Below are 72,089 nucleotides of genomic sequence, written 5' to 3' on the forward strand. Positions count from 1 at the left end.
TTTTGGATAAAATCCAATTTACTCTTGTATCACATGTTTTTATGTTTGTAATAAATACATATCTACTTACTTTCATTGGTTTCCCAGACTTATAATACCATAGAAAACGTGAGAGCCTCAGACCACCTACAGAGAACACGGTACCAGGTGTGACGAAGGTATACCTGTTTAGGCAACTTATGGACCCCGGTGAACACTTTCTTCGTGACTGACCATTGTTTCTGACCAAAAGCGAAAGTTTTAGCAAAAAAAATTTGGGTCCAAAAATGGTCGGGATTGGGGGGTACCAGTGGTGAAAAAGTGGTCGGGACGGGGCGGTTAAAGAAAAAAAGTAAAAAGATAATATTAGTGTAAGCGCTAAAACGAGACTGTGATTCTGCTGATGACTCACAAACAACTGACGAAGTTTCTGAAACACATGATGATACATGAACATTATTGGCTTCCTTGTATCGCTGATGACTAAATTCTGTAATATTATATGCACACTAAGTACACCTAAAAGTGGCAAATGTAAAAAAAAATACACTCGGTTCTAATAATACGGCTGTGAGTATTATAACATCAACAAAACTGTGTACCAACGAGAAAAATGCAAGAAGATCACTACTTTTCATCATTTGTTTATTCTCCTCCTCACCCGAACTGTACATGATTCTACATAAAGTTAATGATACTCTTATTAAACCCCATCAGTTCGATGGCGTCCTTAATTCAGGCTCCTACGATTCACACTCAGCTGAATGAATCGTCCGTCATTAGTTGCAAGAAAATACTTGAAATGACTCTAACATGAAAGTGTTAAAGATTAGCCTTGCAAGCAACCAACGATAATACTCAGCATAGGAGGAACTCATCGAATTGGAGAGATCAGATTTATGCCTCCTTCACCCTTTCAGGTCTCCTCCGAGCTAAATAAAATAATCCATTGGTAGAAAGAATTAGTAAAAAGAAAAAAAATCACCGTTCTGAAATGAAGTGTACTGAAATTAAAACTCACGGATGCATCAACTGTAACACTATAATTAAGCTTATAGCGGATGATTGAATTGAGGTGAATGGTCCCGGTAACCTTGGATTCTCTAATAGTTTCATTATTGATTCATTGATCCGTCAGTTCGAGTATTTGATTTGGGCTAACAATAGGCTACTTTTACCTGCGGCGTTAGCCAGCAGGACAAAGAGTGGCCAGCGTTATTCTTCTTCTATATCTCCTTCTGCTTCTTACAGATTTGTTAAAAGGCCTTTAGAGACATAAAATTGGTGCCAGATATGATAATTTGACATGGTGAATCCAAATCTGCCATCGGCTGACAGCTGAGGTGGCGCCATCTAACGACAACTGTAGTAAAATTGCTTAATTTAAGTCTATTGAGGCATAAAAATGATCCCATGTTAGGTTATTTGACTTGGAAAGTCAAAATTTGCTCTCAGTTGATACCTGTGGTGGCGCCCTGTAGCAGCAACTTTAGTAAATTCTCTGCATTTAAGCTCACTGGGACACAAAAGCGGTCCCAGATAAGGTTATTTGCCATGGAGAGTTGCTTTTAGAGCAAACTGTTTGAAACAAGAGCCTCGCCGCAAATCCCAAAGCAATTCTACTCTTGTTTCAGTTGCAGGCGAATCATGCGAGCCCGTGTGTTACATAAACCCGGACCATCTGTATCAGCCCATAATTAGATCCTATAGTAAGACCGGACCACGCCCTTGGAGGGAGACTAATAGCCAGAAGTTTCTCTTCCTCATAGGCTACTGACTTTGTAGGAATGGGTGACTTTGCCAGGTGGTTGAAAAGACAATGATGCATGTCAAAAGCCAAGTGCTATAATTTTCCCATATTAACCTGTGAAAACTTTCGACGTTTTGCAGCTTATTTCCCATAGCTAAATGGCAAAATAAGACAATACTTCTATGCTACGTTATTTTCATAACATATATTCATTACTAGAATCATATCCTAGTATGAATCTCTATTCAGAGCTCAGCAATGAAAATGTGGAGATGGTATTTTATGTCAAGATAAAATGTGTGTGTGTGTGTGTGTGTGTGTGTGTGTGTGTGTGTGTGTGTGTGTGTGTGTGTGTGTGTGTGTGTGTGTGTGTGTTCGATACCGTATAAATCATGGGTAAGAACTAACATGATGTGAACATAGGCTACTATATGAAAGGACAAACTACCAGCACCCATCAGATGATGTGTTTGCTATTTTATTCTTGTACTCTCGGAATGCTTTCATTCATCTTATCTTGGACTTTTCGAACTGAAGAAGATAGATATGCCTCTCATTATTATTTTTTTTCGTATACTGAAAAGCTCTCCTAAACGGAGTACTGTCGATTATTGGCAGGAAGAAATGAAAGATAAATATCATCCTCTGTCTGAAGAATAAAACTATATGGTACGACAAGACTCGGGCCTAGATTTAGAGCAGTGCAGAAAGGGGGAGGAACGCGTTAACCACTGAGCCGTTAGGCAATCTACAATGAATTCACTCCAGCAATAATGGCTACGAATTTCAATATGCATCTTACTATACATACTTTCTTTTCATGCAATACACTACTACATTCTTTCTTCTCACGCTTCATACGATATCGTTCTCATTAACTTGGACTGAAATTGAGATCTCAGTATCTTAAATATTGATCTGTCACTGCTGATCAGTAATATGGCATAGTCCTAGTCACGAAGCAATGGTATGGAAAGTATGTAGATTAGCATTATTACCCTAACCTGTCACCGAGCTACGAGAATTAAGCTGCAAAGGACAAAAAATCTCTAACAATTAGGAGAACCCGTACTGATACAGAGTCTCTTACCACACCCTTAATTATTTAAACTCTGCAAGTACCTATCAAAATAAAATCAAGCTGTTCTCCTAAATAATTAATGGTACAGTGTAACTATTCCCATAGTTTCTATGTCATACTCCCATACACAATCACCTGGCATTAGCTGACCACGAGAGAATTTGTGGTCACAGGATCATTGGACTCTCAATGAATTTCTTCGCGTGTTAGGTGGAGGAGAAAACTAAAGCTATACAGACTACGAAAGGGGTGAAACAGAGACAGAAATATGCCAGTGTTTACCTTTATTAGCTTACTGTAACGACAGTCATGATTCTCCCCTCCCGTTCAATAGAAATTCTCGTTATGTGCCGATAAACCACAGTCCGGCACTAAAATACTAACCCAAACACTTCAGTAAAAGTTTTGTATTAATAATCTCGTCATTACCACCCTCTCCGCTGCAACATTATTTCGCAATTGTTTTCCATAAGAGTATCATTAACTTCTTCATTAATTCGTCGTGACCCAGTGTCCGTCCCGGACACTTAATGGAAAAATGCAACTACGGTGAGATGTGGGTGTGTGGCTTCATTCTATTGTTTAATTATGTTAACATGATATCCTCAACATTTTTCTGTTTTCGTTACAAATAAAAATGCAGCTAGGAAAAGAGAAGGCTTAGGATAATGCCTGACGACTGCACGAGTCATTAAGGCAGATAGTAACTGTTTGCTAACGTCCAGTCTTCTAGAATATGACTGTGATACAATCGTATTTAAGTCTAGGTCCTCCACTCTACTGCTGGGTGACAAACGACAATGGAGAAACAATTGTCCAGCAGTCTCACAGGTCTGCTTTATCGACAAGAACAACAGATGGAACATTATATTTAAAACATGAAGTTAACTGAAATTCTTTTTTATCTATGTTTTCTTAGCGTTAGTGTGAACTTGTAGTGAATGCTGACGAAACAGTTAAATTTGGTACGAAAGGTGCTATGGTGGGAATGAATGCATTAGGAAGACAGACATTTAAATGGAGCGATAAAATGGAACGAGGTATGTGGGAATTGGATATCAAGGGGAAATGAAAATGGTTTAGGAGATGCATAAAAGCGGCTGATCGTGAATGAAAATAATTATGTCAAAGAAGATTACTTTTTCGTATGCACAGAATATCCATGAAATATGAGTGATGGGTGTGCCCACCATACACTCACTCGATGTTGTGGTTCCATCAGATGAATGTTCACTGTGACAAACCAAACGGTTTCCTTTAATCCAAGAAGCCAATGTACTGTGCTAAATGGTAGCCAAGTAGCCATCGAGAAAACAACTAGTGTTCTAGTGGGTTTTGGTACTATAGCCAGAGGTGGCCCATAGTGATTATTGCCCGGGAGTGGATGAAGTTAATAATTGCTCGCATGTTGTCAGTCAGGGACAAAAAACTGGTCAGTCTCACCTTCAGTATCTGAAGTAAATTGGAGCATATCTGGAGTGAATTGCTTTGTTCTGGTCTACAATGTTCCTGATATTATAATAAAGGACTGATGATGAATGGTGATATTGATGCAGGGAAACACTAATTGATGCAGGGAAACACTACATGAGGCTTGTCATTTTTAGATGAAATTGGTCTTTCATTACACGACTAAAGAGTAAAACTGGGCAGTTCTGCTTTTCACTATACGCTATGTATTACTAAGCGCTTTTTTCTCTTCTCTTGGGCTTTTAATGAGCATTTTATTCAGTACCGTTGAAAAGAATGGAGGCGAAGGCTTCTCGTCTCAACTTCCATCAGCCTATTCCTCTTCTCTGTTACTGCATCTCTCGCTGTTCGATCGCTACTGTTTAGTCTCTTGTACTTTGCTTGCACTCCTCTTTTTACGGCAGGCACGCAGCACCCGTCATGTTACGCACACTCTTACCCATTTAGTATTCAGCTCTTAAATAACGGTCAACCAGTACTCTCACTCTTTCATAATATTCAGTTTGTCAAATATGGTACTGTGTTAACGATGGAATGTCGAACAGACAGAAAAGCAGTGATTCTATTTTACAGATCTTTATCTAATACTTGATAAAACTTACTAAACAGAAACGTGGTACGATATCAGTAAAGGCTTTTCCAGGTGTTTTCCTAATAATTCTGGAATTCTTCCTTAGCTTTTTACTCTGCCTATGGCCTCCCATCTCTTACATGCATTATGTCCAAGCATCTCGAAATGAAGGAATCTTGATTTATCTTGATTTTTTTTTCTTTTTTTCAGATTTATTGGAAAGGATGAAGTATAGCCAGTTCTCCGCCTTATTTTCTCCCGAAAACTGTCTTATTATCGTATATAACTAGATAAAACAGCAGTATTCTCAAAGCCTAGAATAGCCTGGAAGGAAGAAGAATATGGAGCCTCAAGTTTGACCCATGTTTGGTTTGTCGATCCCAAGCTGAAAACTTCATTACTCAGAAGGTAAACCTGATTACTGTGGTCGCACATTCTTCAGGATCCTCCTTCAATTTCTATTTCCCCTTATTTCCTTCTATATTCCTCCTCTCTAATTCTTTATTACACCTGTCTCTTTCTTTCCTCCTCCTCTCTAAGTGTTTCCTTCTCGATGTCTCTCCTCTTCCCTCCTTCCTTCTTCTTCACGTGATACCATGTACAACAGTCTGTTTTCCTTAGCCTTTTCTCTTTCTATATTTCCTAATCGTTGTTTTACTTCTTTTTCTCATCTTCATGCAAAACCATCTCCTTCCTTCTCCAAGTCTCTCTCTCTCTCTCTCTCTCTCTCTCTCTCTCTCTCTCTCTCTCTCTCTCCCCTCCACCATTTTCCAACCCTTTCTATTCTCTGTTGTTTTCAGCTATATCACCACGGGTCGTCTCTTGTACACCTCGCATTCTTTTTCTTCCCTTCTTACTTCTGTCTTACTTTCCTCGTTCCTGTTGCGTCCTACCTACTCTTACATTCGATTGGCATTGTTTTAAACTTTCTTTTTCTTTATTTTCTTCCCCTTCGTCACCACTTGTACCCCCTGTTTCTCCTATAACCCTCCCATTCTCTTCCTTTAAGTTTTATTTTCATCATTTTTCCTGGTCCCTGTCTCCCCAGCACTTGCTGGTCTGGGCTTTTCTGCTTTTTTGATGAAGTAATAAATTGTTTCTTTATTACATGTACACTCCATCTATTAAATGCTGAAAAATGATTATGTACTCGTAGCACAGTAAAAGTTTATGCAGTCGTGAAAACATGAAAAAAAAAAAAAAAATGTAGGAATAATTTCATCTCTACTCACAATCGACAATGTTGGAATGGTACCTGCGCAAGTCGCGATTAGTCCCCTAGTTGAATAAGCAGCTTATGATTTCATCTGTTTTGCAGCCTTTTGGGAAAAACAGCTCATTAATTATGACAATTACCATAGTTACTATGAAATTACCGTAGATCATGACTCCCCGTTTCACACTTTACACAAACTTGTCAAAAAAGAAAAAAGATGACTGATCATTTCAGTTTGCACTTTATGGCTCTGTTTCCATTACTGCAGCTGTTTTAAGTGACTTAGTCTGAGTTACAATAACTGTGGTCAGAATTATCGATCTATACTTTAATCGAGATATTATGGAACTCTCTGAGAATTCCAGGAAATCTGCAGGACTCTAAAAATCGAATCACCGAGTTTTGAAAGATGTTCACTCTCTCGCTGTGTATGGTAATGATTTGTTTTTTTTAGAACAAAACAGAGGAAGGAATAACAAATGAATTAAAAAATAATCCATACACCAGATTACTGGCCTCCTCCGTTCATAAAAAATATCTGTAACAGTTGGTCTTCAACGGCTGTAGGTTGAAGACTGGGGGGAAACAACTCTCGGGAAGCGAGTTCCAGAGAGATGCACTTCGGGGAATAAAAGAATTCTGAGTCGATAATCAGATAATTATGTCCGTGACTTTTAAACAGTGGTCAGTAATAGTGATTAGTTTTTGGCAGAACAGTAAATTATGCAATACATTACGCAATATTTCTTGAAGTTTGTTGGACTCTGACGATCGTACTATTGGCTTTCGACTGTCAGTGATCACTTTCTCGTTATTTAAAAAATCTGGTCTCTGACTCAAATTTCGTTACCTTATTTATTGTCTACCCTGAAATAAATAGCCTCGAAAGGACCAGTATGTCTGTTGCTGCTTGGTTTCCTTTCTTCAACTCTGTACTTTTTTTATTCCCTGTACATTTTTATTCTCTGTACTTTATTTATTTTTTCCTCTACACATAGTGTAGAGTCACCTAAAGTCAGCACTACATCCAATGAGGGAAGAAGTATTTAAAAATCTGTTCAATTTAGCACCATTTTGTACAGTGGATTTGGTTTCATGTGGATTTTATTGCGATCCATGTAACTAGAAAAAGGGATTTACTCATGGAAATATATTACTCTATATATATCTATTTTCATATCTGTATCTATCTATCACTCTAACCATCTATGTCTTTATATGTCTATTTATCTGTCTGTAAGTAGTTACGTTAAACGATAAATCTTATGTTGATGTGTCTCATTAACCATCTTTTTATGTACCATATCTCCATCTGTCTATCTGTGTACCCATCTATTTGTTTATTTATCTATCTATCGATGTTACTACCTGTCTATCTTAGGATCCCTCTCACCACATACATAATTGGGCAGTAAATTGTTAAACACTGACGGTCTCCTGTGTAAGATTTTCCTGTCTTAAAAAGATGTGGAAATTGAGTTTTTGACGCAATAAAAACAACAAAGCTTTTTTTTTTTTTTTTTTTTTTTACCCCAGTCAGAATTATGGACCAAGACTCGTATTACCGCCGGTTAGTGAAGCTCATTAGCACCATTTCCTTACCGATTTATTTTTGGATACAGCTTAGTAATATTTGTTTGCTATTTATGATGAGTATCGTGGTATTTGAATGGTTTAAAGGACAAGGATAGTTAGGAGCAATTAGCAAAAGAAATCGATTAGGAAGAGGTAGTAGTGAGCTTCTTTAACCCATAAGAATAAGAGCCCAATTCAGAAGTCAGGTTTGCCATATTGTTAAATATTACAGGAAACTCCGGCGGAAGATTTTGACGAGTTGAAAGATGTAAGAACTAAGTTTTTGCATTAAAAACAAGATTACATTTGCCCCTATGATAGATATGAGCCAAGTCAGACGTTAGGTGTGCCACGGCCTCGTCCTTTGCTTGCTGAAGTAACTGCTGAGATGGACGCTGAGAGAAGCGAATGGAAAGGTGAAGGGTGGAGTCATCAGCGTATGAGCTGACAGGGTTAGATGTTCAGTTTAGAAGGTCAATGGTGAATAAAAGGAAGAGAGTTGGTGATATGACAGAGCCCTGAGGAACACCACTATGGATAGCTCCAGGAGAAGAACGGTGGCCGTCCACAACAGCTGCTATAGAACGACCAGAAAGGTAGCTATAGATGAAGGGATAGACAGAAGGATAGAAACCGTAAAAGGGCAGTTTGGAAATTAAAGATTTATATCAGACTCGATCGAAAGCCTTTGAGATATGAAGTGCAATGACAAAGCTTTCGCCAAAATCCCGAAAGGAGGATGACAAGGAGTCTGAAAGGTAGGGAGAATATCACCAATTGAGCGTCCCTGACGGAATCCATACTGACGATCAGGAAGCCCGTTGTCAAAGGAGGGATATTTTAAGTTATTTTTGTTAAGACTTTTAAATTATTTCTATAATGTAAATGTTATACGGTGCCTTGCTTTAATATGTTTAGATATAATTATTCCTAATTCCTTTTATATATTATAATTAGAAGTCCAGTGTTTTATTATACAGTCAAAAACGCTATGTTGTATTTTCCACCCTCTTAACACCATCTTGGAGGGTGCGGACCTCCTCCCTCCTCAGGTCCGGCCCGGGGTTATCCCCAGCTGCCCCCTCCCATGCTTCCCTCTGCCCTGAAAGAATGATTGCGCATGCGTGGAAGTGATGGTCCTGCGTCCCATGCACAGCATACAGCATTCTTAAGTACAGCCGCGAGGAGAGACACTGCACGAGAGAGAGAGAGAGAGGCACAGAGGCGAGGCACACATAGAGGGAGACGGAGACAGAAGAGGCAAGATGGTGACCGAGTTCATCCTGTTCGTGTTAGTTTTCGTTTTCCTTCACCTTGCCTTTAGGAAACCATCGAGGCTGCCCCCAGGTAAGAAGTGGCCATTCTAGGATATTAATTTTTCCATTTTTTTCTGAGGAGGGTAAGGAAGGGATCAAAAAACTTCCCCAGTTCTCCTTCATTAGGAAAACATCCAGGAACGGATATGTTTCCTGACCACTTGCATGTTTGTTGAGCTGTTTTTCCTGCAGGTTTTTTTACTTGCTCTGCTTTTTTCTTTGTGTTTTTTTACTTGTTGTGCTGTTTTGGTTGTGTTTTTTCATTTGCTGAACTGTTTTTTTCGTTTTTCTTTGTTGAGCTGTTTTGTTTTTCCTTGCTGTTCTGTTATTTATTTTTTTTTTTACTGAGCTGTTTTTTGTGTTCTTTTTTTGCTGGTGTGTGTTTTTTTTTAATGAGCTGCTTTGCTTGTATTTTTTTGTTAGTGAGGCTTTTTTTTTTTTTTTTTGTCTAGCTGAACTGTTTATTATGCCTTTTAGATTTACTGAGCTGTTATGGTTGCGTTTTTTGTCTTGCTGAGCAGTTTTGCTGTTTTTTTTTTTTAATTTGCTGAGCTGTTTTGGTTGCGTTTTTTGTCTTGCTGAGCTGTTCTATTTTTTTTTTTTTTTTTTTAATCCTGCTGTGTTATTTTGGTAATTTTGCTTGTGTTATTTTTAATTGCTGTGCTATTTTAGTGGCGTTTTCTTTATTTTGCCTAGCCGTTTTGGTTGTATGTGGTGAGAAATCGGGCACAGGACACAGGCCATATTATGGTCGAGACACACGATGGCCATTTATCTCCCTACCATCACTTAATCTACAAATTTCCGTGTACAAATGGTAATACCGGCAGTATCATATCGTATCCATCAACGGAGTATTAGTCATGTTTATATTCAAGGCCTGACGCTCTTTACATCAGCACAGGACTCAGATTTCTCAGAGTTCCCTGCATCTCGAAGACTTTGATCCTCCCTTATGTGTTCTGTGGTTTGTTTTGTATGTAGCTTTAAGTTCAATGTGTTCCTTCCTGTGCGATTCTAATTTCTCTACACTTGTTTATAATCTTGATAGATCTCCATCGCGCTTCTGTACCTTCCTTCAGCTATCCTTCTCAGTTGTTTTCTCTATCATCATTCTGCTTTCCATTCTTCGTTGTTTCCCTATCATCACTATACTATTGTCTTTCCCTATCATCATTATACTATTGTGTTTCCCTATCTTCACTGTACTTCGCGGTTTTCACTTTACTTTCCAACTATCATTGTGTTAGGAAGAATACTGCCACCGTATTCCCTGCGTGTCGTAAAAGGCGACTAAAAGGGGCAGGGTGAGGGGACTAGGGACCCCCTCCTCTGTTTTTTAGTTCCTAAAAAGAGACAGGCCAGAGAAAGGGATGGGGGATGGAGTTATCCCCGTACCCTGAAGATTGGGTCTATGAATGTGCGTGGATGTAGTACGATTGAGGCTAAAAGGGAGGAGATTGGGAGAATGTTTGTGAGAAGAAAGTTGGATGTGTTAGCTTTGAGTGAAACGAAGATGAAAGGGAAGGGGGAGTCTATGTTTGGAAGTGTGAATGGAAGATTGTCAGGTGTTGATAGAGGAAGGGCAAGAGAAGGTGTGGCCTTGTTAGTGAGTCCGGAAGTACAGCAATGTGTGATTGAATGGAAGGAGGTGTCATCGAGACTGATGTGGGTGAAAGCGAAATTTGAACGTGAGTTGTGGGTGTTTGTGAGTGCATATGGGCCTGGTAGTGAAAGGGATGAACAAGAGAGGGAGTCTTTCTGGAATGATGTTGATGAGTGTCTGCAGAGTTTTGGAGCGAATGTGAATGTGGTAATGATGGGAGATCTGAATGCTAGAGTGGGAAATGTAGCAGTTGAAGGCGTAGTTGGTATGCATGGTGTGCCTGGAAGAAATGAAAATGGGGAACGAATGATAGCGATGTGTGTTGAGCGAGAGATGGTGATTGGGAATATGCTGTTTGAGAAGAAAGATATTTAAAAGTATACATGGGTGAGACAGGAGGCTGGAAGGGTTGTTGATTGAGCTTTGATGGACTATGTGGTTGTGTCTAGGAATGTAATAGGAGGATTGTTGGATGTGAGAGTTCTGAGAGGGGAGGGTGGAGGTATGTCTGACCACTACCTGGTGGAGGGAAAGTTAAGAGTAGGTAAGAGATGGGTGAGAGCTAGGAGGGTTAGGTGTGGCAGGGAGGTTTTGAAAGTGAGTGAGTTGGATAAAAGAGAGAAAAAGATAGAGTATCAGGAGAAATTGAAAGATGAGTGGAACGCAGTGAAAGATCGGGAAAATGGCAGCGTGGAGGAGGAATGGCAGTTGTTTAAGAGTGCTGTGGTGGGGCATGCAGAAGAGGTGTGTGGTGTGAGACGTGTGGGTGGTGGTGTAAGAAAAGGAAGTGAATGGTGGGGCGAGGAAGTAAGTATGGCTGTGGCTGAGAAGAGACGTGCATATGAAGTGTGGCTGCAGAGGAAGGATGAGATGTCATATGAAAGGTATAAGGAAAAGAGGAATAGAGCGAGAATGGCTGTGCGTGATGCTAAAGTGGCAGCAGATGAGAGGTGGGGTAGGCGGCTGACAGAGAATTTTCAACAGAATAAGAAAATGTTTTGGAAGGAGGTGAAAAGGGTGCGAAAGGGAGAGTCTGGGAAGGAAGAACGAGTAAAAGCAGAGGATGGAAGGATGTTAACTGAGATGGATGCAGTAAGGAAGAGATGGGCAGAGTATTTTGAAAGATTGTTAAATGTAGAGGAGGAAAGGGTGGCTGAGATTGTGGCAGATGGAAGGGTGCAAGGAATAAATGTGTTGGGAGAGTTGAATGATTCTTTGATCACAAAGGAGGAAGTGGAGAAGGCAGTAAAGGAGATGAAAACAGGGAAAGCTGCAGGTATGGATGGGTGTGCTGTGGAATGCCTGAAGGGTGGTGGAGTGACTATTGTTGACTGGTTAGTAAGATTGTTGAAAGTGTGCTTTGAGAAAGGTATGGTGCAAATTCACTGGGCAAGTGCTTGTGTGGTCCCGTTGTATAAAAACAAGGGTGATAAGTATGAATGTACTAGCTTTAGGGGTATAAGTCTGTTGAGTGTTGTAGGTAAGGTGTATGGTAGAGTGTTAATTATGAGAGTTAGAGAGGGTACAGAGGGAGTGATTGGTGATGAGCAGTGTGGCTTTAGGAGAGGGAGGGGATGCGTTGATCAGGTGTTTGCTGTGAGACAAGTGTGTGAAAAGTATTTAGCGAAAGGCAAGGATGTGTTTTGGGCATTTATGGATTTAGAGAAAGCGTATGATAGAATTGATAGGGAGGCTTTGTGGACTGTTTTAAGATTGTATGGACTTGATGGTAGGTTACTAAAAGGGGTGAAAAGTTTTTATGTAAATAGTAGAGCGTGTGTAAGAGTTGGAAATGCTGTGAGTGATTGGTTTCCCGTGAGAGTGGGGCTGCGACAGGGATGTGTGATGTCGCCTTGGTTGTTTAATATTTACATGGATGGTGTTGTAAGGGAGGTGAATGCAAGAGTTTTAGGTGGAGGTCTGGGTCTGGTGAATGTTGATGGTGGAGAGTGGAATCTGAAGCAGCTGCTGTTTGCAGATGATACTGCACTGGTGACTGATTCAGAGGAGAGATTGAGACAGTTGGTAGAGGAGTTTGGAAGGGTGTGTGAAAGGAGGAAATTGAAAGTAAATGAGAATAAGAGTAAAGTGATGAAGTGTACGAGGTTGATAGATGGTAGGGGGATGAATATAGTTTTGAATGGTGAGTTGCTTGAGGAGGTAGATTGTTTTAAATATCTAGGGTCACATGTTGCTGTGGATGGAAGAATAGATGCAGAAGTGAAGTTTAGAATAAATGAAGTAGGAAAGGTGCTGGGAGGAATGAAAAAAGTGTTTAAATGTCGTTCGCTTAGAATGGATGTAAAGAGAAGGCTGTATGAGGGTGTTGTGGTACCGACTGCATTATATGGGGCTGAAACATGGAATATGGGTGTAGCAGAGAGGAAAAGTTTGAATGTAATGGAGATGAGGTGTCTGAGGAGTATGTGTGGAGTGACGCGTATGGATTGGGTGCGAAATGATGAAGTGAGAAGGAGAACTGGAGTTGTTCGGGAGATGGCTGGTAGAGTTGAGCAGAGGGTGTTGCGATGGTTTGGGCATATGGAGAGAATGGATAATGAGCGATTGGTGAAAAAGATAACTAGATCTGATGTGAGAGGTGTAAGGCTGAGAGGAAGACCACGAATAGGATGGATGGACAGTGTGAAGAGAGCGCTGGATGCGAGAGGGATGTCTGTTGAGCAAGGAAGAGTGGCTGTGCGTGACAGAAATAAATGGAGAGAAATTGTGAATGAATAAGTGATGATGCAGCCCTGAGGGGATATTCTCCAGCATTTGGTCTGATCAGCTAGTCAGGTCAGGTGCGGGTAAGGGGATGGGTCTGTTATGATGTGGCAGGGGTAAACCAGTTCTGCTGTCGGGCCCTGCTGCGGATGTCACTGATTGCATTGCGCAGTTGACCCTTGTGCGGTGTGGTGCGGTGAGGATCTGTCCGTTCTCCCCTTTGGGGCTAAGATGCGAATGAATGTGTTTGAATGGATGAGTAAATGGGGAGTGTGTCATCCTGTCTCGGCTACCTCCCTTTCCTTGGGGGAAGCAGCTTAGGTATATAGAAAGATAGATAGATTTTACATATATACATACATACGTACAGTAAGTCAGAGATAAAACTGCTTTTTATCTCACTACATATACTTAACACTTAGGGATTGTCAATCACTTTCATCTATGGCCAAAGAAACATACCAAGCCTCTCTCAGTTCAGGAATATTAGCCAGCAGAGGAAGGTGACAAGTAGGAGAGGTGCAATATTAGGGCAGGAGAGGGAAGTGAGAAGTAGAGAAGGTGAAATATTAGGCTAACTTTTGTATGAGTGGACAGAGAAACCTACCAAGCCTCTCTCAGCTTAGGAATAATAGCCAGCAGAGGAAAGTGACAAGTAGAAGAGGTGAAATATTAGGGCGTAGAAACATACAAAGCCTCTCTCACCTCAGAAACATTACCCAGCAGAGGAAAGTGACAAGTAGAAGAGGTGAAATATTAGGGCGGAGAAACATACAAAGCCTCTCTCACCTCAGAAACATTACCCAGCAGAGGAAAGTGACAAGTAGAAGAGGTGAAATATTAGGGCGTAGAAACATACAAAGCCTCTCTCACCTCAGAAACATTACCCAGCAGAGGAAAGTGACAAGTAGAAGAGGTGAAATATTAGGGCGGAGAAACATACAAAGCCTCTCTCACCTCAGAAACATTACCCAGCAGAGGAAAGTGACAAGTAGAAGAGGTGAAATATTAGGACAGAGAATCATACCAAGCCTCTCTCAGTTTGGGAATATTAGCCAGCTACGTTAATGGCCAAATGTCAGAATGGAGGGTAAACTTGACTAATAACCAAGGAGACTCATTCCCACCTCATAACCTCTTTCATTCCCATTAATGACCAAATGTGTCAGACTGGAGGGTTAATTTGACTAGAAACCAAGGAGGCTGATTCTTACCCCATAACTAAGACCTATCAAACTTCCCTCAGCTGATAACCAAGGCATGTATTCTCGTCGGGTACGGAGGTTCCCTAACACCTCATCCTTAGCGATTTACTTCTGAATATGTCTGATTAATATCCTTTTGTACGTTGTTTATGCAGAGTTTTGCGATATTAAATGGATTTATATAACACAGGGGAGGACTGTAACGTGTTATAAGCAAAATAAGTCACTTAAAAAAGGTGTTAGGGTGCTTCCTTACAAGAACACGGTCCCAACCCACTACAGGCTCCTATGACTCACGTAGCAGAAGAAAATAATCAATCTATTTATCTATTTATCTATCTATGGCTAGACGCATCAATCACGTAAGGGGTGGCAACAAACAAATCGCCTCTATATCACCCTGTTCCCTTCCATTACGTTACCTTTCCCCCAGCTCACACACCTTTCTCATTTACCCCCTCTCTCGATCCATGCCTCTCATTCTCGATCTCCCCCTCTCTCTTCCCCTCTCCACCTCATCCTTGGTCTCGCCTTCCCTCTCCCCCCCTCCACCGCATTCACATACACTCTCTCATTAGTTTGTCGCTCTCCATCCTCTCCACGTGGCCAAATCAGCTCAATGTATTTCTCTTAAAGATTTCTATTACATGAACATTCACACAACAACGCTTCATCACGTCTAATAATTTAAGTAGAATAAAAATTACCGATTCCGACCATCAAATAAATGCAGGAAGGATGGCTTCACTGCACGGTGTGGAGAGCTGGCTTCTTCAAGGCCACATTCTTCCCCTAGAAAAACAACAACATTTAGAAGAGTATTGTGGAGAAAATGCAACGTAGGAAGGTCACTGGCGGGCCTCGGGGAACGGGACTCCTATTTTCTATTTACTCAAACGTGGCTTAAAATTCCCATCTCCCCATGTTCATCTCGTAGACTGACGCTAGATTAAGATGCTAGTCACGAAGAAGCGCTGTGGAAAGCTTGAAGAGCGGTATTATTGTCTCCGCCACAGAGCTACCTGAAGCAAACTGGAAAAGGACAAAAATCTGGGCCAAGTTACAGTGAGAAAGGGGTAGAGGATATCTAGAGTATGGTGTAAGCTCTATGTAAATAAATTAATTGTTTTGTCAAATCAGGCGTATTTTAGCGAAATAAATCCAAAAATTTATAAGAAGCTAAAAATTGGTATATAACTTCCTTAGACCTCTAGAAATAGCATATCAAAATTCCCCATTAATCCTCCCTGGGTTTCGTCCGCCATCTTGGAAAATGGCCGCCATTTTTTTTCGTTTCTCGCTATTTTCGTGAAAAGGGTTGGTCTGTTGAAAAAAAAATCTGTAAGTACATAATTAAAGAGCATTAAATTCTCTACAAAAAAGGTTCTATGTATTTTTTTCTCTATGAGTGACGGTTTCGACGGTACATTAAATTTCTGAGAGTGCAGAATGAAATATTTGTGTTCCTTTCCACACCACCGACGAGGTAGAGAATGTAGGCGCGTTTTTTTTTTTTAAATGTGGTATTCCCTTGAGGCTTAATCCACAATATTTCTGCTTGCTTCTCAGTCACATGTGTAGTTCTTTCACTAAAATTTTTATATTTTTCCTGCTTTCCTTGGACGCTCCATTACAGTAGAGGTAGGTGGCAAAATACTTACTTCATTTGCATCTGAATCACTGCGGTTGTCATAGCTAATGACCTGTGGTTTCTCATGACGACTTTCCTCTAATTCATAGCCAATTATGTGCTGGTTACCCTCGATATGTTCATCAGGATCTTCAGTGTCTCTGTCATCCGTACCGATAGCTGGAAATTCTGAATCATTCACTATTTCTTCTTCATCAGACTGTGTTCCAAAGTTTGAACAGGAAATTCCTTGACAAGATACACATAGAATAGAACATTTAAGACCACCTTTCACACAGCTGCACATCCGAACACAATTCTTTGTTCATGTGCAAAATGTTAATTGAAGTAACTTGTCAGGCGCTGGTGGTAAAGTTGTGGCAACAGGAACCAAACCATCGGTTTCTAGTGTTCATCCCCACTGCTCAGGGGGTAATGGAATGCTTTGCCAAAGTTGAACCCGGTGATGTACTCGAAGAAAATGTTGTTTTGAAGTTGCTGCTGTCGGGGGAAGTCTTTCAAGTTTTACTTGATTTTTACAGCGAACTGTTGCTTTCCGAAAGCACTTCAGTCGAAAAGAATTTAGACCTTTTTCCTCTTTGGTACCTCCGCAAAGGGCAATGAGTAACTTTTCTCCTGCGTCAGCTATTGCTTCCTGTGTTGATGACCTGCTATTAAATACTGCTGCATGTTCTCTTAATTCTTCTCGATTCTTTAAAAGTCTGAAAAACTCATGCTTTCCTTGTCCGAAGCAAGAGGAAACTGTCTCACAGCCACTTGCAGCATGAAGGAAAAGGATATAATTTTTCAGTGAACTAAGGAAAGCTTATAGCTCAGATGAACTGTACTGTCTTGCAGGCACTCTGCCACGACCAGGTTTCAGGAAAATTATGTTTCTGTCTTCTGGTGTCAAAGCAGTCATAAGTACAAGAAGGTCAACATCTTCTCCAAGAACAGCAACGGTTTTTGTAGCATTGAAACACTCATGTATAGCTGTCTGAATAATTCACAAATCTGCATCGTCAGTTGCTTGTTTCACTGAAATGTCGTTCTCAGTTAGTTTTCCTGACAGTTGACTTATAAATCTTAATTTGTTATCGTCATTTGCTAGAAACTTTTCTTGACTAACAACAACTTTGGTCTCACACCCAAAGAGGATATCTGTGCTTCGGTGTATGCGAGATCGTCGTTGTCTCTCAGCGTTTTTTGTACTAGATTTTGTGTCAGTGTATCCATCAAACACAATGGATGCATTTGTGTGGTAATGCTGTTTGATGTAAGAGATGTATGCATCGTAGACTTCATCATAGGTCAGTTCTTGTATGTGTACTGGCCATGTAACACGATGAAGTAGAAAACCACCATCAGCGATGAAAACTGTATCATCCATGTTTTGAATACATGTGCTAATGTTATTGAAAACACTATAAAGTGCAGATTTGTTTGTATTTCTCATTCCGTGTTCAGTAAATAAAGCAGGTGGCATTGAAGCAAGTTCATACGCAAAATTAGCTTGCAAATCATCATCACTATCCAATGTGTGTATCATTCTTTGAAAGAGAAGAGTTGTACCAACAGGAACTACATTTTCTCGAAATTTTACACCTGAATTTACTGTTGCCAGGGGTAGCACTCTGATGTTGCACTTTAATTTTACATCACAATTTTTTTTTTTTTTCCAATAATTGCATTCATTGAATCCAATCCAATTTCATAACTTTTGTAGCAGTTTACATTACCATCACCAATCATTCCTGTTGCAGCTGACATAATCTGCTTGATTTCTGAGAAAGGTGGACGAGATATAAACCATTCCCGAAACTTTTCTGTATCTTCAATGTTTCTCACAATTCTCGAAGGTCGAAGTTCAATGTGCTGCTCACTGTATGAAATTCCTAATCCACAAATCTCTTCAACTTTAGTGCATGTTTCACGTGAAGCTGGCATTCCAAGTATCCACCGACTCAACACACTGTCAGTTATCCCTCGCCCATGTGGCAAGCCACCTGAGGTCTTCATGGTCCTCATTAGTGTTTGTTCCACTGTCAGATCTGTCCATAGACCAGCCCATTTCTTGTCTGAGTGTCTAATTGTAAAAAATCCTTTCTCTGTGAACTTGACAAACTCTTCCTCAGGCATACGTTGATGTAAATTATGCATGTCTTGGATGTAAAGGTGACATGATTTTGAATAAGCTAAATGATCGGCTGCATACAAGTAAGGTATGAACTTCTGAACACACATTAGGTGTAGACCCCAGTTTCCTAGTCTTTCAGCCTCGATGAAGTGTAGCATCACAGTTACCACCTCAAAAAACTGTATCCAAAGCATCGCCGTTTTGCCTCTTGTGGCAACTTCTTGCAGACGAATGTTAACCCGTGGCGTCCCGTCGACGTTCTTTTATGTCCACACGTTTTGTCACTGCCAATCCCATCGACGTACATAAACGCGAAAAAATTGCAAGGTCCCTAATTTGCACAATTTTCAATTTTCGCGAGTCATTTTTGGTACGTATACACGTGATACCTTCCTCAACAAGATGCCAGGCAGGGACAATGCCTTACCCAGCATGACCTCCTCCCCCCCCCTGCATGCCATTGTCTCAGCAATTCACCTGTTATCAGTGATCTGGCCAGTATAGCCATGTCATGCCACGGTACGAAATTCAGGGCCAGAGTGATTCCCCAATCAATGACAATGTGGAGGACAAACTTTACATAGCATTAGAGGAAGAAACAGTTAGAAATGATGATCAGGTAATGTGGCAAAAAAAGGTCAGGTATTAGTGAGTGAAACAATGCTTATAATGCCTATATTACTGCTTGAAAACCAATATACTCTTGTACTACATATAAATTCGTAACAGTAAATAAATAAATACCGTTTATGAGTGGTGTGAAATAGTTATCCTCCCATAGAACTCGTTTTCTTTGGTGCCAGCCTGATGGAAAACCCGGTAAGGTAAGGAGGCACTCGTACCTGTAATGAGTATTTAAAACCTCAGGTGAGCGATTTCTCTATGAATTTTCGATGTTTCTCACCAAAAGCGAAGGTTTGAGCCAAAAAAAAAAAATTCCTAAAATGGTCGGGATTGGGGGGAGTCAGTGGTGGAAAAGTGGTCGGGATGGGGCGGGTTAAATTCCCTTGCAGTCATACTGCAGGTAATTCTCTTATTGATGCTGCTGCCAAAGTATGATTTTCGTACTGCTGCAGCATGGTTTGCACTTTTTTATCCTCACTGGAGATTGTTGTCACGTCATCTAAAAGGAGTTGGTCCAGTTCAGCATGTGTTATCTGGTGTGCTCGAACAGCTCTGGCAAAGCTATGTCCTGTCATCATTTTTTCAGTGGATTTAGGAGCATAATCCACTACCTGCCATGATGTACCCAGTGGAGCCCATAAATGACAGTAACAAGTGGAAGCTGCCCAGCCGCAAGAAAACATTACTTACATTCAAGCTGTTTTCAGAAGAAGACAAAGTCTCTCTTGCCTTCCAATATAATGGCTGGTCAAAGGTAACAAACGTCACACTCTTATTCTCCTTTTGTCAGCTGCAAAATGTAACACACTGTTAATTGCATCAAAAGATGTCGCTTTTAAATTTAGGAAGGGCAATAAGCAAATGGACGCTGTATCAAAGTCCTCACTGCTTGTGACAGCCTCCATGAAACCATTCCAGTGTGGAAAACCCTGAAATTTCAGCCACTTTCCACTCATCCATAACAGCTGACAAGATGATATTAAGAGTGTATCACTAGGAAATTATTTAAGTTTTCTCAAATCCTCAATTTCAACATTTTTCAGCCAACTTTCACTATGCCTCATGAAGGGTTTCACTGGAATAGATGAACATGAAGAAATTTCTATAGCAGATGTCATTTTCTTAAGTCTTTCAGTGAAGTCAGATTTAGGCATTGATCCTGCTGGTGCTACACATTCAATGCCCCCCATGCTGTGAAATGTGTGATATCCATCTATAGTATGCACATCAAAATCTGCGTTATCAAACACAAACTGTATGAAACTATCAGGCAGAATAGTAGGTGGGGTATATTTCATGCAGGAAGCTTCAAAGAGTTGTGCTTCATTATACCCTGTAGAGAAGCCAAGTTTATGAAGAATATGCACCAGGAGTCTAGATCCAAATTTCCTATGTACATAAACAGCAACTCCGAGTAAAATAGGAGAGATGAAAGTACTTGGTCTCACTGCTGGTAGAATTGAATGAGCTATCGCAGTACATAACCTGTGTCTGTTTTCTGTGTCTCCTTTTCCGCCTTTTTCAATAAATTCGTGTAGTAACAGCTGAAGAGAATCAGATACATTATTTTCGACATCATAAAGAGTCCTTCATGAGACAGATAGTTGTAGGGGTCATGCAACATTGACTTAATGTCCTCTTTAATTATAGCTGCTGCAGTTCTAACAATCCTCAGTCGCTCTTCTTCCTCATCATCAATCCAGTCGAACAGGGCAGTACTCCCGAGGTTGATGGCAAGCTGGTGATAGGGAGAGCTGGAGCTCCCGTTTCACCAGCCCTCAGGACTTGATCCTGACCATCTCCCTTTTCTGAATATTTTCAGTGCATTCATTTACACAGAGAGTAGGCCAGCATGCTCTCATAATACCTCTACCTTCAACTGTCTACACCACACTACATGCGCATAACATATCACACCTTCTATTCACATCTTTAGCAATGGCCGCTGCAATCTTACAATCATATGAGGTGGTACCTCGGATTGCCATCACCGGCAGGGTAGGGCTGGAGGCACAGGGTCCTCCCGGTCGCCATCAAGCGACTGTGCAGGCAGCGACTGTTGCTATTTCCGGGAATGCTCGTCGGCGAAGAGGTGACGGTGCGGCCTTATTCTTTACCAACATCCGCGGCCTTACCACAAATTTAAACTCAGTTCATTTTTTCCTTCAGTCCATATCCCCTTTGGCCATTTTCCTCACAGAACCACAAAACTCATCCTCTACCGATATATCTCCATTTTGTTTTCCCGGTTACCATCTCCTTACAAACTTTTGAAACAAGGGCGGCACCTGTTGTTATATCAAATCCCAGTATGCAGTTGATACTATTTTAAACTTCAATTCATCCAGTTTTGATTACTCATTATATAAATTAAATTGTCAAAACATTACCAAATATATCTGTGTAGTTTATTGTTCCCCCAATGCTTCTTCGGAACCCAGTGTATTTTATTCCATATCCACTCAGTTGAGTAACCTTGACCTTGCCCTTGGCAATGAAATTACCATTTTGGGTGATTTTAACATACACAATGTTGAATGGTTATTGCATTCTGCCCGGACTGACGACGCTGGTCTAGAATGCGAGCTGTTTGCGGAATCGTTTAATCTCACCCAGTTGGTAAAGCAACCAACCAGAATACCTGATAATCCTGACCATAATGCCCATCTCTTGGATTTATTCTTGACAAATAATCCAGATCAATACAGGATAGAGGTACTGTCACCACTTGGATCCTCTGACCACAATCTCATCAAAGCCTCATTAGTTAACCCTCCTACACCTCCCCATTCCGAACCTGTCAGGGTGACCCGATGGCACTTTGACAGGGCAGACTGGGATGGATTTAGAAATTATCTTGCTGATGTTCCATGGCAGTCTTTCTTCTCTAGTGATCCCAATTCTACCCAGTCCCACATTTGCGACTTAATACAAGCTGGTATGGATTTATTCATACCAAGTCAACAATTCACTAAAAGATCAAACTCTCCAAAATGGTTTGATGGCAATTGTGCCAGAGCAACAGCCCAAAAGTCATTAGCATATAACTCTTACTTAAAATCAAAAACATCTGAATCACTCTCCCAATTTAAAATTGCTAGAAATCATGCAAAAGCTGTATTAAATCTATCTAAATCAAACTTTCTTCAAAAGCAAGCATCAAAACTACTTAACAACCCTTATGACAATAGATTATTCTGGTCAACTCTTAATTCTTTCAATAATAACTTTAACAAGTCATCTTCAATTCCCCCACTAAAATCTTCAGATGGCAGTATTACAAATGACCCACGTGGGAAAGCAGATATCTTTGCTAGTACCTTTGCAAGAAACTCTACCATAGATGATACCAGCCAGAATGTCTCAGTACTGGAACTTGATTCTCCCGAAATTGACCCACTTAAAATACAGAGAAGATTCGTAAAATCCATCCTAGACAATTTACCTACCAACAAAGCTCCAGGCCCAGATGGAATTCCGCCAACTGTTTTGAAAAAGTGTTCCCCTGAACTTGCCTCTGTCCTAGCTAAATTATTCAGACTATGCATACGTACTTCTTTATTCCCAAATTCATGGAAAGAAGCCAATATCCACCCAGTTCCGAAGAAAGGAAATTCGTCTGACCCCTCCAATTACAGACCAATAGCTGTCACATCTTCTCTTGGTAAGGTATTTGAAACTTTAATTAAAAAGCATATTGTTAAACATCTTGAATCCAACAACTTAATTAGTGATAGACAATACGGTTTTCGCCACGAAAGATCCACCATTGACATAGTCAATCTCTTAACTCATACCATCCATCAGTCAATTGATCTTTTGAAGAAACTCATGCAGTAGCTCTTGATATCTCTAAAGCTTTCGACAGACTATGGCACCGTTCCCTGCTGTCCAAACTCCCTTGCTATGGACTAACGTCTTTTGTTCCTTTGATTTCTTCTTATCTTAGTGACAGGAAAATAAGAGTAAAAGTAGATGATGTATATTCGAATTTCTACTCAATTAACGCCGGCGTGCCGCAGGGATCAGTTCTGGCGCCAACCCTATTTCTGGTTCATATTAATGATCTCTTATCTGTCACTCACAATCCCATTCACTCATATGCAGATGACTCAACACTACATAGTTCGTTCACACTCAGACATCCATTTACAAAGTCTAATATCTCTACCTCTCAACTCAGTACAGCCATCTCCATAAATCAAGATCTATCTACAATCAGTGAATGGGGACAAAACAACCTTGTCTCTTTTAATGCTAGTAAAACTAAATATATACAGTTTACTAATAGACAGATATTACCAGATTCGTACATTACCTTCAGTGCTACTAATATTCCCATCTCCAAAAATATTGAAATTCTTGGTGTCTCACTTAACAGTGCCCTCAGCTGGAGCTCTCATGTCAGATCACTTGCTAAAACCGCCTCAAAGAAACTTGGATTATTGTACAGAGTCCGTAACTTCTTCACTGATGAGCAGTTAGCTATAATTTATAAGAGTCATGTGCGCTCTCAGCTTGAATATTGCTCACCCTTGTGGAATGGTTGTGGAGAGGTTGCATTGAGACAACTAGACAAAATTCAGAATAAAGCTGTTAGAATCATTAACAACCCTGCCATTACATATAAACTACCTCCCCTGCAAGTAAGAAGGAATGTTGCCTCCCTTGCATTATTTTACAGATATTTTTTTGGCTAATGCTCAGACGAAGTTGCGTCCATGGTGCCACCTCTCCATGCCTTCCCTCGTGCTACACGGGCATCTGGTAGCGCTCATGACTGAAATGTCACTCAACCATATTGCAGAACTTCTGCCTATCAGAATTCTTTCATTCCACGAACTGCATCTCTCTGGAACTCGCTTCCCCAGAGTTGTTTTCCTCCAAATTTCAACCTACAACTGTTCAAGTCTAACTGTTACAGATATTTTATGAACAGAGGACACCAGTAATCTGGTGTATGGATTATTTTTTCCCCCCCATTTGTTTTTCCTTCCTCCGTTCTGTTATTTAAAAAAAAAAAAAAAAAAAAACAGTATTTTGTGTCCCGAATTGCGAGAACACACGATGGGTGTTTTTTTATGGAGGCTGGTTATGATTATATCTCCTCCGTACTTTACTTCTAATATCGTTTTCAGATATCTTGCGCTCTCTGGCAGGATTAGTTCAGATGCATCACATCCACCAATTCCTGCAAAGTAAACTGACAGTCTTCACTGTCTTCCATGTAGGAACAGACTTTCTCAAAGGCAGTTATTATATCTTCATTTTCCGGTCATCCACGTTTGCCCGATGGAGTTAACTGCTGATTTTTCACAGAGAAAAACTTACAATATGATTCATGATATATAGCTTCTTCTGTGACCAAACACTGAACACCATCTACCACCGCTTTTACTTTTTTGCCCCATTCATCTTTTCGCTCATTAGCTTTATCCAACACATTTTTCCTGAACTCTAAAGAAATCACTTCACATATCTTCTGGCGTCTACTGAAAGTTTTTTTCTTCTCTGTTTCACCACAACAAACTCCAAAGCAAAATACACAGTTTTTTCTTGAAATCAAATTTAGCTTGCTTTGACCTTAGTTTCTGCAAAAAAAAAAAAAAGCGACTCTTTTTTTTTCAGTTGGTTAGTTGTGTCCTTTCTTGTGGCAGCTGTAATACTCTTTTCTCTAGTATAGTCTTTTCTGCACTGGACATGTACCCTTGTACAGTTGTTAAACTAGTCCACTGCTGCCATTTATTATCTTCTCTCTTCTTACTAGCTTCAACAAGCGTTGACATGCCTTTCTTAACACAGACAGTTTCACCCTCTTCCAAGCTGTCTTCACAAACTGGACAAAATCTACATTGTTCTGTTTTTCCCTCCATTTCTACACAATATTCTGAAAGAAAACAGAGAGAAACTGAGTTTATACTACAGTTCCAACATGTAGTAAAAATAAAGCAAACAATGACTGATACACAACAGAAAGGAAGTGATTAAACAATGAACAGATCAGCAGAAAATGGAATATAAGGGCAAAAAAAAAAAAAAAATGAATATCTTTAAAATAATCACTCGAAGAGAACAAACGTATAGAACCTTTTTTGTAGAGAATTTAATGCTCTTTAATTATGTACTCACATTTATTTCATGAGACCAACCGTTTTCACGAAAATAGCGAAAAACGAAAATTTGGAGGCCATTTTCCAAGATACCAGACGAAGCTCAGGGTGGATTAATGAGGACTTTTGGTATGTTATTTCTAGAGGCCTAAGGAAGTTTTATACCAATTTTAGCTTCTTATAAATTTTTGCATTTATTTTTCCTAATTTGACTGGACTATAAATGTAGAGAGAGAGAGAGAGAGAGAGAGAGAGAGAGAGAGAGAGAGAGAGAGAGAGAGAGAGAGAGAGAGAGAGTGGGGGGGGGGTGGAAGAGAGAATGTGTGTTGTGGATTTTATTTACAAGTCTTTCTAGCATGTGTGTGGTGGGGGGGGGTAGGGGGAGGAAGAGAGAATGTGTGTGTAGTGGATTATATTTGTAAGTCTTTCTAGCATGTGTGTGTGTGTGTGTGTGTGTGTGTGTGTGTGTGTGTGAGAGAGAGAGAGAGAGAGAGAGAGAGAGAGAGAGAGAGAGAGAGAAAGAGAGAGAGAGAGAGAGAATGTGTGTGTGGAGGATTTTAATTTGCCTATCTAGCATGTGTGTGTGTGTGTGTGTGTGTGTGTGTGTGTGTGTGTATGAGAGAGAGAGAGGGAGAGAGAGAGAGAGAGAGAGAGAGAGAGAGGTTGGGGAAGTAACACAATGGTCAGGTAATCCCGTTGCCATGCCAACCCATCATCACGTGACATCCAAATCATCAGGTGAAGACGTAACACAATTGCATGTCCGCCTCGACCACACTGTTCTTGTTGTTGTTGTTGTGCTTGTTGTTGTTATTGTGTCTATTGTTGTTGTTGTTCTTTTTTGTACCTGCTGCTGTTACTGTTGTTGTTGCTGTTGTTGTTGTTCTTCTTCTTCTTTTGGTTCTTCTTCGTCTTCTTTTTCCTTTCCTTCTTCCCCTTTCCTATTATTATTATTATTATTATTATTATTATTATTATTATTATTATTGTTACTAATATTATTTTCCTTCTTCTTATGATGATGATGATGATGATGTTGATGATGATGTTGATGATGATAATTAATATTATTCATACACTCATGCGGTACCGTAGTGGTGTTACGTTTTAGCTTACTCTCTTTTCTTTACATTATGGAAAAACCAAGGAGCATCGGAGGAAAATGGAGATAGAGTTTAAACATATGTGAAAACTCAAGGTCAGAAAAAATGATAAATTATTTGATGAGACTGAAAAAGTGCTGAAAAATACTCTGAGATGTGTTGGCTTTGTGAAGAGGATGTTGATTGAGAGACTAACGAGGAGAGCGTATGTGAGTGATGTTAAGGGGAGGGGAGAGGGGGAGACCGAGAATGAGATGGAGGGATGGAGTGGAGAGGTTGGAGAATGAGAGGCTGACAAGGAGAGTAGGAGAGTGTATGTGAGGTGGCCGGGGGAGACAAAGGATGAGATGAGGGGTGGAGTGGAGAGGATGCTGATCGAGAGACTGACGAGGAGAATGTATGTGACTGAGATTATGCGGGAGGGAGAGAGGGAGACCAAGGATGATATGAAGGACGGAGTGGAGAGGATGGTGACTGAGAGGCTGACTAGGAGAGTGTATATGAGTAAGGCTAAGAGGGGATGGGAAAACCAAGGATGAGATGCAGGAATGGAGTGGGGAGATATGAGTTGTGTGAGTTGGAGGTAGGCTATACAAATCGCAAAGGACAGGGCAGCGTGGAGGCGATCTGTTTGTGGCTACCCCTTATTGGATTAAGGCGTCTGGCTATAGATGGAAAGATGCATAAATGGATGTATAGATACACTGATAAATTGAAAGATACAAGGATAGATAGATTGATAAGTAGATTAATAGATAGGCAAAAAGATAATAGCACGGTTCTGCTCCCATTCCACAGCACTTCCTCGTGACTAGCACCATATGTTACTGTTATTTACTTGTTTCTATATTCAAGATAGAGAGATGGCAATTTTACAACTATACTCTGTTCACTGTGACTAGGCGTGGAATTGCCATCTCTCCATCTAGAATGCTGAGCCATGACAGTGGGTTAACACTATAATACGGTGCTAGTCAAGAGGAAGTGCTATGGGAAGGATGTAGAGCCAAAGCATTGTCTTGTTCCGCCACTGAGCGACGTGAAATAAACGACTAAAGACGAATATTTGCCAAATATAAAAGAATGAAAGATGAAGTAATCACAGCATAATTATTCCTACAAAAATGAATCAATCAGTAAATCAAAAAAATCAATCAATCAATAAAACAACCAAGGTCACATAAATGTATTCATGCATGTGACCATAAATTCGATGTGGTAATTCTTCCGGGTGGTGATCCGCTTTGTGAGGCGACGTGAATCATGACTGGAATTTCAATGCGGTGTTCGGACGCTTGCTTCTCCCTGATCTGACCTTGGTCCGCAGTCTCACTGGGTGTGGAGGGACCCTAACACCTCTTCCTTAGCGATTTATTATTTTTTATGTGACTGGCTAATATTCTTTTGTAGGTCATTTATGCAGAGTATGGCGATACTGGAAGGATTTTTATAACACGGAAGGGGACAGCAAGGTGTAATAAGCAAACTAAATCGCTTGGGAAAAAGTGTTAGGGAGCTTCTTAACCGATGAGAATATGTTCCCTTGACATCAATGCAGGCATTACCGATATTTTGTTGTTGGTTGTTATTGTTTTTGTTTGTTGTTTGTTGTATGTTCCTCTAGCTGTTGTTTGTTGTTGTTTCTTGTTTTTTTTTCTTGTTTTTGTTGTCTTTTTTTGTTTGTTGTTATTGTTTGTTGTTGTTGTTGTTTGTTGCCGTTGCTGTTGTTTCTTGTTTTTGTGCATTGTTGTTGTTGTTTGTTCTTTGTTGTTTTTGTTGTTTGTGTTTGGTGTTGTTTGTTTTTGTTTTGTATATTGTTTATTATTGTTTTGTTGTTGTTTGTTATTGTTTGTTATTGTTGTTGTTTGTTATTGTTGTTTGTTATTGTTGTTGTTTGTTGTTGTTGTTTGTTGTTGTTGTTTGTTGTTGTTGTTGTTTGTTGTTGTTGTTGTTTGTTGTTGTTGTTTGTTGTTGTTGTTGTTTGTTGTTGTTGTTGTTTGTTGTTGTTGTTTGTTGTTGTTTGTTTTTGTTGTTTGTTGTTTGTTGATCTTGTTGTTTGGTGTTTGGTGTTGTTGTTTGCTGTTGTTTGTTGTTTGTTGTCTGTTGTTGTTTGTTATTGTTGTTGTTGTTGTTGTCTGTTGTTGTTTGTTGTTGTCTGTTGTTGTTTGTTATTGTTGTTGTTGTTTGTTATTGTTTGTTGTGTTGTTGGTGTTTTGCTGTTTGTTGTTCCTTGTCGTTGTTTGTTGTTTTTTCTTTCTTATTGTTGTTCTTGTTTGTTTTTCTTTGGATTATTGTTTCTTATTGTTCTAGTTTGTTGTTGTTTCTTTGTTGTTTGTCATTGTTTGTTATTTGTTGTTGTTTGTTGTTTTAATTGGTGTTTGTTGTTTGATGGTGTTTGTTGTTGATTTTTATTTGTTGTTGTTTGTTGTTTTAATGTGTTTGTTGTTTGTTGTTGTTGCTTGCTGCTTGTTTTTTTTGTTTTTTTTTGTTTTTTTTTGTTTTTGTCGTTTGTTCTTGTTTTTTGTTGTTTTTTGTTGTTTGTTGTTTTTGTTGTTTGTTGGTGTTTGTTGTTTTTTATTATTTGTTGGTGTTTGTTGTTTTAATATGTTTGTTGTTTGTTGTTTGTTGTTGTTGCTTGTTGTTTTTTGTTTTTTGTTGTTTTTGTCGTTTGTTCTTGTTTTTTATTTATTATTGTTTGTTGTTTTTGTTGTTTGTTGTTTTTGTTGTTGTTTGTCTATAGCAGGTTCATTATGAGTAAATATTAAGTGTTACACATCCACTTGGTGTTGAGGGTGGATGCTAAATGAAGAGACGGATATAGTGACTATATTCCTAACACTTCTATCCAACTTGAAGCATACAGGACAGCAAGGTGTAATGAACAAAATAAATCGCTTAGGAACTGGTGTTAGGGAGCCAGGACAGTGCAGAGACAGCATGCCCAGGTGGTATGCGTGGTAGTCAGGACGTGGGGACCAGCTGAGTTGGTAAAATGTGTAAATGTTAGTCTCTCTCTCTCTCTCTCTCTCTCTCGCCAGACGCCACGATAGCGAATGTTAGTTAAGTCTGTAAATGTGTGTAAAATGTGTAAGTAAATGATGCGAACACATAGAGCTGCCACATCCTCTAACGAAATAATGAATGAACAGCAAATACATATTTACATATATTATAATGACTAAGAATACATATTTACTTGAATGGTATTACGGAGTGAGATCAGTGTATGTTGTTGTTGTTCTTGTTACCTCCGCCGACGAAAGCTGGAGTAGAGTACGTATTCACCCCTTTTTGTCTGTCTGTGCGCAAGATATCTCAAAAAGTTATCGATGGATTTGAATGACGATTTGTGGATATGAGGGTCGTGGGCCAAGGAAGAGTCGATTGCATTTTGATGATGATCTGATTTGTGTGGTATAGGCTAAGCGTTGGAGGAGGTATGCGCTCTCTGATAGCATACCTTGTTTATTATTCTACTTTTAAATGTACTTTCTAACGTCCAGCAGTTCTGTGTAAATACCGGTAGATTCCTCATCTTAACTTGGTGATTTTTCGTCCATTTGCGAATTATTTCACGTAGTACGTTGGCAGAGCAGGGCAATATTACGACTCTACATCCTTTCCACGGCACTTCTTCGTGACTAGCATCATACTCTTGTGCTAATCTATTGCTACAATTCAGCATTCTAGATGGAGAGGTGGCAGTTTAAGGCCACATTAAAAAATAGTGACAGATAAAGTATATATATATATATATATATATATATATATATATATATATATATATATATATAAGGAGGAAACGGTGAGGTCATAGAGTGTAACCTAAGGTATGTGAAACCGAATAGAAAGGCTGCTAGAGATCGAGCAGCGTGGAGAGCGGCCAAAAGGTGACCAAATTCGACTCAAACAAGTATGTATGACCCTTTGTAAATGAACATTGATGATGATGATGGTGATGGTACCAACTGCTATATATACGTCTTTCATGTTTCAGATCAACATGGGGCTACAACAACAACAGCAACAGCAACAACTACTACTACTACTAAACCACATTCTGGCTACCATAATTATTACCATCACCACTACCACGACTACAACAACAACAACAACTACTACTACTACTACTACTACTAAACCACTATTTGGGTACCACCATTGTTACCATCACCACCACCACCATTACAACTACTACTACTCGTACTACTAATAAACTACTACTAGACGCACTACTATCACTACTACCACCAGCACTACTACCAACACTATTACTACTGCTACTACTACTACTACTACTACACGTCTCTCGCACACAGGCATCTGGGGTCTTCCTATACTGGGGAAGCTGCCAGACACCTCGACGTGTTTGGACGAGCAGGTGAAGAAGCTGAGGCCAATTTACGGAGATATAATTACGTGAGTCGCTATACACCATCGTCTTCTTCCTCCTCGCCTTCTTCCTCTTCCTCGTCTTCGTCCTCCTCCTCTTCCTCTTGCTGTTCCTCCTCTTCCTCTCCCTCCTTCACCTCCTCCTCGTTCTCCTGTGCCTTTTGCTTATCTGTCTACCTATCTGTTTATCAATCTATCTATCCACACCCATGATAACAAGCGTTTGAAAGGCAGAAGGAAAGAAAGAAAATGATTAAAGAGAGAAAGAATGAAAGCGAAAATAATGAAAAACAGTAAAATTTAATCTTTTCACATAGCTGGTCAATAAGCAGTTTCCTCTCCACCCAGCTGGTCATTCAATAGTTTCCTTTCCACACAGCTGGTCATTCAATAGTTTCCTCTCCAAATAGCTGGTCATTCAATAGGTTCCTCTTTACACAGCTGGTCATTCAATACTTTTCTCCGCACAGCTGGTCATTCAGTAGTTTCCTCTCCCCACAACTGATCACATGAAAGTTTCCTCTCCACAGAGCTGGTCATTCAGTAGTTCCCTCTCCACACGTCATGGTCATTTAAAAGTTTCCTCTTCACACAGCTGGTCATTCAGTAGTTTCCTCTTCACACAGCTGGTCACTAGTTTTCACTCATCAGCTGGTCACCCACTCTCTCTCCCGCAGATGGCGCATGGGCAGTCGAGTCAACGTCTTCTTGTGCAACTATGAGGTCATCAAGAGAGCGATGGCAAAGCTGGAGTTGTCAGACAGACCAGACTATCAAACCTACAATGCATACGGCAGTGGCTCCATGCTGGGTGAGAGAGAGAGAGAGAGAGAGAGAGAGAGAGAGAGAGAGAGAGAGAGGCAAACAAACGGACGGACAGACAGGCAGATAAGGAGAGAGAGAGAGAGAGAGAGAGAGAGAGAGAGAGAGAGAGAGAGAGAGAGAGGCAAACAAACGGACGGACAGACAGGCAGATAAGGAGAGAGAGAGAGAGAGAGAGAGAGTGTTTTTATTAATCTCATCATTAGACACTTCTATTCATTCATATCTAAATCACTACAGGATGGTCCAAGAACACCTCTCCACTATCAACTTTTGTCGAACTAGTGTGTGTTGCGTGGACGGCTTAATCTCCTTCTAAGAGCATTGGTGTGGCGGTGGGAATAGGAAATGAATAAGTGATGCAGGATAGACATTGATAACAATCTGCTGGTGTGGGGGTGGGGGTGGCAATGGGGGTACTAAACAGACAAAATGATGCAGAACAGACATTGATAACAATCTGTTGGTGTGGGTGTGGGTGTGGCAGTGGGGGTTGGAAATGAATAAATGATGCTGGATAGATAATAATAAGTCTTCTGGTGTGGGCATGGGTGAAGCAGTAGGAGTAGTACTTAACGGCCGTATGCTTAAACACATATGGAGAGGCCCTACATTGGTCCCTACTTTACACACAAAGGAAAGCACATGCAAGCCCTCAATTTTTACACGGTATGCTAAGAGAACATTAAGGGAAAGGGGGTGGTTGGTAGCACTGCATGACCAGTTGGTACATCGGAAGTGCTCCCGTGGGAGTCACCGTGACTATTCTTTGTCCAGACGATGTCAATTAGCACCAAAATAAAATAATTTTCCATAATTTTTTTTTTATATCAGCACTTATTTGTACGTATACTTTATATACTATTATAGTAATAAACTTTTCAATCAATACTTATGTTGTAAATATGATAGCGCTGGAGATAGGTCAGGTTAGGTTAGGTTAGGATAAATTTGGTTAGGTTATCTTAAAACTGGTTAGGTTAGCTTAGAACAAGTTAGGATAAATAAGGCAGGGTTGAATTACGAAAATTTATGATAGGTTTGGGTAACTGAGCACTGATAAGGGCAATTTCGCTGAAAAATAGCGTTCTAAGATGGCGTTTGTCAGTCTTCGCGCACAGATTAGAATAAGTTTGGTTGAGTTAGCATAAAATTGGTTAGGTTAGTCTCAAATAGGTTAGGTAACGTTAGGAGAGATAATGTTGGGTTGTTACGAAAGTTTAGGTTAGGTTTGTTTAATTAGGCCTACAAGGGTAATTTCAATCGTATATGGCGCTCTTAGATGGCGTCCATCGGTCTTCATGCACAGCAAGATAGTGGCTGTCCATGAACAAACACCGCTTTTTAAAACACTTTTTACCATATTTAAAAGAAATGAAAAACACTGTAACTTGAAAACACAATTCGAGAGTACTTGAAGAATTCCATGAAGGGCTAAAGCAAGGAAAAAATGCAAAATAAGGTGGTCCTATGTCTCCTTAACGATTACCAAGAAATATGAATAGAATGCTGCTGATATATAACAAATAATGGTATAAGAAAATGAAAAACAGTTTGCAGTGCCTGAGATTAAAACGCAATGATGATCCAATGCTGGCACGACGCTTCATAGTTTGGCCTATGAGCGAAGAACAGTGCCTTTCTCGTTACATTATATTAACGTATATTATTACCTTTAGCATTGTCTTAACCTTCTATATTCAGTTAAATCACATGAGTAACGTATAAAAGTGGTTTACGCATGTCAGTTTTAGGATCTCGCCTACTGTCAACTACTCTTAAAAAAATAAAAATGACAGTGCGTGTCTCCGCCAGGGCAGAGACGGCCCCGAGTTTGACCTACTACTCGGTAAGGTACAGCCCGCGTGTTTTAATAACCAACGGTTCGGTTCCTGTGTATGTTTGCATTGCACTTTTAGCAAGTTAAAATATTTTTTACATAAACTATTTACATTATTCTATGCCTTCTGGAGGTACAGAGTTACTTTGTTACGAATAATTAAACGTAGGGTTTGCGAAAGCCAAGCATTCCTGCCCTTAAGAAAATGTTGGAACAACCCTACATATTGAGGGAAGTCTTTCCCTACTTAAACTTTTAGCATACCGTTTTGATATAGGGCCCTTAGGAAAGGCCCTACATTAGCTTTAAGCATACGGCTGTGGTATATGAATAGATGATGCAGGATAGACATTGATAACGATCTGTTGGTGTGTGTATGGGTGTGGCAGCGGGAGTAGGAAGTGATTAAATGATTCAGGAGAGACCTTGATAACAGTCTGCTGGTGTGGGCGTGGGTGCGCCGATGGGAGTAGGAAATGAATTAATGATGCATGATAGACATTGATAGGTGATTGAGAAGTCTCCACAGCATTGCATACGGACACCATCTATGGTAAAGAAGCTCCCAAACACCTATTCCTAAGCGGCTTATTTTTTTTATTACACCTTAATGTCGGTCCCCGTGTTGTTTAAATCATCCTAATATCACCATACTCTGCACAGATAACGTACAAAAGGTTATAAACAGCAGTATCCAAAAATAAATCTCGATGAAAGAGGTGTTTTGGAGCTTTCTTAAGTGAAGAGAACACGGACCTTCATCTCCATCTGATTTTCAACACTTTTTTGGCTGCTTGATCCATATCCATAGCACCTCTTCATGACTAGCCTCATATATCAGTGTTAGTCTAATGTTACGATTCAGCATTGAAGATGGGCAGTGTCAGTATTAGTCAAGTTGGTGTAAACCGTACACAGAGCAGTAATATCCTCTACCCTAAGCGTCATCTTCAAAAGCAGGATCATGGGAGAGAAGAATTTTTGCTTGGTCCTCTTCTGGTTTCAAGACTTGGGCCTGGGACTGCACATAGTTCTTCTCTACTGGATAAATAAATAGGAATCAATTATCACAAAATACCACAGCTGAATATATACAACTAAACTTACATCCTCTACTCCAGGCATAGCCTTCAGCAACGGGTCCCCGTGGCAGAGAAATCGTCGCTTTGCCCTTCGTCAGCTTCGGGACCTGGGCATGGGGAAGACTTGCTTGGAGGAGGTGATGCACAGGGAGGCAGGGTATCTGGTGCAAGACTATAAGAAGCACACGGGCAAGGAACAACCACTCCCTCTGTCTCTTGGGGTGGCCATATTGAATGTGGTGTGGAAGATGGTTGCTGGTGAGTTGAACACTAGAACAACGTTCACTGTATTTGCTCGACCCTCTGAAACGTATGAATAAACTAAATGTCGGTGGCTCAGTCGGTAGAGAGGTGGCCTGCGGTCCTACCGGACCCAGGTTCAAATCCCAGCTGGGGCAGGGAACATTGTAAGGATTTGAATTTCATGTAGAGCAGACTTTACCGATCAACCAGAAGACCCGCCAACAAGTCGTAAAAATAGCCTCGCTAATACCAATAGACCACTCCCGTATGAGACAGCCCTAGCATGTATTCAATATGGACGGTGGGTGTAGGTGCCGAAGTGGTGAGATGTAAACATGTATGATGTGTAGGAGGACTACTGGGCCTTGGGAGCAGGCTATGAAGCCTATGCCCAGAGTCAAGAACATTAAAAAAAAAAAAATCGTAAATATAAGAAATTTGGGTATGGACTGAGGGAGGACGTGGCCACATAAACCCCTCCTCCAGTCCATTAGAAGACTGAATGTAGTCAGGGAGGGGCCCGGTTGTCTCTATGCTGAAAAACTAGTCGCATTTACTTCTGTTAAGTTACGTGTCTCTTTTAGTCATATCTTTTTGTGACATGAATGCAATATTTGTATATAACATAAATTATACTCCTGGAAGCTCTGAGCACGATTCACGTAAGAGTTCTTGTCCAAGAGTGTGACAATACAGGCAGGATCTGGTTGACAAGCAGTGGCTGACTGGTGCCGGATACATAAACAGGGTCTGAAAAGGTCTCCAAAAGGACCCTAAACAAAGGTATGATCAAGTTATCTTCGCCTAGCACATTGTTAGACACAGAGACGAATGTTGGAGCTGTTCAGGGTGCCCTGCACTGGACCAGTTCTCTGCTGGGATACAGCAGCTTCCATGTTCTCGGTCCACCATTCTCTCATCAAACTTTGCTTCCATACTGTTCTTATTCGTTCAACTTTCCTTCTGCTTTGCTCTTGCTCCACTTCATCTTTGACATTCCCACATAAATTTCCTTCCTGTTTTTTGTCCTTCCTCTGCTTCTTCCCCAGACATTCGTTACGAAATGGACGACCCGCGTGGACAGGAAGCCATCGCGTTAGTTGTCTCCATCCACGAATCTCTTCAAGGTCCAGTCTTTCTCTTCAACCTCTTCCCTTGGCTTCTTAAAGTAGCCCCTCCCTTCTTCAAGAAAAAACTGGGCTACGATAAAGTTCAGCGACGGGTGGAGATAATCCAGGATAAAGTTTCTGTGAGTACACATGAGGGTCGGTTATATATTGAGTCTCTTGGTGGGAGATACAGGTTAAAGCTTAAACTCTTTATTTTCTCAGTGCTCTGGGCTGGACAGACCAGACACTGTAGCCCAAAGCATTAGAGAAATGAACGTTTCGGGCTACACAGAACCCATCTTCAGAGAGTGTAGCCCAAAACGTAAAAGAAAATAATGACTTGAAACTCTGTGTCTTCCTCCCATCCAACATTTGCACTTGAATTGGATCATCTGTATATTACATCTCCCTTGTGAATTCTTTTACGTTGTGGGAATGGCTCAGTCTGCTGATGTGGGTGTGGGAGTGGGTTATCTAAGCAGAATGAAATGCCACACCTAATTATAGGTTATGTTTACTAGTAATAAAGGTAGCAGTGATTAGCATTCTTCTTTCTTCTTGTTGTTTTTCATTTTCTTCTTATCTTTTTCTTCTTCCATCTCGTCCTCGTCCTCGTCCTCCTCCTCGTCCTTCTCCTCCTTGTCCTCCTCCTCCTCCTCTTATTCGTTTTCTTCTTGTCACCAAGACATGATATGGACATGATGTGGAGTTGCAACAATGTACAGTATTTTTGTGCCACTGAACTACGTAAGATAAATTGCAAAAGGATGAAACACTGCACCAAGTTAGAAACAGAGAAAAACAAATAGTAAAATATCGAACTGAATAAAGGTGGATGGACAAATTATCAAAGACAGGCAACTCAAGGACATTTTAACAAGGACAGGCAACTCATGGCCATATTAACAAGGACACGCAACTCAAGGCCATATTAACAAGGAAAGGCAACTCAAGGACATACCGTATTAACAATAACACACAACTCGAGGCATAGTTTGGCGTTGCAGGAGGTGCTGAAGGATCACAAGGACACACTGGACCCGTCTCACCCCAGGGACCTCATAGACCAGTACCTGATACAGATGGACCACAACAAAGGAGTGGCAACAGACGCTCCATACACAGGTGAGATTAAGTACCGCTGTAGGCGTCGTGACACCTTTCCCTAAGTGATCTATTTAAGGGTGAGGCCATGGATGCCCACTACACAAATGAGATTAAAGGCAGTATTCTAGGTGGCTTAGGGGGTATCTAGGCCTGTTGCAGCACAATATAAAAGGTGTTACATATAAAATCCTATAACGATACATCAAAGGTCAGTCACTGGGCAAGGTCAACCGAAATAATTTTTATTTTATTTAGACCAAACTTTATCGAACGGTTGAGGATATGGCAAGAATAAATGGATTTAGTTTTGAGTATAATCAGTTAAAGATCAAAGTTACACTATAGTGCCACACAGCAAGGTCAACTCAAGCAGTTTTGATCTTATCAGAATCAACCTTTTATTTATTTATTGCATTGTCAAAATGTCACTGTTTGCAGGGTTCAAGGCTATGATATCCACACTGCGCTTGGACATCTCTAATTTTGCCAAGTATAATACTTTAGCTAGGCTCACATTCCAGACAAATAACTTTCTCGCTACAAATTTCCTTTCTCATTCCTGGATTTCTATGTAATATTAGCTGACTTGAGGTTTGCTGGGATCATCATCACCATATCAAGATTTGTATTTTCGTCAGTTAAGGAAGCTCCCTGACACCTCATCCTAAGTTATTTATTTTTGGATATGGCTGGATAACATCAACTTGTATGTTAAGTACAATGAGTATGATGGCATTGGAAAGACTTAAGTGAAACAAAAGAGAATGACAGAGAGTAATAAGCAAAATGACCTGCTTGGGAAGAGGTCTTAGGCAGCTTGCTCAACTGATGAGAAGATGGGCCGAACTTTCCTTTGAACAGTACTAGAATATTCTGCCTACATTCACACCACTGGTTATTTTTTTCATATTATTCAGAGTTGGATTTTGGTGTTATGATTATCAACTTACTGTTTCCTGGGACTGAGACTGCCATATCAACTCTGTGATGGGCAGTACCAAAATATTCCACTTACATTCAAGTCACCTGTTATCCCGTTCATACTTATCAGTGTTGGATTTGAGTGTTATGATATTCAGTTTAGTGTTTACCCGAAATGGGACAAGCATAACCTCCTCTGGGCAGTACCAGAATATTCCGCTTACATTCAAATTGCCAGTTATCCTTTTCATATTCTTCAGAGCTGGATTTGCGTACTATGATTCTTGACTTACTGTTCGCCGGGACTGAGACCACCTTTTATACTGTGCGCTGGGCCATCTTGTATTTAGCCAAGTACCCGGAGGTGCAGGCCAGGGTGCAGAGGGAAATCGATCGAGAGGTCCCAAGAGACAGCTTTCTCTTCTACTACGAGAGGAGCAAGTAAGAGAGTTTGGTGGCAGAATCTCACTGTCTGTCTGTCTGTCTATCTTTCTCTCTCATAAGATTTCCAGTTCCAGCTTTTGATATGACCCGCCAGAGTTCCATGTATGAACATTAATTTTGGTGGTATAACTATTCTCTCTCTCTCTCTCTCTCTCCCCCCAGACTACCGTACCTGGAGGCAGTGATTCATGAGGTGCACCGTATTGCCTCTCTGGTCCCTTTGGCCATCGCTCATGCCGCCTCCTCAGACATCATGCTGGACGGGTACCTCATTCCCAAGGTTAGTGACCGTGATTAGAATCCAGGAGGCTCGTATTCTCGGAGGCTCCGTAGTCCCACTTCCTAAGTGATTTTCCATGCTTATTACATCTTTAACACTATACTGTATTGTATGCTATTTATATAATTTAAGTATCGCAGCAATGACACAGAAGTTGATGTTGAGGCACTATGTACAACATAAATCAGTAAGAAACAAATGTTGTGAAATATCCGAAGCCACTTAGAACAGCCAGGAAGAAAATTAGAAAGAGTAAGTAAAAAATAAAAAATTCATGTTATTAAAGTAGTTAAGGTGAAAATAAGGAAAATATCTTTGAAAACGCACAATATCCACATTATTACCAGCTGTGATGGAGATGTTGGTATTGATTTCAGTTTATGAGTGTGTGTGTGTGTGTGTGTGTGTGTGTGTGTGTGTGTGTGTGTGTGTGTGTGTGTGTCTTAGCACGATAACTGCGCAACACCTCAAGATATCACAAAATTTCATAGGTGTATAATACGGATAAAAATCTCGGACGAGTTCGAAATTGATGAAGGTAGGTCAAGGTTACTCATTTTCCGAGCCGCGCTAGATATGTATCGGCTCGCGGCTGGTGTGATTTCCTACTTGGGGGTACCTCTAATTATTATTATTATTATTATTATTATTATTATTAAGTATTATTATTTATACCAGGGCACAGTGGTTGTCCCTCACTTGGAGTTCTGCCACAAGGATTCTCAGTTCTGGGACCAACCAAACGAATTCAACCCAGATCACTTCCTCAACCCAGACGGCTCATTTAACAACAGGAAGGAGGGGTTTCTGCCATTTGGAATTGGTATGTTGATGATAAGGAAACAAAAGGCAAAGAGAATAGTCATCATTTTCATCGTCATCATCATCATCTTCATCATCATCATTTATAATTATTGATACTATATTATTTTTACTTTAACTTTGTCAGATTTTAAAAAAATCTTTTTCCACCTTATTTATTGTAGTTTTATTGAGTCCGGAAGTGCAACAGTGTGTGGCTGAATGGAAGGAGGTGTCATCGAGACTAATTTGGATGAAAGTGAAATTTGACCGTAAATAATGGGTACCTGTGAGTGCATATGGGCCTGGTAGTAAATGAGATAGAGAATAGAGGGAATCTTTCTAGAATGATGTTGATGAGTGTCTACAGAGATTTGGAGCGAATGTGAATGTGGTAATGATGGGAGATCTGAATGTTAGAGTGAGAAACGTAGCAGTTGAAGGTGTAGTTGGTATGCATGATGTGCCTGGAAGAAATGAAAATGAAGAATGAATGATAGGGATGTGTGTTGAGCGTTAATGGTGACTGGAAATGCCATGTTTGAGAAGAAAGATATTTATAGGTATACATAGGTGAGACAGCAGGGTGGAAGGGTTGTTGATAGAGCACTGGACTATGTGATTGTGTCCAGGAATGCAAGAGGAAGATTGTTGGATGTGAGAGTTTTGAGAGGGGGAGGTGGAGATATTTCTGACCACTACCTGGTGGAGGGAAAATTAGAGTAGGTAAAAGATGGGTGAGAGCTAGGAGAGCTATGTGTGGCAGGGCGGTTTTAAAAGTGAATAAGTTGGGTAAAAGAGAGAAAATGACAGAGTATCAGGAGAAATTGAAAGACGGGTGAAACGCAGTGAAAGATCAGGAAAATGGCAGTGTGGAGGAAGAATGGCAGTTGTTTAAGAGTGCTGTGGTAGGGCATGCGGAAGAGGTATGTGGTGTGAGACGAGTGGGTGGTGGGGTTAGATAAAGAAGTCAGTGGTGGTGCGAGGAAGTAAGTATGGCTGTGGCTGAGAAGAGACGTGGATATGAAGTGCTGCTGCAGAGAATGGATGAGATATCATATGAGAGGTATAAGGAAAAGAGGAATAGGGCGAAATGGACTATGCATAATGCTAAAGTGACAGCAGATGAGAGGTGGCGTAGGTGGATGACAGTGAATTTTCAACAGAATAAGAAAATGTTTTGCAAGGAGGCAAAAAGGGTGCGAAAGGGATAGTCTAGGAAGGAAGAGCTAGGAAACGGAGAGGATGGAAGGATATTAACTGAGATGGATGTAGTAAGGGAGAGATGGGCGGAGTATTTTCAAAGATTGCTATATGTGGAGAAGGACAGGGAGGCTGAAACTGTGGCAGATGGTTGGTTGGGTGCAAGGAATGAATGTGTTGTGAGAGCTGAATGATTCTTTGATTACTGTGGAGGAAATGCAGGAGGCAGTAAAGAAGATGAAAACAGGGAAAGCTGTATGTATCGATGAGTGTGCTGTGGAATGCCTGAAAGGTGGTGGAGTGACTCTTGTTGAGTGATTAGTAAGATTGTTAATTGTGTGTTTTGTGCGAGGTATGGTGCCACTTGAGTAGATAAGTGATTGCGTGGTTCCGTTGTATAAAGGTAAGGGTCATAAGTATAAATATACCAGTTTTAGGGGTATAAGTCTGTTAAGTGTTGTCAGTAAGGTGTATGATAGAGTGCTAATTAAGAGAGTTTGAGAGGGTAAGGGGGAAGTGACTGGTGATGAGTCAGTGTTGATTTAGGAGAGGGAGGGATGCGTGGATCAGGTGTTTGCTGTGGCACAGGTGTGTGAAAAATATTTAGCCAGAGGTAAGGATGTGTTTTAGGCGTTAATGGATTAAGGGAAAGCGTATGATACAATTAATAGGGCGGTTTTGTGGACTGTTTTAAGATTGTATGGACTTAAAGGTAGGTTGCAAAGAAGAGTGAAAAGTTTTTTTTTGTAAATAGTAGAGCATATGTAAGAGTGGGAAATTCGGTAAGTGATGGGTTTCCCATGAGAGAGGGGCTGCGGCAGGGATGTGTAATGTCGCCATGACTGTTTAATATTATGGATAGTATTGTAAGGGAGGTAAATGCAAAAGTGTTAGGTGGAGGTCTGAGACTGGTGAATGATGATGGTAGTGAGTGGAATCTGAATCAGCTGGTGTTTGCGGATGATACTGCACTGGTGGCTAATTCAGAGAAGAGACTGAGACATTTGGTAGAGGAGTTGGGAAAGGTGTGTGAAAGGAGGAAATTAAGAGTAAGTGAGAGTAATAGTAAAGTGATCAAGTGTACGAGGTTGGTAGATGGTTGGAGGTGGAATATAGTTTTGAAAGGTGAGTTGCTTAAGAAGGTAGATTGTTTTAAGTATTTAGGGTCACATGTTGCTGTGGATGGAACAATAGATGCAGAAAGTAATGAATGAAACACGAAAGGTGTTGGGAGGAATGAAAAAAGTGTTTAGATGTTGTTCGCTTGGAATGGATGCAAAGAGAAGGCTGTATGAGGGGGTTGTGGCGCTGACTACGTTTTATGGGGCTGAAACATGGAATATTAGTGTAGCAGAGAGGAAAAGTTTTAATGTAATATAGGTGAGGTGTCTGCGGAGTATGTGTGGATTGGCGCATATGGATCGAGTGAGAAATGATGAAGTGCGAAGGAGAACTGGAGTTGTGGAGGAAATGGCTGATTGAGTTGAGCAGAGGGTGTTGCGATGGTTTGGGCATAATATGGAGAGAATGGATGATCGGTGATTGGTGAATAAGATAAAGTGATCGGATGTGAGAGGTGTAAGGCTGAGAGAAAGACCACAAATAGGATGGATGGACAGTGTGAAAAAAATCGCTGGATGCGAGAGGGATGTCTGTTGAGCAAGGAAGAGTGATAGAAATGATTGGAGAGAGATTGTGAATGAAGAAATGATGACGCAGCCCTGAGGGGATATTCTCTTGTATTTGGTCTGATCAGCTGATCAGGAAAGGAGTGGGTAAGGGAATGGGTCCATTATGATGTGGAAGGGGTAAACCATCTCAGCTGTCGGGCCATGCTGCAGATGTAGCTGTCAGCACTGCGGAGTTCACCCTCGTATGGTGTGGTGCGGTGAGGATCTGTCCCTTCTCCCCCTGGGGCTAAGAAGCGAATGTATGTGTTTGTGCGGATAAGTAAATTGGGATTGTGTCTTCCTGTCTCGCCTACCTGCCTTTCTTTGGGGGAAGGAGTCTAGATATATTGATTGATAGATTTCTTGTAGCTCAGAGCCTAGACAATACTATGGTTCACCCTCTTTTCCACAGGACTTCTTCATGACTGGCATCCTCTTATGCTAATGTACTGTTATAACTCAGCAATCAAGATCGAGGGATGGTAAGTTTTGGCCAAGCTATAGTGTAAGGGATATATTCTTATTGTCATACACTATCATTATCCTGGCTCTTCTTCTAGTCGACACCAATTCTTATTCCAGTCAACACCAGCTCTTAATCCAGTCAACACCGGCTCATATTCCAGTCCACACCATCCCTTATTCTAGCCCACACCAGCTCTCATTCCAGCCCACACAAGCTCTTTTATCAGGCCACACTAGCCATTATTCAAGCCCACACCAGCTCTTATTCCAGCCTACACCAGCTCTTACTCCAGAACACACACAGCTCTTATTCCAGCCCACACCAGCTCTTCCTTCAGTCCACATCAGCTCTTATTCCTGCCTACACCACCTCTTATTCCAGCCCTTATTTCAGCTCCATTTCCAGACCACGACAGCTCTTAATCCAGTCCCAGCCAGTTTATATTTCAGTCCTTATTCTAACCCTTATTCCAGCCCACACCAGCTCTAATTCCAGCTCACACCAGTTCTTAATCCACCTTACACCAAAATATTATTCCAGTCCACACCAGCTCTTATTCCGACCCACAAGAGCTCTTTTTCCAGCTGACACCTTCTCTATTTCCAGCCTACACCAGCTTCTACTCCAGCCCACACCAGGTCTTATTCCAGCACACACAAGCTCTTTCTCCAGTCCGCACCAGCTTTTATTCTAGTCCACACCAGCACTTATTCCAGCCAATACATGCTCTTATTCCAGTCCACACCAGCTCTTTTTGCAGTTCACACATGCTCTTATTCCAACACACACCAAGTCTTATTCCAGTCCACATCAGCTCTTTCTCCAGTTCACACTAGCTCTTAATCCAGTCCACACCAGCTCTTATTCTAGTTCACCCCAGCTCCTATTTCAGCCCTCACCAGCTCTTATACCCAACACCAGCTCTTATTCCAGCCAACACCAGTTCTTATTCCAACCAACACCAGTTCTTATTCCAGCCCACACCAGCCCTTCTTCCACCCCTTATTCCAACTCTTCCTACCCCCCCCCAGATCTTATTCCACCCCTTATTCCACCTCTTATTCCAGCCCACTCCAGCTCTTATTCCAGGCCACACCAGGTCTTATTCCAGCCCACACGATCTGTTTTTCCAGTCAACACCAGCTATTGATCTAGTTCAAACCAGGTTTTATTCCAGTCCACACCAGCTCTTATTACAGCCCACACCTGCTCTCATTCCAGCCCACAGCAGCTCTCATTCCTGCCCACATTACATCTTATTCCAGTCCACATCAGCTCTTATTCCAGTCCACACCATTTCTTATTCTAGTCCTCACCAGCTCCTATTCCAGTCCACACCAGCTCTTATTCCAGCCCCATCTCCACAGGTCGCAGGGTGTGCATTGGGGAAAGTTTGGCCAAGGTAGAGATCTTTGTGCTTCTGATGGCGTTGTTGCAGAATTTCACCTTCTCACCGCCGCAGGGAGAGACGCTGAAGGCGGAGAGAGAACCATACATATCACTTCTCAGTACCCCAAAGCCGTACAGGGTGGTGATTGAGGAGAGACAGAGTGTGAAGAGGGAGGAGTAGAAGGGAAGGAGATAGGGGAGGGAAAAGGTGTGTGTGTGTGTGTGTGTGTGTGTGTGTGTGTGTGTGTGAGAGAGAGAGAGAGAGAGAGAGAGAGAGAGAATAAAGAAAAGATCAGTTCCCAAGGCTGCATTACACACCTTGGATGGACATTCAGTGTGTAGTCACCTAATCTCAGTATCCAATGGGGAAAGAAATAATTAAAAATATATCCAATTTTAGCACCATTTTAAACAGTGGATTTAGTTTCATGTGGATTCTATTGCGATACATGTAACTAGAAAAAAGGATTTACTCATGCAAATATATTATTCTTTATATATCTATTTTATATCCATCCATCTATCGGTCTTGCATAGGTGGGGTGTGCATCTCCGACGGTTAGCCCATGGCGCCAAGCCGTCTACACTCGCATGATCGCATCTACCATACCAACGGTTACCTTACCCCCTCCCTCGCCCTCAGTCACCTAATGTCGGGCAGGGAGTATGTACGTGTAATGCCCAGCTCCGCGGTGCCTGGCTGTCTTGTTACCCATAGCATACCAGGCTCATTGCAAATGAGAAATATGTTTCGCTGAGGGTGGGGGATGGAGAGAGGATTATTGAGAGGAGCATGTGTAGTTAAAAGGAAAGACAGACTGACAAATGAGGAAGTGCAGGAGCGTTGTGGTGTTAATGTGAACGTGATAGAAAGCGTTAGGAGAAAATACACTGAGGTGGTTTGGCCATGTGGAGAGAATGGAGAGCGAGAGACAAGCGAGAAGAGTGTATGTGAGTGAGGTGGAAGGGGGGAGGAGAGGGAGGGGAGGCCTAAGATGAGATGGAAGGAAGGGATGGAGGTATGTGAGAGAGAAGGCGGTGAGCCAGTGGCGTATCCAGGAAATTTGCCAGGGGGGGCAAACACTTGGAATATTTCCCCATAATATGTCACCACAAATTTTCCTAGATTTGATGTTTTATGTCATCAGAAATAAATTGACATCATTACTGTCGCATTTGTTCCAATGTCTTAAAGAAAAACTATCTTTTCCCCACGTATTCACAGCTTTCTTGAAGTTACTTTAAGTTAATAGCTAATAATCCTTTCAGAGGACAAGTATGTAAAAACACTCAGTACATAATGTTACCAGAGGTCTACTATTTCATTAGAGAGAAAATGGAAACACCAGCAATAAATTAGAACATAAGAACATAAGAAGAGAGGATAACTGCAGTAGGCCGGTTGGCCCATGCTAGGCAGCTCCTAGAAGAGTAACTGAACTACTAGAATGAGATAAGGATAGCAAAGAAGAAGGCTCTCCCACGCCCTCCAAACCCTCCAGCTGAAGCCGGCAGGAAAAAGTCAGAAAGAACACCACGCCGTATTGAAAAACTGGCGTGGACATTTTACAGAAGGCACTGGAGTTGCCCTAGCAAAGACATCTCCATGTCACTAGTATCCTTGGTCATCAGGGTACTCACGTAGATGGTAGTATTATCGATACCTGCATGTTAACTTCCCTCCGTTCTACCTCAAAAATTTTTTTTTTTCTCGGTACCACAAATTTCTTGAGCACTTTTAGTACTGAAAAAATGACTGTCAACGCTATACTCTTAGTGCATCATTTACCTGCTATCTTTATCTCTCTGTGCATATAAGGAATTACAGCTATATTGCGTAATAACCTATGAAATTATAATGAATTATACCACACATCGGCACAGCAAGTACCATACGAGATGCAATGGCGTCCATACTATCTGTTTATGTTTGGAAATAAACCCTGTATTTTGATTGGCTGCTGGAAGAAAAATAGCGGAATGGATGGGCCAATGAAAACTCGAGATCTGGCGTGAGTGTCCCGAACACACACACTTTCCCACATTCGTATCGTTTTTTACTATTTTCCTTTGCGGTTCTCTCTCTCTCTCTCTCTCTCTCTCTCTCTCTCTCTCTCTCTCTCTCTCTCTCTCTCTCTCCACTTAGCACATATGCATAAATTCAAATCCGCTGCTGCAGCCACCCCCAGTCTGGTATTCTGTTTTGCACTACTGTTGTGGTGGTAGGCAGTAGAAATTCTGTTTTCCACTACTTATTCTTTTAGTTTGATTCTCACTGGCTCAGGCATCAGGGGTGGTGCATACGTCAAGACTGACCTAAGTAAAAATACATCTGCTGGGATTAAACTGTCTTAATCCTTGACTCAGGTGACCACGCGACCTGCCCCTCTCAGCAGGGAATGATTTTCATATCACCTGAACTGTGCTGTGCTGCATTGAAAGGATGTTTTCATTAAGGGAAAAAAAAAAAACGGCGTAAAGCTATTCATCTTGAAAATTCTCACCTAGAAAAGTGGGGGGACAAAAGATACTCTGTCCCCCAGGCTCCAAAAAGTGTGTGTGGGGGGGGGGGATTGAGGTTCTGGCAATAGATAGATAGATTTTCCATTATGTGCTTGAAATCCAACTTGTGGGGGAGCCATTGGACTTACCAGATTATCGGCTTTATCGGATCGGGCTTCCCCCATCCCCCCACATTGATCTGGTGTAGAGAGGGTCTGCTGTACCATTCTTTTTCTGTGTCTGTTCTTCTGTCTTCCTGTTCTGTCTTTCCCATGGTAAAATAACTCCAACAGGTAGACTCTTGCACACGTCGGGTGGTAAGCTCCGCCCACCACCCCTCGTGACATCACATGGCGCACCAAACTGGCTTCATTAGCCTACACATTTATTGAACAGCCAATTTTTGGGTACAAACTTGGATTTTGGTTATATTCTTGGACCATTTCGTAACAAATATTCCTAAATGATATGTCTGGAATCCTAATGGACCCAGGTTCTAATTCCGGCTGGGGCAAGGAACAGTTTAAGGATTTGAATTTCTTAAAAAGCAGACATTTCTGATCTACCAGAAGACCCACCGACATGTCATAAAAGTACCCCTGCTAATACCAGTACACCAGTGTTGTATGAGACAGCCCTAGCATGTATTCAATATAGATGGTAGGTGTTAGCTCCGAAGTGGTGACATGTGGAGATGTAGGAGCATTACTGGGCCCCAAGGAGGACTACTGGGACTTGGGAATAGGCCCTGAAGCCTTTGCCCAGAGTCGGACATGAAAAAAAAAAAAAAATGTATATTCCTATCCAAATAATGTTATGGTTATCAGGTGTATTTTGACGTCATTGCGGTAAAATAATAGTTTCAGCCAACCCCAGAGTAACGAGATTCTGATCCCTTGTTTTCAGTATTTTAGATAATTTAAGACACTTTTCTTCTATGGCATTTTCATTGCAAATTATTTTAATTTTAAAGATAACTTAACCTAACCTTACTTTGATTAAACTCTTGAAGGAAACCTAACTTGACCTATTTTGATTTGACTCTAAGATAACCTAATCGTATTTTGATTTGACTCTTGAAGATAATCTAACCTTATTTTAATTTTACTTTTGAAGATAACCAAACCTAACCTTCAAGAGCAAAGTAAAAATAATTTGTGACGAAAATGCCATTGAAGAAAAGTCTTAGGATTGTCTGAAATCCCCCCAAACCGGATCAAAATCTTGTAATTCTGTGGCTGCCTGAAACTATACTAATACCATCATCATATAATAATATGGTCAGCATACTCTTTACCTTACAGTCACACCTTGCAAACTTTACTTCACATGCTGCCTAACTACAAAGGAAAATCACAATGACCACATTCCAAAACTATATTTATATAGTTTTTATTTATTGTTAATCATGATCATTTATGTACTTTGGGAGTTTTGCTTGAATCTGTTGATATGCTTGAGAAGAGAGGATGGGAGAGGAAAATGGTGAACATATAAAAACTGCCAGAATGGCATGTACACTACGTAAACCCTGCACGTTAGCAAACAAAATCCTATACTTACGGCACAAAATTGTACTAATGCCTGAAGTCACAGCAGATTATCACATAATACTGCTTAGAGCTTATGAGAAAGCAACATACAGAGGTGGTATATGGATGTAAATACATAACTACGTAGCGTACATAACTCTGAACTTTGGTAGAGAATGCAAGCACACTTAACATCGCCCTTCAGGTACAAAACTGAAAAAAAATTGCACATACACCTTAAATAGTACTGGACTGAGTATGACAGCTGACTATTTAAGATATTTCAAGAACTAGAATGAAAAAATATATATATACAATACACCTGATTATAGCCACCAATACTGTATTCCTATACTTTGGGTGTTTTGCTTGAATCTGTTGACATGCTTGACAAGAGAGGGTGGGAAAGGAAAATGGTAAACATATAAGAAAAGCAGAAAAGACATGTAGACTACATTACATTTGTACATAGGAAATTATATCCTATACTTAAGGCACAACACTGTATACCGTAAATGCCTGTAATCACAGCGGGTTATCACATAATACCAAGTTTAGTATACCCAGTTCAAAATTTATATCTTTAACCCACTTATTCAAAGTGGAAATTGTAGGAAGAGGCAGTTTCCAAGGGTTTCGCATCCACCTGTACCATTTAGCATTCATACTTCTTATAGTCAGTGCAAAGGCAATATCATCTTCAGTCCAGTGTCTTGCGGATCTTTTAGTTAACAGACATTTGATTTGAGTATCAGCGAAGTATGGTGTCAGATACTTCTCAACAGCCTTTTTTTTGTTTGTTTGTTTAGTTTTCATGGGCAGTCTTGCATTGTTAAAGGCACAAAGTAGATTTTCTGGGTCAGCCTTTAACATTTTATTCATATACATTAACCTTCTCCATCTTTAGTCTTTCAGTATTACTTCCTTGTTTCATCAACTGTAATTGTGTATAATTTTTATCAGTTGCTGATAATGGCAGTCTAGATGGGATTATTGACATACCACATGACAGATGATCAGTGCTGGTTGAATGCATGGCAGGTGCTGACGACAGATGATCGGTGCTGGTTGAAGGCATGGTAGGGGCTGACGACAGATGATAGGTGCTGGTTGAAGGCATGGTAGGGGCTGACGACAGATGATAGGTGCTGGTTGAAGGCATGGTAGGGGCTGACGACAGATGATCGGTGCTGATTAAAGGCATGGCAGGGGCTGACCGATCAGTGCTAGTTGATGGAATAGTATCCTTTACAGTAACCTCACCTGATATGAAAATTATGGTATCAACAGACCCACCATATAACCCATTCAGGCCCACTGATTATCACAGGCATAATGAATGGTCACAGTTCCCACTGAAAATTGCTGTAATACTTCCTTCTCGCTATATGACAGGTCATCAGCATATATATAGCATCTCCCAAGGAAGATCAGTTGTGTATGCCCAAGATATATATAGCTTCTAGCATGATGCTATACAGTAGAGGGCTCAAAACTGATCCTTGGTGCATTCATTTTCTCACTTCATGTGAACCCTCCATTTACTCTAACATGGAAAAATCATGCAGAAAATACAGGCAAAAATAATGACAGCTGACAGTGCATGTGACCAGGGTTGGCCAGTGTAAATCAAAATGTTTTTAATTAACGATTTAAATCAGTTGACTTTGTTAAAGTCACTACGTATATGAATATGAAAACCGTCAAAACTACTACTATAATAAAGCACTGTAGTACAGTTATGTATAAACATAAGAACATAAGAAGAGAGGATAACTGCAGTAGGCCGGTTGGCCCATGCTAGGCAGCTCCTAGAAGAGTAACTGAACTACTAGAATGAGATAAGGATAGCAAAGAAGAAGGCTCTCCCCCGCCCTCCAAACCCTCCAGCCGAAGCCGGCAGGAAAAAGTCAGAAAGAACACCACGCCGTATAGAAAAACTGGCGTGGACATTTTACAGGAAAGTGTGAAAGGAGAATACAGACTATCATAGTGTAACCTGAAAAGAAAAAATTTTTGAATTAGTATTGGTTATAAGATTTTCTTTATTCTATATCCACCCCTTATTTGTCATATGCTTATCTAGCCTATGCTTGAAACTCTCAATGGAAGAGGCAGCAACTACTTTACTAGGTAGCTTATTCCATTCGTCTACTACTCTATTACCAAACCAATTTCTACCGATTTCCTTACTGAAACGGAATTTTTCTAGTTTGAAACCATTATTTCTAGTTCTATCCTGTATGCTCACTTTAAGTACCTTGCTAATATCTCCCTTATTTATACCATTCATCCACTTAAACACCTCAATTAAGTCTCCCCTTACTCTACGCCTCTCTAGCGAATGCAGACTTAGTCTTTTCAGTCTGTCTTCATATGACAGGTTCCGGACGTCATGTATCATTTTAGTCATTCTTCTCTGTACATTTTCTAACGAATTAATATCCATTCTATAGTAAGGACACCAAAATTGTACTGCGTAGTCTAAATGTGGCCTTACTAATGCTAGATAAAGTTTCAGTATTACTTTAGATGATCTATTGCTCACGCTTCTCGAAATAAATCCTAGGACCCTATTTGCTTTATTTCTCGCATTAATGCACTGTTGCCTTGGTTTAAGGTCGTTACTAATCATAACTCCTAGATCTCTCTCGCATTCCGATTTGCTAATTTCTCTGTTATCTAAGCTGTATTTAGTATCTCCAATGGTCTTGCCTACGTTAAGTACTTTACATTTTTCAACGTTAAATTCCATTTGCCAAGTTTTAGACCATTTGGACAATGTATCGAGGTCTTTTTGTAAGTTATGGCAATCGTCAGTCGAGTTAATGATACGCCCTATTTTTGTATCATCGGCAAATTTGCTGATGCTGCTATTGAGTCCTAAGTCCAGATCATTTATATATATGACAAATAATAAGGGACCGAGTACTGAACCCTGTGTTACACCGCTAGTTACTAATCCCCAGTCCGACTTAGTTCCATTTATTAATACTCTCTGCTTTCGTCCTTTCAGCCAGGATTCTATCCATTTTAAGATATCGCCGTCTATACCGTGTGCTCGAACCTTTCTAACTAACCTTTCGTGTGGGACCCTATCAAAAGCTTTACTAAAGTCCAGATAAATAACATCGTAAGCTTTATCGCTATCTACTGCCTCATAGACCTCCGAGTAGAATGACAACAAATTTGTGAGGCAGGATCGTCCTTGCCTGAATCCGTGCTGACTTTCGTTTATAAGATTAAATCTTTCTAAGTGTTCTCTAATCTTATTTGCCAAAAATGACTCTAACATTTTTCCTACTATTGACGTTAGACTTATCGGACGATAATTCGACGCAGCTGATTTATCACCCTTTTTAAAGATGGGCACTACGTTTGCGGTTTTCCACGCCTCTGGAACTTCTCCTGAACTTAAAGAGTCATTAAATAACGTTAAAAGTGGCTGACATAATTCTTCTTTGGTTTCTTTTATAATTTTTGCATATATATCGTCCGGACCTGGCGATTTTTGAGGTTTTAACTTATTAATTTCTTTCAATACGTCCTCCTTACTAATGGTTATTTTACTAAGAATATTTTCCGTATTCTCATGGTAAATATTTGCTGCTTGAGGGACCAGGCTTAGATTTTCCTTGGTGAATACTGATATGAAATAATTATTTAGGATGGAGCACATTTCTTTATCTTCACTAATGATATATTTTATCTTCATGTCTGGTATAGGCTACAGTGTCATGGCACTCATATCTCTTATTATAATGATGCTGGGGTGTCTCTATGAACCTCTTTATGACAATGAAAATCATACTGTACCAGCCACTTGATGTAGTGCTGCCTACTTCCTTAGCTTTTATCATTCTTTTTCTGTGCCTGCCCTCCTCTCTTCCTATTTCTCCTATCTTTCCTGTCACTTCTTATTCCTTTTCTTTCCTTTACAGGTGGCTTTACATTGAGTGACAAGCCAAATGGTTTCCTGTAAGCCAAGAAACCATTTACAACGCTGGGTGGTAATCATATGACCAAACCATACGTGCTCCCTACGTGTCAACAAGTGGGTTGGTGGAGGGTTGGTGCCCCTCCCTGTAAAACAACTAACTCAGTGTCAAATGGCCACCCTTTGCGGGATTATGGTGTCTGGCAGTAGATAGATAGATAGATAGACCAGCCACTCACCTGAACTGAACATATAGCTCTTGTTTCTGTGTTGCAACATTTCTGATTTCAATAATTTGGTATAAAATAAATACTTGAAATGCTTCTAGAAAACAATGACATTCATCTGGTCATGACAGCTAAGTTGCTGACCCAAAGCAATTAAAAACTGAAAGAGTACATCCATTTTGAAGTACAAAACACAAGTCAACAGAGGGAGACCAAAGCATCTTTTGCTTCCCCAAGTGATGGAACTTTTCCCCACTAAGGGGTGGACTAAGTTATTTTCTAAGTACTCTATCAGTGGCTTTGTAAATAACCTAAGAACATGTCCTCATACCCAGTGCATATGGCCTCAAAATGCACCTGAAATTGGTCATATATCAAACACTCTCTGGGGATTTACCATCCCCCCCCCATCCCCACAAACCCTTCCCCAAACACTGATTTTGGACTGCCAAAAAATAATAATAATAATAATAATAATAATAATCTGGTTACAGCCCTGGTTGGCCATCCCCCATGATGGGGAGCCACCCGTCTCAAACCATACCGGTAATACACAATATTACTGCTACTCTACCTTTTAGAAGGATATTCAGTGTACTCCAGACTTCACAGCATCCAACAACTTCTCATCTACTCCATAAATATATTCTTAATCTTTTCCACAATCATTGTCTATCTACTCTGTCATATGCTTTCTCCAAATCCATGAAGGCTGCATACAACTTCTTTCCCTTATCTAGAAACTTTTCCACTAAAGATCTAAGAATGAATATCTGATCTACACAACCTCTTCTTTCCCTAAAACTTCCCTGTTGTTCTCCAACTAATTCCTCTTTTATTTCTCAAACTCTGTCAGTAAGTATCCTACCAAATACATTTCCTATTACACTAAGAAGACAAATGTCCCTATGATTACCACATACTTCTGTTTCTCCTTTTCCTCTTTACAGGGGAATAATTATACCTGTCATCCAATCCTCCGGGACTCTACTTTCCTCCCAGGCCAATCTTCACATCTTCCACATCCATTCTGCTGCTATCTGTCCCCCATGTTTCAGCATTTCACCACACACTCCATCAATTCCTGAGGCTTTCCCCATTACACTAAGAAGACAAATGCCCCTATGATTATCACATACTGTACTTCTGTTTCTCCTTTTCCTTTGTACAGGGGAATAATTATACCTGACTTCCAATCTTCCGGGACTCTACTTTCCTCCCAAGCCAGTCTTCACATCTTCCACATCCATTCTACTACTATCTGTCCCCCATGCTTCATAATTTCACCACACACTCCATCAATTCTTGGGGCTTTCCCCATTTTGACTTTCTTCATTGCTTCCACAATTGCCATCCTACTGATTTCTTCCTCTCTTCTCACATCCTTCTGTCTCCCAGCCATTCCCCAGCCAATTATATTCCCTTTACTTTTATTCTCTATGTTCAACAATTCCTTAAAGTGTTCTCTCCATCTGCTCACTTTTTCTCCCTTCTCCACTAGTAATCTGCCATATTTATCGTTCACTCCCTGACTAACTTCTTTAACTCTCTTTACCTCTTTCAAGAACATTTTCTTACATTCCCTCCAATTTACATTCAAATTCCTTTCAAATCCCTCATCCACTCTTTTCTTACTTTCTCTTACTGATCTTTTCACCTCTCTCTTCCTTTCTACATATAACTCTTTCTTCCATCTCTCAGCTTCTTCCACACCCCTATTTCTCATCCACTCACGATATGCTTTCTTCTTTTGTGCCACAACCTGTCTCACCTCTTCATTCCACCATGCTGTTCCTTGAACCCCCTTTCATAAGAACATAAGAAGAGAGGATAACTGCAGTAGGCCGGTTGGCCCATGCTAGGCAGCTCCTAGAAGAGTAACTGAACTACTAGAATGAGATAAGGATAGCAAAGACGAAGGCTCTCCCCCTCCCTCCAAACCCTCCAACCGAAGCCGGCAGGAAAAAGTCAGAAAGAACACCACGCAGTATAGAAAAACTGGCATGGACATTTTACAGGAAAGTGTGAAAGGAAAATAGAGACTATCATAGTGTAACCTGAAAAGGAAAAATTGTGAATTAGTATTGGTTATTAGATTTCCTTTTTTCTATATCCACCCCTTATTTGTCATATGCTTATCTAGCCTATGCTTGAAACTTCTCTTCACCCCACACACCACCTCACATGCTGCACAGATTTCTTCTGTGAATATCTTGCACACACCTTCCACGTCCCTCATCTGCTACAATCTATATTTACCCAATCGCTCCTCTACTTCTCTTATATTCTGCCTTTTTCCATTCTCATGTAATCTTTCCACCCTCCTTGTATGAACCACTTCCTCCTGCCCTTCCCTTCTTCAATTCCTCCATTTCATTTGGACCTTGATTCTCGAAGTAGAAGCTATTCAAGCTTTGATGGATGTCAGCTCCAATTATTCTTTTGCAAGTACAAATGATGATGCTGAGCAATTCATTTCAGTGTTTCCAGATTCAGATATAGCAAAAAAACAACAAACAAGAAGAGACAAAGGTGGAATACTGCATTCAGTGTGGTACTGCACCATACCTAAGGAACTGTGATAAATCTGGTGTCCACAGATTTCCTCACTCCACATCTTTCACGAATCACATTACTTCGTATCCTATCCACTCTCTGTACCCCACATACGTTCCTCAGCAGTCCCATCTCCACTGCTCTCACTCTTGACTTTTCATTTCCATGCCACACCATAGTCTCACACACTCCTTCATGGAAACCTCGTGCAGCTGCAGCATTCCAGCCTCTGTTTCTCATCAAGGCCTTCATTGCACCAGCTACTTTCCTTCCTTGTGTCACTCTACTTTCCACTTCTTTTACACATTTTCCTCTTTTTTCTATCACTGTACCCAGGTATTTGAACTCTCTCGCCAATTCCAGTGTCTCTCCATTCACTGTAACATCACACTGGGAGTCACCTTCTCTCTCATTAACCATCACTTTACTTTTTTCTACATTTACTTTCAAGGCACGACGCTCACAGACATCAGCAAAACTCTGTACTAGCCTACCAAGTTTTTGTCAGGTACTTGCAAGCAGTACTGCATCATCAGCATACAACAAATTGGAGATATTCCATCCATCACCATTCATTACCAACGCCTTCCCTCTCTGCATTACTCGTGTTTTTACTTCTCTCATCACCCCATCCATATATATATTGAACAACCATGGGGACATCACACAACCTTGTCGCACGCCCACACCGATCGTGAATCATTCACTTAGATGCCCATTAATTCTTATACATGCTTCACTACCATTATCATCATCATCATCATCATCATCATAATAATGATGATGATGATGATGATGATAATGGTCATGATGATGATGATTTCTTTTTTTTTCTTTTTTTTTTGTCAACAGATAGACGTACGGAACTCTGAAGGAATTCCACAGCAAGCCATGAGGAATGCCAGAGGAAAGCCAGTCAGCCAGCCAATCAGTAAGCCAGTCAGCCATCACTTCCCTGCGTTAAAAGCTAAGTAATATCTCGCCTGTTAGATTAGATAGATGGATAGATAGATGGATGAATAGAGTGATAGGTAGATGGATAAATAGATAGACGGATGGAGGGATGGGTGGATAGATAGATGGATGGATGGATGATAGATTGATAGGTAGATGGATAAATAGATAGACGGATGGAGGGATGAGTGGATAGGTAGATGGACAGATAGATAGATAGATAGATAGATGGATGGATGGATAAATAGATAGATAGGCAACTTCACACTGCAACACTACAGTCTAACACATATACTACACTTCACACACACACACACACACACACACACACACACACACACACACACACACACAGTGGTGATGCTTACCTAATGGATGTGAGATTAACAAGGAGAGTGATGTGGGTGAGGTGGAGGAGGGGAGAGGGAGGGGAAGACCGAGGATGAGACGGAGGGGTGGAATAGAAAAGCATATGAGAGAGGGCGGGTGTAAGTTGGGGGGAGGGCAGTGAAATGGCCGTGGTCAGGGCGACATGGAGGTGATTTGTTTGTGGCCACCCCTTACGGGATTAAGGTGTCTGGCTAGAGAGAGAGAGAGAGAGAGAGAGAGAGAGACGCCAAAAGACCTGTGTGTAGCAGAGTTCATAATCAAAATATCATCCACGTCTATCTATTTATCTAACTGTAAGCTTACCTAAATCTACCAGACCAAAGCTAATCTACCTTTACTGACTACCCTGCCCTACCCTGCCCTACACTACCCTACCCTACACTACCCTACCATACCCTACCCTACACTACCCTACCCTACTCTACCCTACCCCACTCTACCCTACCCTATCCTGCCCTACCCTACCCTACCCTACCCTACCCTACGCTACACTACCGTACCCTACCCTACCCTACCCTACCCTACCCTACCGTACCCTACCCTACCCTACCCTAGACTACCCTACCATACATTACCCTACCCTACCCTACAGTACTCCACCCTGCCCAACCCTACACTACCCTACCGTACTCCTCCCTGGCCTACCCCAAGGTCTAGTGATGTCACGCGGCACCTGAGCCCACCACTCCAGCAGGGTTAAGATTTATGCCCCAGGGTGAAACGTCCAATAGATCGGGGTGTCATTTACTACGTGCAACCTGGGGGTGGGATAGGTAGAATAGGACTGACAAACAACAGCTTGCAAACTACATCCGTTTTTCGTTACTACACACACACACACACACACACACACACACACACACACACACACACACACACACAGTGAACAAGTACCCACAGTGAACACGCAAGCAATGGACATGCACGAACTGGACATGCACACACTGGATATGCACACACTGGATATGCACACACTGGACACGAAAACACTGGACACAAAAACATTGGACACGCAAACATTAGACACGCAAACACTGGACACGCAAACACTGGACACGCAAACACTGGACACGCAAACATTGGACACGCAAACACTGGACACGCAAACACTGGACACGCAAACACTGGACACGCAAACACTGGACACGCAAACATTGGACACGCAAACACTGGACACGCAAACACTGGACACGCAAACACTACACACACCCACTGAACACGCGCACATTGAACACGCAGACATTGAACACGCACACATTGAACACACACACACTGAATACGCACACACAGTTAACTAATACACTGAGCACGCACACAGTGAGCACGTACGCACTTAACAGGCACACATTAGGTAACCACACACACTAAACGAACACACTGAACGTGTAGAAACTCAGCACATAAACACTGATGCACGCACACACCATTGCACGCACACACCGATGAACGCACACGCTGCGGCATGTACGTATTATACACGCGCACACGGAGCAGGCAGACACTACTGCACGCACATATTCATTCACGCAAACACTGATACAAGCAATGATCAGCGCATGCACACACACTAATACACGCAGGCACTAATAGGCACTGATACACGCAGGCACTGATACACACAGGCACTGATACACAAAGGCACTGATACACACAGGCACTGATACACACAGGCACTTATACACGCAGGCAATGATACACGCAGGCAATGATACACACAGTCACTGATACACACAGGCACTGATACACACAGGCACTGATACACACATGCACTGATACACGCAGGCACTGATACACACAGGCACTGATACACACAGGCACTGATACACACAGGCACTGATACACACAGGCATTGATACACGCACACTCAGATACGAGCACATATATACACACGCAGAATGATGCACACACACACACACACACACACACACACACACACACACACACACACACACAGGTGAATGGACTCAGTGATGCTCGGAAAGATTAATGCACGCAAGCATTTACGTATGTGGACATGTAATTTTTTTTTCTTTTTCTCTCTCTCTCTCTCTCTCTCTCTCTCTCTCTCTATGACGCACCCCCCCTACACACACAGAGACCTGCACATAGCTGCACTTCCACACAGCCACACCTTACAATGTCTCCAAAGTCACATGCAGTACAACATGGCATAGAAGACCCCGGTTGTGATATGATTACCCCAATGAATCCTACATCATACTTTTTTTATTTTATTCTTACTGTCTCAAGACGATTTTATTTAATAATAAATATCTGTGGCAGTGAAGGTTAACTAAGATATTATTCCTTTCGCAGGGGTGACGAACGGCCAGTAACAGGAGCAGCTAACAGAGAGCTATGTGGCATTTCTTTACTGCAGTGTGTTACCATATCCCGCCCCACACCACCACACATCCCCGCCAGTCCCTCTCTACTCACCAGTCTTCGAAACTACCTAACATTGTCTTTCCAAAGCCACGAAGTGTAGATGTTGATACAAATAAAAGTGAAATACAATTATGTCTGAGTTTCTCTCCTCATCAGAGCATGTCATCAAATAAATAACTGGTATCTTGTGTAATTACCTTTTTTTAATATTAACTAACAGGAAACTCCCAGCCCAAAAGCAGTCAAGATAGAGGGTTCTCAGCCCCTACATCACTTCAAAATCTCTTTACCTAAATTCTCGTGGCCAATGACGATCTAGATTTTTGCATAATAATCTGTACATGGAACGAATAACATGCTAGTTTATGGAATACAGGAGTCTGCCACAACTCTCCATTTGGGGAAAAGAATGGTTAAAGGAAAAAACGTAGACAGAGGCGAATGGGAGAAGGCTGTGGTATTAGACTAATGGGGGTACTGTTGATATTTTCACTGCCTTTTTTTCTCATATACAGAGTGAAACTAAAGCTTTATTAATCCTCAGATACGCAAATCATTGTTAACTGACGTGATCTGGTACGAGTATGGCTGAAAACAAAATATGTAATCAGAAAAGCGGCCAGAAAAAAAAAAAATCGTTGCTTCTGCTACTAGTGGATGTTATTACAGTCAACCGAGAAAGCCCGATGAAGCTATGTGTTTGGCCAGGTTTATATATCTGTCAGTCTGTCTGCCTGCCTGACCGCCTGCCTGTCTGCCTTTTCTGCCTCCCTGACTGCCAGCCTGTCTGTTAGCAAGATTATAAGGAAAAGTCAGCAGATTATCTTATTTCTTTTTTTAGATTTTGAATTTACCATTCTATACAAACCCTTACGAACTCGGGAACGTTGTCGCTGGAATCCAAGCAGGAAGAGTCAGCGGACAGTGACTGACTAATTTTTCGCAGTTACCCATCCATACTGTATTACTGATTTCTCTGAATAGGAAGCCCACCCCGACTTAATCCGTGGTGTCACAAAAGGTGCGCGGGGAAGTCAAGCGAGCAGATCATCTCTGTCATTAGACTTTGAGTTAGGTTAGGATGAAGTAATTCGTTTTTTTATAGCATTCAGTAAAAGGTCAGGGGTACAAGACAAGGATAAAGGTTCAGTCAGCCGTCATGTCCGAGTGAGAGGCTCATCAATTTCGAAGCATTGTGACGAATAAGCAATAAACAATAGCTCAGAGGCAGACTCCGTGGAGAGAGTGCATCAGTACATAACGTCTACATGATTATTTTGTTTTCAGTTACCACACTTCACAACCACAGGTGTTTAGTGATAAAGTGGACGGGCGTTTGAACAAATTGTGTGGCGCGAGTGTTGTTGGCGTCACTTCATAAGCTGGTGGTTAGATTTTGCTGGATATTTCCGCCATTGTCCTCCTGCCTGTGATCTGTCGCCTTGTTCCCACTGCACCCACAAAAGGTATGCTGTTTGACTTTATTAATTCTGTACCCATTTTACTCAAACTTGGCCTAAAATTATCATCTCTCCAACTTGAATACTGAGTTGTAGCAATAGATTAATACTAGAATAAGTAAGTCACAAAAAAGTGCCATTGAAGAGGAGCCGTAGCGTTGCCCTTTTCTGCCAATGACCCATGTGAGCCGCAAGACGACGAGAATCTGGGTCAAGTTACCCTGAAAAAAAGTATTATAATGCAGGATGCTATGATATTCTAGGAAGTTGTGGACAGTTGAGAGTTGTTTGTGAATTGCAATAAAGGGACAGGCAGACAGACAGACAGATAGAGGACAGACAGACGCAGAGAACGGAGACACGACAGGGGAGAAGAATCCTGACGTTATTATGAGTGTAGTTGACTTCATAGCATACTACATTATATTTGTGCCCTAACTTTAGTAGCATGTTTATGTATAACCAAGGTTCGTTGACAAGTAGTGAACTACACACACACACACACACACACACACACACACACACACACACACACACACACACACACACACACACACACACACACACACACACACACACACACACACACACACACGCGCAATACTCTCTAACTGTAGTTGGTGGTGGGGAAATTTGTGTATGTAACTGTGGTGGTGTGGGGAGGTTGCCATGGTAACACACTGGCCCCGCATACACACACACACACACACACACACACACACACACACACACACACACACACACACACACACACACACACACACACACACACACACACACACACACACACACACCCCATCTCCCCACACCCCCACACATACAACACATCCCCCCCTCACCCCCACACACACTGCAACCACATCAAACCATACACCCCCCACCCACCACCCAACACACACAACACATCCAAACCCACCCACCCACACACACACACACACACACACACACACACACACACACACACACACACTGCAACCACATCAAACGATACACCCCCACCCACCACACACAACACATTCACCTACACACACACACACACACACACACACACACACACACACACACACACACACACACACACACACACACACACACACACACACAGCAACCACATCAAACCATTCACCCCCACCCTCCACCCTCCACACACAACACATGCATCCACCCACCCACACACACACACACACACACACACACACACACACACACACACACACAGTACTCTGTAGTGGAACTTGCTGGTGAGGAAATATGTGTATGTAACTGTGATGGTGTCGGGAGGTTGCCATGGTAACACACAGGCACCTCGCACCACACACACACAACACATCCACACACACACACACACACACACACACACACACACACACACACACACACACACACACACACACACACACACACACACACACACACACAATTTATTTTTGGGTAGGGCTGGTAAAGAGATCTGTATGATCATGAGAGTTAATAGAGACAGCAGTATCACTCTTATAGTAGTATGACTCACTCTTAGCTGAATGCCATCGCCCAGCAGTACCTGGAATAAAATACTAGAGTTTCCCCTACTATGAGAGGGCCCGGGAACCATCTAGTGGTTGTAAAAGTAGCTGGACATGTTTCTCGTCTTGGTAGGCGTCGCTACATGGCTACTTTTGCTAGTGGCCGTATGACAGTGGAAGGACGAGGGTGCATGTGTGTGTGTTGCTGTGCATCATTCGCTTGAGGTAAATGTTGGATATTTGCTGTTTTTAGCCATTAAGGTGACTACATTAGGACACAAGGATATTTCACTGACAGCCAGGAAGTATCATGGCCAGAAGAAATAATACCTATAAGGCTACTAGACGTAATTCTGATGAGACAAGGGGGCTGTTAGTGTGAGGGAGATGAGAAGGCCTTGTAGTCCAGTGTTACCGTTTTGAGGAAAATCGTCTGCTAATGTGGAAAAACAAATGAACGACGAGCATGGATGTGGCACTGCGGACGTCATTCCACACTAGTGTGGAATTTTTTTCCACACTAATTGTTCACGTTATTTTGTAGGAATACGGGGAATTTTGTCATGATTAAACCAACGAATATGTAGCGTTTGTCTATAATACTGTCATTTAAAACAAGGAAGAATACGTCGTTGAACAGTCTACCTCTACACACCCGGCGATGTAATTAAAAAAATATATATATTATTTAGAAGACTCGTGCCAACCATTAGCAGTGCACACTTACTTTGTAATATTAAAGAAATACCGAAACAATGTTGTAAATCGTGTACAGTTGATATACTAGAAAACTTGGATGTGGATAAACTTACTTGTCTCCTGTCTTGTTATTAATCAACATTTGCTGACTTATTAACTCTCTTAATCATTTAACGTCCTTACACTTGAATCATAATAGGTCTGACATCATTAATTATACCCTCTCTTCCAGTATTCACAGTATACCAAATTTTATGGTAGTTATACCAACAATACATCCTCTGTCATCCTGGTTACTAAACGACAACGTGTGCATTGTGCAATAATGACGTCACAACCAGTGTGTAATTCACGGCAACTCTGCCTTGTACCGCCTTAATCTTGGTGTCTCAGCACCAGTGAAATAGCAGTGTGAGTGTCGTCCTGTAGATTCTCGTGCCGGTCAGACTGGTGGACTAGGTTTGCCTGCCCCCTTGTTCATGTTCACCCTACAGTACAGTTTGGGACCTGAATGTAAACTGATAAGTGCGATTCAGATTTCAGAGGGACAGTGTGATGGGAAAAAAAATATTGTATGTAAGTTATTTTGTTCTGAAGTGCACACACACACACACACACACACACACACACACACACACACACACACACACACACACACACACACACACACACACACACACACACACACACACACACACACACACACACACACACAAACACACACACACACACACACACACACACACACACACACACACACACACACACACACACACACACACACACACACACACACACACACACACACACACACACACACACACACACACACACACACACACACACACACACACACACACACACACACACACACACACACACACACACACACACACACACACACACACACACACACACACACACACACACACACACACACACACACACACACACACACACACACACACACACACACACACACACACACACACACACACACACACACACACACACACACACACACACACACACACACACACACACACACACACACACACACACACACACACACACACACACACACACACACACACACACACACACACACACACACACACACACACACACAAGTACACACATACACGTACGCGTATATTGTGGTGGTGTTCCTTCATTTTACCAAGGCCGAGATAGTCGTTTTTTTGCAGCTTATTTCCGGTAGTTCAGTGAAAGAAATAGACAAACTTACAGCTCTACATCATTTCCATACCACTTCTTCATGACTAGCACCATTCTAGTGTTAACCCCTTGTCACAACACAAAATTTAAGAAAGAGATTGCAATTTTACGCCAAGTTAGAGTGAACAGGGTATAGTAGTGATGCTGAAACACACGTATATTTGTCCTCTTGTTTACAGGTCAGTCCACACGCAGTCCTTAGGTCACGTCTTCCATAGAGCAGGTAACACATGGACAGCTAGCTTAACTAAATGGCAGACCAGAGATGGAGTGAGAGGATGAGGTACACAGGGAACAAGATAGAGATGATATTCGCAGATCCACCGAGCTGGGACGGAACAAGCTAACAACGAAAGCATCTTAGTGGAGACAGGTGAGAGGGGACCTTATCCTGCAGTGGTGTGTCACAGGCTGATGATGATAATGGTGATGATAATGATGCTGATGATTATAATACAGCTACTACTGGCGATAGCGGTGAGGATCTAACCTCTGTACGAACTAACAGAAATGGGATGAATATGATGATGATGGTGATGATAATGATGCTGATGATTATAATACAGCTACTACTGGCGATACCAGTGAGGATTTAACCTCTGTACGAACTAAAAGAAATGGGATGAATATGATAATGATGATGATGATGATGATGATGTGATGTTGAAACTCCTGTACCAGTTAACTAAGCTGGGATTATTGTGATGATGATGATGATTATGATGAAACTATATACTCGATGAAACAGCTGGGATGATGACAGTTATGATGATGATGATGATGACAATGATGATGATGATGATGATGATGATGATGACAATGATGATGATGATGATGATGATGATGATGATGACAATGATGATGATGATGATGATGATGATGATGATGACAATGATGATGATGATGATGATGATGATGATGATGACAATGATGATGATGATGTGACTCCCGTGCAAATTCTACAATTTGATTAGAAGGAAGTGATGAATATGATGATAAAGGTGATGACTCTGATATAACATCTGTTCTACATTTTTTACAGTGTTGGGATGACAGTAACATGCTGCTGACGATGATGATGATGATTAGGACGACGTGGAAGATGATGATGATGATTACGACAACGAAGATGAAGACGACAACGACGATGATGACGACGACGACGATGATCTTCAAGTCACTGGCTGAGTCACATCCTCCTTTCCTTTTCGTTTAACAAATGTTTGGTGACTGGGCATGTGTGTGTGTGTGTGTGTGTGTGTGTGTGTGTGTGTGTGTGTGTGTGTGTGTGTGTGTGTGTGTGTGTGTGTGTGTGTGTGTGTGTGTGTGTGTGTGTGTGTGTGTGTGTGTGTGTGTGTGTGTGTGTGTGTGTGTGTGTGTGTGTGTGTGTGTGTGCACGTGCGTGTCTGAAAAGCTTATTACATCCCATAGACCACAACACAGGGTTCCATAAGTCACTGATCACCGTCTCTTTATGCATCGTTAGGAAGTGGATGAATATGAGTGGTCGTTATTTAAATGTAAGAATTAACCTCACATATTCTTTTTTATTTTAAGGATACAACAGAGATTTTCTACATTTTATCACAGTAGCTCTAGGACCGACCCTGACCGTCTGCTTCTCGCTAATCATTTTCGGATGAGAGGTGTTGTACTCATATAGGCCTTACACATTATAGTGAAGCCAAGTCACGTTCTATCAGCCCCACACATTAAGTCACACACCATCACCCTCTCACACCACACCATACCATACCACCCTCCCACACCGTATCACACCACACCATACCAATCTCTCACACTACACGACACGAAATCACACTCCCTCACCACACAAAACCACCCTCCCACACCACACCACAAAAAATCCTCCTCCCACACCACACCACACCATACCACACAGTATTACCCTCCCACACCACACCACGCATAACCACCCTCCCGTACCATACCACGCATAACCACCCTCCCGCACCACACCACACCACACCAAAAGACACAAAATTATCCTCCCACACCACACCACACACAACCACCCTCCCACACCACACCACACCTCACCACACAACCCTCCCCACACCACACCACACAACTCCCCCCCACCACACCACACCACACCACACAACTCCCCCTCACCACACCACACCACACCACAACACACCACACCACACCACACAACTCCCCCCCACCACACCACACCACACCACAACACACCACACCACACCAAGGAGATTAACCTAAGGGGCCTGAAGCTCCTGCATCTAGTAATTCTGAGCTTGTTTCCAGGTAACTCCACACACACACACCTCAGGTCACGTCTTTCACAGAAGAGATAACAGAAGGACAGCGAGCGTAACTGAATGGCAAGCCAGAGATGGAGTGAGAAGAAGAGGTGCACAGGGAACAAGACGGAGAGATCATATGATGCAGATCTACCGAGCAAGGACGGAACAGACTAACAATCAATGGATCGGAGTGGAGAAAGGTGAGAGGGTCCTTATCATGCAGTGGTGTGTCACAGGCTGATGGTGATGATATTGATGGTGATAATGATGTTGATGCTGATGGTGGTGATGCTTTAACATCTCAATGTATGAGGTTACAGAATGCACAGTGAGGCTGCATAGTCAGGAAATGGAAGAATATGAGTGCATTTAAGTATTTATGTAATATGATGAATAAGGATGGAAGATTAGAGGATGAAGTGACTGAAATGATACATCAGGGAAGGAGGGTTGCTTGTTCTCTAAAAAGTAGTGATTAGGAAGAGGGAACTGAGGATGAAAGTGTTAAAAAAAAAAAAAAGGGCACTGCATGCTGTGATTCCCACTTTAAAGTATGGAAGTGAAGCTTGGATTTTATTGAAAGGACGCAAGTCAAGAGTGAGAGCGGTGGAAATGAGCTACTTGAGAGGAACGTGGAGTTTCATAGAGAGAGACAGACAGACAAATGGGCAGATGAAGGAGCGTTGTGATGCCGATGTGGATGAGACTGAAAGCGTTAAGAGAAACACTTCGAGATGGTTTGGCCATGTGGAGAGGATGGCGAATAAGAAAATGACCAGAAGAGTGCACTTGGAAGGGTAGAGTTGGAAGGGTAGAGGGGGAGGGGGAGACCGACGATGAGATGGAGGGAAAGAGTAGAAACATATGACTGGGATACTTGAGCTAAATGGTAGAGGACAGTACATCATGAAGGCTATTTGCTTGTGGTCACCCCTTACGGGATTAAGGCGTCTGGCTATAGATAAACAGATATAGATAGAAAGGTAGGTGATGATGATAATAATAATAATAATATGATGATGATGATGATGATGATGAGGAGGAGGAGGAGAATGGTAATGATAATGAGAATGACGGTGTAAATAATGATGATGATGATGATGATGGTGGTAATGAGGACGACAACTACGATGATGATGATTATGATGATGATTATGATGATGATGATATTGATGATGATTTTTGTCGGCAGGTGGAAGGACGAAACAGCAGGAACTCTACCATCGGTCCAAGCATCCACGATTCCACATCCACCCATCCGTCCATCCATCCATCCATCCATCCATCCATCTCGCTTGATGTTAAAAGCTAAGTCTATTTAACTTTAGTATCAATTGCTTCTTCATAAGCTTTCCAGCTGTCTGAACAGATCAGCAGTAGTTTTAAAAACTAAAATAACTCGGTTCTGGTGCTCAGTTTGGTACGTTTATTTTCCTTTTATCAGAACTGGCGCGGCAAATTTTGAGAAAAGTCCCTCAAGTAACTCCTATTATTTTTTTTACTAGGTTTCTAATGATGTCCATAGATCTGTTGTGGCTTTAATAGTTTTCTAGACAACGCAGTCTTGGCGCATTTCTCTGCCACCCTATTATACCATGTCATATAGTGTTCTCGCTTGCTTGCTCTCTACGCTCGCTCGCTTGAACAATAAATCACTGAAGAAAAGGTGGTATAAAGCCCCCTAAGCCGCCGTAGTATTACACCCTCGGTATGCAGTTCGTTCCCTGTGGCCTTGTAACTTTGTGTACCCGAAGCGCTTACAAAATAACTTGAAATAATTTTCCTTTCGTAACTAGACTCGTTTCACTTTAACTTGGCCTGAGTTGTTGTTGTTGTTCTTGTTACATCTTAGGCTCCTCTGGATGTGAACCCTGTGTTATATTGAAGGATTGTCTGTGTTGTGGTGCAGGAAGTGAGTGGGTGTGCTGTGGTGTGGGGGTGCCACTTTGCAGTATGATCACAGGGGATTGTATGTGTGTTATATTTTGTGTTAGTATTGTAGCAGGGAAGGTTGGTGTACTCGTGTCTCTGGGTTCGGTAGTGTCTGAAGGGTGTATGTCTGGTGGTGGCACATGAAGAGTGCTGTTTGGTAGAAAGTTTTGGCTGGCTGGGGTGTCTGTGTGTTTATGTATGTGTTTGGTATAGAAAGTTTTGGCTGGCCGGGGTGTCTGTGTGTTTATGTATGTGTTTGGTATAGAAAGTTTTGGCTGGCTGGGGTGTCCGTGTGTTTATGTATGTGTTTGGCAGAAAGTTTTGGCTGGCTGGGGTGTTTGTGAGTTTGTGAATGTGTCTGGGAAGTGTAGAGTCGGGTGGAGGAGGGGATATGTTGCAAAGATACTCTGTGTAGTGTTGGGCGGTTGTTCGATTTTGTTTGTGGAGAGGATGATGCAACATAAGGTTACAAAGGTGGGACGGATCTTGAGCTGAAGTGACGAACTGTGTGCCTCTCATATTCACTTGGTCTCTGACTGAAATTAGTTATGTTTCTTGGTGTAGGCTGTCAGTACTTGTGGTCTTAGTGTCTTCTGCTATCAAGGTATTGTTTTCTGTTCTTTAAAGCTCCTTCGTGTTTGTGTTGGATATGATTACGGCTCAGCTTGTGCGGCAGTAATTCACGGTTGTTTTAATGTATTACTTATAAGTGGAGGATGGAGTTGGGATGTATATGAGAGAGGGTGTGAATTAGGGGGAGTGATGCATAATGACGGGGGACAGGGTGGCATAGAGGCGACTTGTTTGTGGCCACCTCTTACGGGATTAAGTCGTCTGGCTATAGATAGATGGATAGACAGATAGCTTATAGTTTCCATACGGTTTGCCGAGTAGTAGCGATAGCTATCACTAGAATATGATGGTAGTCACGAATGAGTGCCGTGGAAAGGATGTTGGGCTGTAGTATTGGCTGTTTCTGCTACTGATCTGCGTGACATGCTCATATGCTTTAAATGAAACTCTGTGTCAAGTTAAAGTGAAAGGCGTGTATGTTTGTGTAGGAGGAACGAGAGACAAGGAGGTATTCTGTGGCCTGTTTTCTTTGTGCTTCCTACAAGACACAGTAATAGTTATGACGGGGCATTGATGGCAAGTTTGTGGGTCAGCACACACTTACGGCCTCTCATTATACAAGGTGGTCCATATATTACGCCACCCAGTTCTTGTGTGTTGCGGGCACGGCTCAGTGAACATTACCAGTGTCTACCCTGCATCATTATCTACTTCCCACAACCATCTTCAGGCTTAGCTTTATAATATAGGCGTTAATTTAGGTCCATTGATTGCATGGTGGAGAATTCCCATAACCTTTTTTATGCTTAGCTGTATATCATTGTATTGTATAATCTTTTATGTCCACTGATCACACGGCTGAACAGTAATTTGGTGAAGCGATCAGAATGTCTTGGCTCATCACAAAAGCCGTCCCCACAACACACAAGACTGCAGAGCGCAATATACTTATCACCTATATTAAGTCAAAGCCACAGTTAAAAAGGTAATGAAACAAGACAGAAAATTTAAGTTTTCATTATTAATACTTCAGTACAAAATACATTAACAGAGACAGCAATATAAAATATGCATTCAAAGGTAGCATTTGTCCACAGAACATCCTGGACTTGCAAGGCAGATCACACCATCACCACCAGGCTTCTCTCGGCAGGTCAGGGCAGATCACCAGCAGCAGCAGCAGCAGCAAGTAATCTCACGGCTGGGGAAGACACGACACCCTGCCGCCGTCGCCGCCCCCGCCACCACCACCACCACCACCACTACCACCACCACGACACCACCAGGCATCTCAGAGTAGGGGAAGACACCACACCACCGTCAGGCTTCTCACGGCAGGGCAGACCAAACTTCAGCAGGGTATGACCAGTGTGGCAAGGAAGCAGCGTCAAGGCAGCAGACTCCAGCACGACCTGTGGACCAGATGTGTATTAGTTCAAATCAGTGTTAGCTTTAGTTATTTAATCTTCTATCTATCTCTATCTATTGTCAGACGCCTCAATCCCGTTTGGGGTGGCCACAAACAAATCGCCTCCAAGTCGCCCTGTCCCCCGCCATTTCACTGCCCTGCTCCCAACTCACACCCCCCTCTCTCATATACCTCTCCACCCCATCCCTCCATCTCATCCTCGGCCTCCCCCTCCCTCTTCCCCCCTCCACCTCACTCACATACATTCTCTTCGTCAGTCTTTCACCCTCCATCCTCTCCACATGGCCAAACCACCTCAGTGTGTTCTCCTAACGCTTCCTATCACATCCACATCCACACCACAACGCTCCTTTATATCCTCATTCGTCAGCCTGTCTCTCCATGTGACTCCACAGACAAACAATGCTTCAGAATACAGAGTACTGTAATTGCAGTTGTGGTTTCAGCTATATACTATACTGTATTAACCCTTGCCTGCTGGTAGGTAGGTAGATAGAAATTAACAAATCTAGTGAGGAAATATAGTCCATTTGCATATACAGCGAGCACTCACATAATGCGGATATACAGTACTGTACCCTGAAACTCCTGCTTTATGAGAATTCCACCTTATCAGGCCATATGTTTACATGTTAAAGGGTTTCATGTCCTCTGCCATTTGGTTGCCCTTCATCCAGTTTACACCTTTTCTGAAATCTCTCTCCATTCCCTCCTTCCATCTCATCATCAGTCTCCCCCTTCCCCTCCCACACATGCACATTTCCAGCCAGTCTCTTACTTTCTGCTCCTCCATATGGCCAGACCATCTCAAGAGTATTCCTCCTAATGCTTTCATGCATATCATCATTAGCACCACAACTTCCTTTCACTTTATCATTTGTTGTTGCTTATGAATTTGCTTGTAATTTTAGCAAACCTTATTACAAGGATGTCAATACCTCATAGTTATTATTATTGTTGCTGTGGCACGTTAGGTGTACCTGTTATGCCAAAACCTTAAGCAGATGAATCCCAAATGGTGATGATGCTATTAATGATATTTTTTTTCACAGGTTGAGTGAAATGGCACATTGGAGAAGGTGGTGTACCAGAGCCATGTGTCAGTGGATCCCAGATGACGATGTAGGGAATTGTAGCTTTGGCCAGGCAACTGAGTTGGTAGGGTGTGCTGTGGGTAACCCTGGGATTCAGGTTCAGACAGGCCCAAAATGGGCACAAAACAGGAGGGTTTGGCTCTTCTGTCAGTGTTCAGGTTTGGATTTTTCATCATTTTGTTCCCTCTCCAAATAATTGCAGCCAAACCTAGATCTAGGTATAGCATGGTTAAGGATAGCATAAAATTTCTGAGTGCTAGTGATATCCATGCTGCTAGATCTTTGGCAATTTCCCTATGCAGTCCCCTATCCCTGAGGTCACACTCTTTGACCTCATCCCAGCTCTTCTTTGGTCTGCCTCTCGCAACCCTACCCCCAACGTTTACACATCCCTTTCTGCGCCCAGTTGTCAGCTCCTATCCTTTCCACATGTCCAGACAATCTCAGTCAGCACCTCCTCATCACAACAACACACTCCAGTCCCATCCTTGCTCTCAACTCTTCAGTCATAAACCTAGCCCCCCCAAGGCCTCGCGTTCAAGGACGCACTGCACATCCACCCACTCATTGTCATTTCTGTATGTTTAAGCCTGCAAATATCCTCTTCCTTTGCTGCCCAAGTGTCACTACCATACAGTATTGCACTCCTGGCACATGACACATACAGAGGTCCTTAGCACAAAGGGAAAGCTCTCTCAGTGTCAGGAGAGGCAACAGCTCACTGAATTTCTTCCAACAACTCCTCACTCTAGCCACAGAGCTAGCTTCAGCCCCACCTCCAGCACATAACATGTCTTCCAAATTACAAAATTCTTCCACATACTCGAGAGACTCACCAACAAGGTCAGTCCTTCCATGCCTGACAATCTTCACCTGCTCTCCCCGACACACGGCACACATGAAATCTGCATTATCTTGCAGTCTACCTCTAGTACCACTACATATCTTATGCACTCACTTATCACAGACTGCACAAGATGGAATTACTTTCCACGCCCTTGTGGCAGATCTCACATGGCCACTCTCCCTCTTCTTTGACAGTACTGCCACCAGCCCTATACACCATCACTTTAGTAATATCTGCATTTACTTTGAGCCCTTGTGTTTCATACCATCTCTGCACTTCCCAAATCTTTCCTCCGCCTTCCTTTCATTCTCTGTAATCAACACCAGATCATTAGCATACATCATCTCCCACGGGAGTCCATTTCTGAAGTCACATGAGAGGGTTTCAAGTACCATGATAAACAACAAGGGGCTCAAAATTGATTTCTGGTGCACACCAGCATTCTTGGAAAACTTGTCACTCAAATTTCCATTCACACTTACCTGGGTGTGAGCACCCACATAAATGGCCATAACCACCCTAACCAGCCACTCCTTGATCCCAAGCTTTCTCATTGCCCACTTCACCACCTCTCTAGGGACTCTGTCAAACGTCTTCTCCAAATCAACAAAAACAACTTACAATTCCCTTTTTTTTCCTATATATTTTTTCCTGAAACTGTCGAACAATGAATATGG

General features: G+C 41.6%; 1 protein-coding gene across 1 annotated transcript; it reads left to right on the forward strand.

Moving 5' to 3' along the window:
- The first annotated feature begins 8,907 nt into the window (after nt 1-8,907).
- On the forward strand, nt 8,908-44,047 carry LOC145397477 (cytochrome P450 2L1-like). The gene is made up of 11 exons (XM_080270531.1): nt 8,908-8,989; nt 30,417-30,516; nt 31,167-31,285; nt 33,030-33,044; nt 34,273-34,491; nt 35,526-35,725; nt 36,593-36,710; nt 37,874-38,054; nt 38,220-38,337; nt 39,016-39,160; nt 43,845-44,047. The coding sequence occupies exons 1-11, from the start codon at nt 8,908-8,910 to the stop codon at nt 44,045-44,047; spliced, it is 1,500 nt and encodes a 499-aa protein (XP_080126657.1).
- The last annotated feature ends 28,042 nt before the right edge of the window (nt 44,048-72,089 follow it).

This window comes from Coenobita brevimanus, chromosome 41, assembly GCF_032717465.1.
Source record: "Coenobita brevimanus isolate Jiangsu-jjx chromosome 41, ASM3271746v2, whole genome shotgun sequence".
Taxonomy (NCBI): domain Eukaryota; kingdom Metazoa; phylum Arthropoda; class Malacostraca; order Decapoda; family Coenobitidae; genus Coenobita; species Coenobita brevimanus.

Bases quoted from the DNA above. Each gene is read 5' to 3' on its own strand.
- LOC145397477 (XM_080270531.1), top strand. From the start codon at position 8,908: ATGGTGACCGAGTTCATCCTGTTCGTGTTAGTTTTCGTTTTCCTTCAC. The intron at 8,990-30,416 runs GTAAGAAGTGGC...TCTCGCACACAG, and splicing joins ACCATCGAGGCTGCCCCCAG to GCATCTGGGGTCTTCCTATA. The intron at 38,338-39,015 runs GTTAGTGACCGT...TATTTATACCAG, and splicing joins ACGGGTACCTCATTCCCAAG to GGCACAGTGGTTGTCCCTCA.